Source organism: Thermobia domestica, chromosome 5 (genome assembly GCF_964235325.1).
Source record: "Thermobia domestica chromosome 5, izTheDome1.hap1.1, whole genome shotgun sequence".
Taxonomy (NCBI): Eukaryota; Metazoa; Arthropoda; class Insecta; order Zygentoma; family Lepismatidae; genus Thermobia; species Thermobia domestica.
This window is the reverse complement of record NC_137458.1, coordinates 58,503,471-58,575,559: the sequence shown is the minus strand read 5'-3', so window position 1 is coordinate 58,575,559 and position 72,089 is coordinate 58,503,471. Positions and strand designations below refer to the sequence as shown.

At 36.1% G+C, this 72,089-nt stretch overlaps 1 protein-coding gene across 2 annotated transcripts; it reads left to right on the top strand.

Moving 5' to 3' along the window:
* The first annotated feature begins 11,799 nt into the window (after window positions 1-11,799).
* Window positions 11,800-69,805, top strand: LOC145685924 (delta(14)-sterol reductase TM7SF2-like). 2 transcript variants are annotated; one of them, XM_081758693.1, is made up of 11 exons: window positions 11,800-12,080; window positions 22,532-22,691; window positions 41,332-41,560; window positions 43,851-44,014; window positions 45,960-46,127; window positions 49,249-49,432; window positions 51,714-52,009; window positions 53,477-53,718; window positions 54,211-54,338; window positions 59,311-59,433; window positions 68,468-69,805. In XM_081758693.1, the coding sequence occupies exons 2-11, from the start codon at window positions 22,533-22,535 to the stop codon at window positions 68,626-68,628; spliced, it is 1,854 nt and encodes a 617-aa protein (XP_081614819.1). In that variant the 5' UTR covers window positions 11,800-12,080; window position 22,532; the 3' UTR covers window positions 68,629-69,805. The 2 variants fall into 2 exon arrangements, with proteins under 2 accessions (XP_081614819.1, XP_081614820.1); XM_081758694.1 differs by having other exon boundaries at window positions 11,803-12,080; window positions 22,532-22,553.
* Window positions 69,806-72,089: the final 2,284 nt, after the last annotated feature.

Sequence of the window (72,089 nt, the reverse complement as noted above, 5' to 3'; positions counted from 1 at the left end):
TGTAGTCGCCAAAGGTTTTCTGTGCGATTTCTATTGTTTATCGAAAACAATAGAACACAAACAAAAATGAACGGTACAACTTTGGCGATTACTCTCGACAAAGCCAAGATACGGACAAACAAAGTTTAACACGTCGACTATCGTCGACATTCGCATGTTAAGGAAATTTGCTTCTGTCGACAAAAGTCGACTTCCTCTGTGAAAGGGTTAAGATTAGTTGTAGCTATGGTGTGAGTGATCAATTGGTAATATGTACAGTAAATGGAACAAACAATGTAGTAGGATACGGACTTTTAAAAGGCATTAAGCACTTTTTGGTGAAGAGAGTGCTTATTTGTAGCCGTAGTATAATAGCATGGAGATTCATAACAATCTTACAAAATAAAGAAAAGCTACAATATGGTATCTTAGATATTCTCAATCTGCGCGTGTTTAAGTTGAATTGATATAGTATTTAGACTCCCAATGTTTTTGGTATAACACAATAGTAAAATAATCCTACTTGTATATATCTAAAATAGTTGTAACGATAGAACATTACAAATGACTTATTTAAACTAATAAAATAGGTCTTATTAACACTTCACTTTTATGTACAGTAAGTATTTTACTTGTCTTATTACTTTTCTTTCATTATTCCAGTAAATTTATTTGTAATTTGCAGTAAGAAACTGTTATATGAAAGATTAGCTGAAGCTTTCAATCCGGCTGAAAGGGATACCGAGATATGATGTCACGCCAAACCGCTTGTTTTTATTGCGGTGACGTAAGCAGCTTATTTTTGCATTATTTGAAGCGTTGTATCTTCGTAACTAACCGTAAGAAATATTTCTTGTATCTCTGTGAGAAATATTCTCCTGAGAGTTTTGGTGTGTGGTATATTGAAGACCGGTTCTACACAAGGGTCTCTAAATTACAACTTTTGGTCAGAAAGGAAATGACCGTTCACTAGGTATTATAGTTCTATTTCACGTCTGTAAAACAGATTTGCCCTATTCCATCAACGACTCACTCGGGAGAGTAATGCTTCCGGAAGTACGATTTTTCGCGCGCTACTATAGCCAGCTGCTTTAGGCGCTACCTAGCTGTTTTAAGTTGGTCATAAATTTATATCAAGAGAGACAAGGTGGAACAAAACGAGCTCTGCGGAGCTTCTAACCCGTTCCTGCTACTACTACTACCACTATTATTATTATTATTATTATTATTATTATTATTATTATTATTATTATTATTATTATTATTATTATTATTATTATTATTATTCCTTCTCCTACTACTTATTTGCACAAAAGTAAGGAAATCACTTTTTGAATATTATTTTCATCTAAAATTTAAAAAAAGTAAAAGAAACTTTCCTTGGGACGGGTTTGAACCTACGCCAAAAGCGATTTCCATTACTAGCTTGTAGCGGTAGCACGCTCGGCTACGAGCAGCAAGCGTTTGATTTCTGCTATATGAATGCTACGTGCCAAGAAATGGATAACGCCAATCAATCAGAACCGTGTATTTCGTTCCTACTTCCGGGAGCATTACTCTCCCGAGCTAGTCCTTTCCATCACGGGTACAGCGAATCGAAGCGCCACGAACGAAAGTGAGAGAAAAATGGTAAACACAACACAGGTCGGACAAGTATTTTAATAAGAAACAGTATCAAAAGATAAGAACACTGAAACTTTGTGATTGTGGAAGAACTTTTCATAAGTGTGTTGTATCGTTGTCACCAGAAATATATCGACTCCGTGACGACCCGATATGAGTACAATAGACTATAGCAGAAGCTTTACAGATTTTCAAAAAGGATCAATGTGATATGAAGATAACAAAGTCGAAATTTTATTCATTTTATCCCAAGTTAGTTCTTTCACTGAGCAAAATGCGTCATCACACTTGCTTATGCCGTTACCATTAACATGCTAGCTTACTTCTGGTTGTACTTTCTCGCTATTCCAAGAACTTTCCCACTAAATCTTAAAGACTAGCAAATGTGAAACGTGTAAAGTTTATTCTTTTGAGTACAAATATATAAATTTTACCGGCGACAGTTTGTTGTTTCGAAGCACTCTGCTAATAAGATAAGTATTCAGTTCAATAAAGAATGATTTCTTTATTATTGACGGTACCAGTAGGTCTAGAGAACACCTACATGTAAAGAAAAAATCTTTAAGTTTTACGTCCAACGCTTATGCCGGTTAGGCTAATGGAGACGGTGAAAATGAGAAATGAATGAAATGGTGGAATGAAGAAAGTGGGAGAAAACGGGAGAACCTTGAGAAAACCCACGAGCACGGTGTTTGTCCACCACAAGTCCACACGGCGCGAGCTGGGATCGAACCAGGGACCCCAATCACCGGAGGTGAACGCTCTACCACTGAGCCACCGCACCTCCTACATGTAAAGACAGAACGTAGTTTCTCACAAGCTCGAAAGCGTTCAGTGCAAAGCAAGAAAACAACTTTTCCGTTGACATGAATAAAATAATAATTTTGCATGATGATTAAAAGTTGGAGAAAATATACAGTTTGTTCAATAAGTGCGGTGTTACAGTCGTGCTGACGGTCATACTCTATGTCGCATTTATAATGCGCTGCTAACGGCAAAAGGATTACAGGTTTTGAAAAATAGGTCACTACCAGGATTCAAAGCACTTACGCATTTCAAAATCGAACCATTACCAGTGAACCTGGTTTTATGTTCACTAATACGAGGGCTATCCAGAAAGTAGATTACGTTTTGGAATAAAAAATCAACAAAGTATAGGAAACAAATTTTATTATATACAGATGAAAGCCACACACAAATACTACTTTTCGACATAGTCACCATTCAAATTAAGGCATTTATCGTAGCGATGTACGAGCTTGGAAATTCCTTCGTCGAAAAATTCGGCCGCCTGCGACTTCAACCACTTCGTTACCTCTTCTTGCAGCTGTTCGTCGTCATCAAAACAAACTTCGCGAAATTTGTGGAAAACTCAAAGAAAGTTCCGTTATTGTGAACTTTCGATTTTCACGGACTTTAACATCGACTTTTTCGACAAGTTCGGCAGTCACTTTGCTGGGTCTCCCACTTCGATCTTCGTCGTGAACATTAATTCGGCCATTTTTAAATCTTATGACCCACTGTCGCACTCCACCTATAGTGATAATGTTGTCCCCATACACTTCACACAGCTGCCGATAGATTTCTATCGGTTTACAGTTTTTTGCTGTCAGAAACCTTATTACTGCACGCACCTCGCAGCTCGCGGGATTTTCAATTAACGCAGACATTTTAAACCGTCACAGTATCTTAACGGAGCACAGCACGAACCTCTCACTAGCACGGCTAGATGCCGACTGAGCTGCGCAACGCTCTGACCCCAAGATGGCCGCGCTAGCCCCGCCCCTAGCGGACACAGACGAAAACGTAATCTACTTTCTGGATAGCCCTCGTAATTCCGTCTAATATGGGAAAATAAATAATTGTTTTCAATCGTCCTCAGTACTCACTTTTCTTTTTTTCTCTGCTTCTCAGCTCCGCAATAAGTTGCAAACTTCTTTGGGAGTTTTCCAGCATGATCAGCAGAACACTCTGTAGCCGAATTACAAATGCCATTATATTCCGCAAATGCTCTTGATTTTTGTATAGTTTCATCAAATATTCCACACTCATTTTTCTGAGACCACTGAAATGGGAAACTTGAGCTTCAATAAGCGTGACTGTTGTTGCCAGATCACAGTCTTACTTTAGCAGGAAATCTGATAGCATCTTCTGGGCGTCAAGAACGTCGCAGACCAAATGAAGGCAAAAGATGAAAATAAAATTGTCTTTCAATTAGTGACTGAGCTTCCAATTTCTTCTCTGAGTGCTTATCTCTAGCCACTTGATGGAACGTTACCAAACTAATAGGGAATGTCTCCTGTACAGCTATACGTGATGAAATCTGATAAATCCATCTTGCGTCGTAGATTCGTTTTACCTTTATATTTTTAGAAGCGTGTCGTTTCTGTAGTTCAATGAAGACTTATTGGACAACAGATCGAGATATGAAGACATACAACTGCTGGAGAACAGTGAAGAAAGCGTAAAATTTCTCTATTCTCTGGTACATGCCCAAAATCACCAAATTTATCCTGTGGTTGTAGGAGTGAACATACAAAGTTTCTGGTCTCCCTTGACGTGAGAGAATTTGTAGTACATCTCCTAAATGCCCACTCAGAAATTAAATTATGTTATTTGCAGAAATATAAAGGTGTTGTGCTTATGTTATTTAACTTTATAACACACATGTGGCTGCAGTTTATCAATAGTTATCAATAGACGGAAGCAATGGCTGTGATTGGACGTTAAAAGTGGAGGGAGGCAAGACATGATCTGAACATTAGTATATCAACGTTAGTTTTCCTGGTTGTCTGTAACACTATGTTTGACGGATGGTTGTATAACTAATAGGGCATTGTGGCGTTTATTTCAGTTAAAATACTGTATAATGTATTTCATATGTTATTACGTAAATTGACAAGAGTAACACAAGTAGGTACTAGCACTTTGTACTCTTAAACAACGAAAGTGTAAGAGAAAATTTGATTCCTTGCTTATGAACATCTTAAAATTCTGTCTGGAAAATTGTGTGATCAGAATATTTAATAACAAATTTGCAAAACAAATAAATAGAAAGGATAATATTAATCATGGTAATGAATAATGAGGCTTTGCCAAAGTTATATTGAAAGTGGTGTTAATGAACAACTTATATTTTTAATTTCACACGTGCTGTTAAATGAATGTTATTACTCTTATGCTAATTGTAGACGATCCAAGAAAGCTTGAACAAGACCCTTGACGTGAGAGAATTTGTAGTACACCTTCTAAATGCCCACTCAGAAATTAAATTATGTTATTTGCAGAAATATAAAGGTGTTGTGCTTATGTTATTTAACTTTATAACACACATGTGGCTGCAGTTTATCAATAGTTATCAATAGACGGAAGCAGTGGCTGTGATTGGACGTTAAAAGTGGAGGGAGGCAAGACATGATCTGAACATACGTCAAATTTACAGCTTCAAAGGAATAGTGTTCAAGACACTTGAACAAGAGTCTCGAATGGTCTTGAAACAACTGTTACCCGATCATAATGGTATTAAATCATGTTTTATATACTTTTTGATAGGCGGCAGTTCAAAACTAGTGACTGAAACTATGAAAACAAATGAAAGCGAAACTGCGCAATGATTTAGTTCAGACCTGCGCATGAGTAGCTATAATATTAGCATCTGTTTCCTAACTTTCTGCAGGCATTTGGAATTTAATAGATTACCAGTATATTAAATCATTTAGAAAACAAGTCAATTGATTTTGTAGCAACCCCCTTCGAATTTTCACTAAGTATTTTGCCCCTTTTACATTAAAAGCAGGTTGGGTTAGCTTGAGTTAAAAGAGTAAAGTGCTGCTTAGATATGAAATCCCTGTACTAAGCTTTTTAAAAATCTGATTCTTCAAATGGCGTACTGAGGGCAGAATAACACTCAAAAAGAAAAAAATCGAGCTCTCCCAAAATTGTATCACAAGGCAATGACTACCTTTTGATGTGATTTATGCTATGACATCGAAGACTGTTTAAAGAAAAGGCTGAAAACGCAGGAAACCAAACGAAGCATGATAATATGTCTTTTTCAGCCACTGGACTTATCCATATCTGCATCAAACTTTCGTCACAAATCTATCCCATATTTGGTACTGGTTAAGAATAACCCGTTAAACAAATAGTAATTTTACTGTTAAAATGTGTGAGTGCGTAGGAAAGAGGATTGTTTGGCATAATAATTTCCACTGTCGGAACATGCCTCTATAATGTAGAAAACAAGTATTTTATGTTTAGAACTTTAATATTACCAATATCAAATCATTACAAGGGCTATACTTGAGTTCAAATGAGTGAATACGATGTTTGTCAAACTATTCTTATGCGTGTACATGTACTTTTATCCGCACCATTAGAAATAATTATTGAAAAATTGTAATTTTTTCACTAATTAACTTCATATTGTCTCCTAAAAGATTTACGTTTGGAAACATGAAAATATTCACTTTGCATAGATAAAATTTAAGGGGGCCACCAGAGATTACTGTTAAAAGATTACAATTCTTTTTCGATTTGCGTAAAAATGCGGTTTCCGGATACAAGATATTAAGAATTACAGTTGAAAAGCACAAACCAACATGTGGTAGGTGGCCACTAAAAAACATGAAGCCGGTGGGCCCGCACAGTAGTACGGGGGGTCGGTCCGAAGGGAGAAGGCGCGTCAGCGACGGTGGGTATACACGTAAGCGAGGAAAGTGAAGAAGAAATGAATTTTTGCAAATATGCGAATTTCAATAAGATTTGTCATGGCTTTACATTAGTAACGTTCGACTTGTAAACATAAAATACAGCTGTACACTACAGAAATAGCCGCCGGCAGAAAATAACATCTAATAGCGTCATCTTTCATATGCACTCACTTATTCTATTCACCATAAAGCAGTTGTAATGATTTTACACTAGTAACTCTACACTTGTGAATCTGAAATACAGCTGTATTACTTTGTATAAAATTTTGTCGCCTGCAGAAATATTTTCCTTATGAATATATCTTTTCATACAAAGTATTAAATTTTACCTGCATATCTTGCAAAATGTGGTGCGCCAAAACTACACCAGCACCTTCTTACGTTTCTTGCACTACCGTATAACCTCCGTCGATGACGCGCCTGCTCTTGATGGACGTACTCTCTCGTGGGCCTCTTTCTATGTTCCTGTCCTGACACTGCTAAATAGCATACTCGTTTTTAGTGTGTGTGTTTTCTTTTCACTTTCATATATGTGGCATATGTCTGGATGCGCATTTGTACCTTACGGGAAAGTCATCGCAAAATTAACCTGCACACATGAAAGTAAATCATACCTTAAGAAATAACTTCTGAAATACTATGTGTGAATTCCGTAATAATATAGTTGCATACCGGTATTTTTATAATAGGATAACATGTAATAATTTCCAGGGTACTTTAGTTGGCGAGTATAATATCAATCTGTACGCAATTATTTATTTTTATTATCCCAGATTAATAAGAGTACAAAACGTCCTATTAAAGCAAGAAAAGCCAGATATATATATATATATATATATATATATATATATATATATATATATATATATATATATATTGATGAACCCTTCTGTCTTAATCTATACCCGATATTCCTTTCTCAAATTAATACATATACCTATCATTGCCTCAAAAGATAACAATAGTTATGGGCAAGCAAGCACTGTAACTACATAAATCGTGTATATTATCAACAAAAATACTAACAATATCTTTCAGCCCTAATATTAGGTTTTGTAAGCACACTTTGAACATCAGATAATTATGGAAAAGAGTAATAAAAATATATTTATTCAACAACTGCCGCTCTGTCTCACGACGCCATCATAATTTTTTGTACTTTCCTGCACTCAATTCGAGCCCTGATTGGCTATTGAATATTTTTGAATTTCTTTTTTTTTTTTTTTGGAACGAAACTATTGAATTCAGACAAAAATGACGTCAATGCTGTTGTCTTTTTGATCAAATAGTCTTGAACGCTTTTGAACAAGATTCTTGTTCAAGCTTGCTTGGATCGTCTATAAGCAATATTAGAAAATGAAAGACAGTAAATACTATAAGCATATACTACTACATTTAAAGTAAGTGTGTTCATTTTCACGTTTTGTTGCAATTTTTAACGCTGACCCTATAATTTTGTGCTTCAAGGTATGCACAGGAGCGCAACATATGAGGCAAAAATGAAATAACATCTGTAAAGTTTGCCAGAATACGAAAAACACTTCATCGTTTAAATTTCTTTTATTCTCATAGCTGTTCGCGGAACAACTCTCATCACCCGTTTCATCATTGTCACATGATACAGAGAAATTAAACGATAAATCAATGTCTTGAGGAACAGTCATCGTCACTGATTCCTTCTACAAGCCGGTATATTTCACTCCCTAATTCACATTGTATAGCTTATTTCTAAAGCAGTATCTTCAGAATCATGAGTGACATCGTCTCTATTACTCTCTAATGCCTCGTCTTGACTACAACCGTCAATTGCGTCTTGTACGATATTTGTACGTTGGTAATTGGACATAGATCTGTGCTTGTTGAATGGCTCGGATTTTAAACCTTTCAATAATATACTTGGAACAGCATTCTTTCTGTTTGCGTGTAAATAATTCTCCTGGCATTAGCCAGAAGTGGATCTAGACGGTAAAAACTCAGGGAGGGGGGGGGGGGGAGTCAGAACCCAGACTATGATATGTATATCATGTTTACTAAAAACTTTCAAAAATATCTAAATAATACCTTAAATCAATTCTGTAACTCAAAAACTGAGGGGCCTAGGCCCCCGGCCCCAGCCTAGATCCGCCACTGGCATTAACTTTTCTTTCAGTAGACTTGACTTCTTGAAGGCAGGCTCTTCAAGATGTTTGGAACACAAGTGATTTTATTTGGTACATTTTTTCCCATTGATTTTCTTGAGCCATAATTTATATCGATCTGGTGATTTCTCACGACTTAGAAACGTAAGAAAAGATACTTTACGTCCTCAGCTTCAATTGCACAAGAATTACAACCGAAAACACAGCAGGTGTTAGGCATTTCTACTTCACTTCGCAGACACAGCACGCGCTGTACTAACACGTGTTTTCTACTTCACACTAGTTTCTTTCAGAAAAAAAATCCGGGAGAGGGGGCAAAGGGACACTTAGTATTCGGCGAGGCACATTATTTTTACACAGTACTATTATATTTATTACATTATAGACGTATTATTTTGGTCTCCTCCGGGGGAATCTCTCAGAGCTCCGGGAGACAGTGCCACCCTAAAAACATGTCTGGAAGAAACACTGTTTCGCACAACAAACGTAATTACTGCTCTCTCTCTACTCTTTTTTATACTAATGCTATAGGAAAAACAACTAACAAAAACTTCCCTCAAGAATTCAATAGAGCAAGACTGCTAACAAATCCAAAACACAATCTATTAAATCCAATGCACTATTAAAGGTTTATCAGCTGCGTACAAGGGAGTGGTTGCTGACTCACATTGAGTTTCTCGCTTATCCCACCAATGACGTCACTATTTACGATTCATCAAAAACAAATGTCTGTAGAAGCTGAACGAGACGGCCTATCAAGATATAAAAAAATACGGGTCTCTTATTTTTTGTTACTCTTTCTATTGCACCAAACTTGTTTTTAACTCGAACTGCTCCTTTAAGCACTTCAAACTAGACATTTATATTTTAAAAAATATTTCAGTATATTGAAAAAAAAAAAAAGCGCTCCGCACTCAGGCTCGAACTGCCACCCTACGGTTCTAGAATTTCAACAGCATTGCTAAACCCGCTTGGCCATGCAGGCATGTTACGAAATAACGCGTTCTGATATTAGAAATAGAATCGCTCCAAGCGCAGGTTTACACTTGGAGTTTTAAATAGCCATTTTCTTTTTTTTTTTTTCAGTAATTTCAACTGAACATATTGATTGATTTCCCATAGTGGAACTTCACATTAAGTGTGAATTGTATGTTCATCTCAAAAATACATTATTTTCTGTTCCTTCAATTTTACGTATTTGTGAGTGCTCCTAATACCTGTGCACTGTATGGAGTGAATTTCCCTCGGGATATTCTTCGCGTAATTATCTGACAGACTAAAGTTTCATAACAATCACAGTTTTTTGCTTATAATTTTCTTATTTTGCTTTCTTTTTTCACAAAAATCATAAATAATTATTCATTACTACACTGCTTTGTTAAGGAAGGCACAAAGAAGCGATAATATATTAAGAAAACTGAGTTATTAATGAAAATGTGGAAGTTACAGTATATGCGAAAAATTTATTGCGGATGAGGATACATACAACCATATGTATGGGTTGTATGTATATACGAGTGTACAGTTATCCTATATCATAGTGTCTGATGAAGCCAAAGAGTTAGTTGGCGAAACTGTAACACGTGTTGAATTTTAATGAAAATATATAGTTTTACTCTTGAAGCTTAAGTTTCACTTGAAAGTAAATTGCCAATATTTTTCGTGTATTCTTAATATTTCAGAAAAATGTCCCGATTTCACAATCTGAAAATATGGTAGCCTAATCAGTGACGAAACTAGATATTTGGCGCCCAGGGTAAATTTTGTGATTAGCACCCCCTTCATCTACATCTACACAAATGAACACACAAATTAGCTTGCTGGCGCCCAGGGCAACTGCCCCGGTTGCAGCCTCTTGTTTTGATCTGGACGTAATTCAATTATTTTTTGTTACTTTTACTCTTGAGCTCTAAAACTGAGTAATGAATTGCCTTTATTTCATTAAAATGATGAAGTGAACAATCTTTGAAGCCAACAAAAGGAAATGTTTTCTTTTCCTAATATCAAACAGTATCAGAACAGACATTTCAATGGGAACTCCTTACCGCAAAAGAAATATACGTAGCATTTTTCTTTCTTTTGCTTACCTTCACTAGTTTCTTTCTTTCTTTAGAATTTAGAGTGAATTCAAATACACAAACATTTCATACCCACAACGAATGGCCAAAGTTCAGCGGTAGAACATCAGCTTAAGATTCGGCGGAAGTTGGTGTGATCGATCTCTCATGGGTAAATATTTCGACTGAGGAGTTTACCAAGATTCTTCCTCGGTATCAGTAGGGAAATTTTTATCGCCCTATTAACTCATTTCCCTCATTTCTATCCCCTGAGCCTCGGATGTTCTATAGTCAGTGCTAAATTAATATTGCTAGTTTTGAGATTAGATTTGAAGGAGGGGTATTAATTGGTATACTTATCCTGTTGAAAATGCATGTCACCACTGATTTACTGTTCTGCATAATTCCTACAATGTTATTTTCTCAGAAATGCTTAATGCTTAATTTTCTCAGAAGTGCATGCATATTTTGACGAAGAACAAATATAAATCTGTGATAAAAGTGGGTATTCACTGACTGAACTTACTGAATGGAATATCTGTTGACCAGTCCCACAAACTCCTGGTATCTCCCGCAGTATCAGTCTGTGTGAGGGGGCCCCTAGGGGGGCCAAGAATTTGAGCAAGGGGGCCTGGCCCCAGTCCCTCCCTTGACTCGCCTCTGGAAGGGGATAAAAATATTGGGGTGGCGGCCGCCCCCCGTAGCGCCGCCACTACTATTCCCCTCAAATTTACCTTCTCCTGTGAACTTTGCCATTCGCCAGTTTGATTGTATCATTTTAATGAAAAATTGTCCCTTCATTCGCCCGAGGCATACTTCCTATTATGCTCAATCTGAGATTTTTTTCGCAATAAACCTACTATTTTCAACACTTATGTATTGAAAGTCCCCGGTGAATTCTAAACTCGACCCTGCTCTGTAGAATATGTGTGCTTTAGTGCTTTACTTGTTCCATAGGTTATTCTGTCTGAGGACAGAATCTGTCCTCAATTTTCTGTCCTGAGCTCAGCATGTTTTCTTATTTTATTAGTAAGCTGTTAGTTAATTCTGTTATACTAAAATTATATATTGAAAATTTACTTATTCAGTAGACATACACGTATTTGAGTGTGTACTGTGTACTGCAAATAATTAACTCTAGGATTGGGTAATTCGATATAATTAATTGTAATAAATTTAGTCACCGACGCTTGGCTTAGCGGCAGCTGTTAATGGTCCGGTGTCAACGATTTTTTTTTTTTTTTTTTTTTTTAGCGCGCGCTACCGTCTTCCAGTTGTTAAACAACTTTAGCACCCTTAATGATTGTAATTGTCCACAAAATATGTGTATATTTCTCATAATATATATTCTTCAATCGTTAATTAGCAGCAGATTATTTATATATCAAAAAAGTAAAAGAATAAACTATCGAAACAACTACTCTAATTTGAGATTGAACTCGCGTATAAACAGAAGCGTTGTGTCCCAAGAACCAATCAGACGTTACGTCACATTTCATGTGGGAAGCTAGCGTGGTTGGCGTCGGTTACGGTTTTTCGTGAGCAGTGAGAAGTGTATTAATAAGCGAGAGGTAAATAGTGTTTATTATGTTAAATCTTGGAGCGAGTGTGTGTGAAATAATAATTTGTTTTGAACTTTAACATACAAGTGAATGTTTGGATATAAAATCTTCAGAAAAGTAATAGAGTGGTATTATAAATTTAGAAAATTGCTTGTGTAGTGAATCGGAAATTGCCAGGAGACTTGAATATTTATATTGTGTCTTACAGTTTGTTTTCATCCTTAGAAAGATAATATTGAGATATGTAAGTTTTAATGGTTATATTGAGGCATTTGGTTTTAGTATTGATTGAGAAATTGTTACATGTAGGGTTGCCGGCGAGAAACAAATGACGAATCATTGGCGCTGACATAACGCGGGTGAACGTCTTGTATAAAGGAATCAAATTTTAAAATTTTTCGTTTGCAATAAAAAGATGTAAGCAATCAGTGAAAAGTACTAATTACTACTGGTGTCGAATACTTACTAAAAGTACATGTATTGTGCGTTAAAAATATTTGTATCGCGGCTTACATATCGTACCTGAAAGGAGGGACAATAGCATAATATTTGTCATAAATGCGCAGGCTGCAAACAGGAATGCGTTAAATTTTGTGGGAAGAACCGAAATGTATTTTCTATTGTTTTCCGAGTAACAACAATATCGATTTAGATTAATCTTTCGCAGATTGTCGGCCCGGATTAGAGCCACAAGAACTTCGTTTTCGACGTTGTAGTACTATTTATTGTTATTTCAATATACCTTACGTAGAATTACTCTTCTTTCATTTCAGTTGTTCAGTCCTAACCGCTAATCAATATTTCTCATTTTGTGCTTTCTTTGCTCTTCACCAGATAACATGTTCATTTATATTCTATTAGTGCTCAAAATTAATGCTTTCAACTATTAAGTGCTGCAAACCATGAACTGTTCAGAAGTAACAAAAACGATAACTTCTCATGTTTCCAACCAGTATTGTAAATAAACTTTTAGAATAAGGATTGATGGTCGAGCTCTTTACCAAATACATTTCCGTGAACCATCAAAAATCACAAAACATATTAATATACTTCTTTCATGTACTGAGTTGTCGCAGAAGTAGGTACTTATATTCGTGACATATATTATCCTCTATTACTAGGAAATTCACTCTTATTATTTTAGAAAGTGAGTTCACTCGAGCAGATGGTTCAAATGGGAAAATTATTGGCAAAATACGATGAGGAACATCGTTCATTAGGGAATAAGAGTGTGAATATAAGTAATAACTGTCAGTGCACAGCATATTGAAATGAATTTTGAGTGATAGTGAAAGTATTGTATGTGGAAGTGTGCTATTTCACTATCCTCGTTTATGCGTATCCGCACGTAGATGACGCTCCTGCTGCCTATAGACGCACCCCCCTCGCTTATGTTTGGACTCCCCTGCTATGCTGCTGTTCTGACTCGGTTGGATGGCATTCGCGTTTTTCAGTGGTCACCTAGCACAAGTTGCTTCGTGTTTTATGCACTGTAGTTTTATGTCATATATCCACGGCAATTCTAGAACACAGGTCCCCATCTCATTTAGCTCTAATAAAGACAAAAAAAGAACGTGCGCTGTGGGGCTCTAATCACCTTTCAATCGTTCACGCTTGCTCGGCAGTACTGTGTGAATTAAATGTTAAATTTTGGTACAGGACGGAATAACCTAGATATTAACTTATATGGGGGGATCTGTGTTCTAGAACTTTCCACAACTTATTTATACAGAACCCTCCTGAAGTCTATCTGCAACTAGTAATTGACCTCATTTAGTGTATGATCTGCTGAAAGAAATACAAAGCAATAACCTAACCTAAAAATATAAAGAATGTGTCAAAGCTTTTTGCAGCTTTCTGCTCGAGTAATGCCTTGAACGTATTTCTTAAGTATTAATGCGTTCAATTTCTCCCTAAATCACTTGGTAATGACTAGGGTTTGTTGTTTGTAACTGTGGTTCGTACTGGTTTACATTTGGCGCACCACTGGAAAAAACTGTTAACTTACAAATTTTACACCAATTTTCTTCTTATTGTTCCCTAAAAGATTTCCGCTGGACGGCATGAAAATATCACACCTCGATTAGATACAATTCAAGGGTCCACCAGAACTAGGCCTTGTTGTTGGAAGTTTACAATTCTTTTGTGATTTTCGTATCAATACGACTTACATTTGTATGTCATAAGATCTAAAGTGTAAAAAACACAAACCAACATGTCCTAGGTGGTTACTTAAAAACACGAATGCTGTTTACCCGAGCTAGGGCAGGACGAAGTTAGTGAGCTCATTCGTGGCGCGGCTAAATGGAGCGGGCGCGTTAGAGATGGTGGGTATACACGTAAGCTAGATTACTGAAAAGGATTAGAGTTAGGCAATAGTAAGAGGAATTTCAGTAGCACTTGTCATCGTTTTATAATATTAACGCTCTAATTGAAAGCATTAAATACCGCTTCTGTATACTATGCAGAAATATGACGCAGGTGAAATATACACCCCTCAATGTAACCCTGTGCTTGTAAACTTAAAATTCACCTGTATTTTTTTTTTTTTTTTATTTATTTAATTCTTTCGCCTGCAGAGAGTTGTTTCGTATATACATGTCTTTTTATGCAAAGCATTGAATTTTACCTGCAAATCTTCCAAAATGTGCGCCAAAGCTATCCGGCACCCTGTGATTGGTCATGAGTATAAAAACAGTATAGACGTATGGTATAAAAACTGAAGTTCATAAGGCAGGTGGCTAAGAGGCATAAATGCTATCTATCCGAGTCAGGGCAGGAGCGCATCAAAGGGCTTGACAGTAGCAAGGAGCTGTTCCCGTAGGTGGCAGATGCGTCAGCGACGGAGGGCATACGTATAAACGATGTCGTTCACAACAGCTCGCTCTAAGTCCAATTACTAGCTCAGGAGCCAATGATGGATTTGCGGAAGAAACTAATTGCCATCCCACAAATTGATATAAAAACATAAACTTCTGCTAGGTGGCCACTAAGAAGCACAAATGCTACCTAACGGAGTCTGGGCAGGAGAGCAGAGCGGTGGCGAGTGTGAGCATCCGTAGGGAGCAGCACATAAGCAACGCTCAGTATACGCATGAACGAGGTTAGTAGACAATGTGACATAAAGCACGTGCATTATGTGTGGCACAGCGTTTCGACACTTCTATAAGTTTGTACACTGCCTTTACATAGCACTTCATGTCTTTCTTTTGAAGTACTACAGGGCACATTTTCTATTTAGTATTTTTTTCTTTCTGCTTGTAAGAGATAAGATCCCGATATATTTTGAAAATGAAAATGAAATGAAATCTTTGAGTTTTACGTCCCACGATTATGCCGGTTAGGCTAAAGGAGACGGTGATGATGAGAGGTGAATGAAATGGTGGAATGAAGAAAGTGAGAGGAAACTGGAGAACCCCGAGAAAACCCACGAGCACGGTGTTTGTCCACCACAAAGTTCACTTGGCGGGGGCTGGGATCGAACCCGGGACCCCAAGCACCAGAGGTGAACGCTCTACCACTGAGATCCCCCCCCCCCCCGATATATTTTGATTACTTGTCCAATCCTATTGTGAAATCAAGTAACATATTTCTTCCGTGGATTTGACAAATGTATACTCCTAAAGTCGGGTACCACATTCGGTTCAGATAAGACTTCCCTCATATTATTTTCTGTTCTGTATGTCGGAATTTCCCCCATTACTGTAGTATGCACATCGTTGGTTAGTTTTTTTTAAAAATAATACCTTAATAGGTTTATACTGTCTTTGGCGCAAACCGAGATAATTATGTACAGGTTGATAATATGCTTGCAAGTGCAAACTAATATACCAAAAAACTAATATATTCATCTGAAGAACACGCCAACTTCCGCTATAGTGCGTCCAGTAAGAGAACGTCTCTGACAGCTCGGAGTGACATTACCACTACTCGCCTGTCAACGTTTTTTTCGGTGCAACTGTAGTGGCAATTTAATTAATCGTATAAGACAGAGTGATCGTGGTTGGTAACACTGGTATCAAAGTAGGAGCTGCAATGTCCCACCGCATGTGGTAAGAAACGTCAGAGACCATCTCTTGTTGGCCGCGCTATAGTTTGTCACTTCAGCCAAAAATTATGTCTACCTCCATTTCAAGCCAGGTCACCCGGGGAGGAGGCGCGTTAACGATGGTGATTATACGGGAGAGTGTTGGGATGGAGAATGGCCAAAGGATTTTCTTGACATGACAGTTGTTTCATTGCCTAAGGAAAAACAAAGAAATGCAGTGATCACAGAACCATTCTTTCTTATTTCTCACCCTGGAAAGATTTTATCGTGCATGCTGAATAGACGGCAGGAAAGTAAAATAGAATAGATATTTCAGGAAGATCAGTTTTAATTCCGGAAAGGGAAAAACACCAGAGATGCTCGTGGGTTGGTGAGAATTGTATCAGGATAAGTTCTTGACTTAAAGGAAGAGTTGTTTGTGCTTCATCTACTGGGAAAAGCTTCCGACCGGGTCAATTGGATCAAACTTCTCGGTCCAATCGGGGTCAGCTGGAGAGACCGACGATTCATTCTCAACCTGCTAGGAAAACCTGTGAGATTACGCTTCAACCAAAGAGAAACCAACAGTGGAGAAGGAGTCAGACAAAATGTGTATATCACCCTAATTATTCAACATTTCAGTGAATGCTTAATGAAGGAGTTCTAGGTGTCAATACTTGAGGGCCGATCATTGACAAAGGCAGGTGTGCAAATGATACGGATATTAGGCCTATAGCTAGAATCGAAGAAATACAAGAGATTATGGACAAAATAGTTGACACTGGAAAACAGCATGGAATGGGAATCAGTGTCAAAAAATTGTGAATTCATGAAAATATCATGCATAAACACACCCTTACTGGTCAGGATAGAACAAAGAGAACTTGAAGGGGCCAGTCATTTCGAATATCTGGGTAGTAGTTTGGCGAGAGACGCTTACTGTACAAATGATATTAAGTAAAATTTGACGTAGCCAAAGAGGCATTCAACAAGAAAATATCACTCTTTAACTAGCAGGCTTAATGTTAGACAATGGAAAATCTGTTCACATATATGTGGAGTATTGAACTGTATTGTTCGAAAATTTGAGCAGTACGAAGGTTAGAGGAGTTTTTAATTTTGCTGTACACGTGGAGGAAAATGAAATAACGACATAGGGAGAGCGTTCATTAACTGAAATAAAATATCTGTATACGCGGACTAGTAGTTTTGATAAAAGATGACATAAGGTCATTACGTAAGAGACCATTTCAAAAAAAGTACAAAAAAAAAGTGACATGATAGGCGTAACAAGTCAAAGACGATATGCATGGGAACATTCTCTTTAATAATAATGTGGGGAAAGTGCTGGATAAGAGGGTTGTTGAGTTGAGTTGATTTTAGTTTAGCGTCCCTTTCAGCAGCGAGGCTACATGACACGTGGACCTACTGGTTAACGTGGAATCCGAACCACATGAGCTCCTGCTGGATAAGAGGGTTTCAAGGAGAAACTGCACATTCGTCTTAAAATCCTAGCAGCAGTGCTTTATTTGAATTCCCTTTTGCGTATGTGTAGGAAACTGATGATTACGTCAAAAAGTACATAAAATACTCGTAGTTACTTGCAAAAAAGTAACAAATTAGAATAGGTAATTCCATGATTAATGTTCGTAATGTTAAATGATAGTTGCATCGGGAACCTTCGATAAATAAATGAACGAATGGTTGTGTTTGCAGTCACTGTAACTTCATTCAATCCTAAGTGTATTGTCCACTTTCGTGGAATAAATAGACGTGTATTCTTACGTGATAATGAAGCTATTGTTTTTAACTCTTTACGATGACTCATTGACTGATGTGAGTAATAGTCTCACTGATGAATCACTTACTTGATATTAACTTGCTAATACCACTGGCTTCCTTTCTTTTGTTAATAATAGCAATGCAAAGTTCCAATAGATCGTCATATCCAACGAAAAATATGCGTAATTTCGCGTCACGTAATGTCGTCAGGTGAAACATAAAACTATAAGGAATTGCAGTGTTGCCGGAATTACCGTTATTTCAATTGTAGGAAAATATTTTTTTTTTAAAAAGCTGTCATAGATCAGATTGATACCTCACCATATTTGGTTTGTCGGTGAATTATACTGTGTTTACGCCAGTTAATTTCATCCTTAATATCTACTCAACAGCATACAGAATGTAATGTAATGAACATTTACACTGATAACGCAATACACGTGATTTAAGAAACCAGTATATAAATCTCTTGAAAGTGAAGTATGGACTAATTTATTGTAATATCTAGTAAATTATTGTCTTAAGTATCTTAGCACATTCATGTTACTGTACTTTGATATTTTCCTTCCTTGGCAGAGATCATTTCAGAAAATTAACGTAATCGTGACGCTCCCTTAGTTGTTAGAGTAGAACAAAGAGAACTTGAAGTCGATAATTTCAAGTACCTGGGAAGTATTTTGACAATAGACGCTTACTGTATCAAAGAGATCAAGTCAATAATTGCCATAGCCAAAGAAGCATTCAACAAGAGAAGATCGCTCTTAACAGTAAGCTTAATATTCGACTAAGGAAAAAGTTGCTAAACTGCTATATATGGAGTACTGGATTCTATGGTTTAGAGACTTCGGAAGTTAGAGAAGAAATATTTAAAGAGCTTGAAAGTGTTGGTGCTGAAGGAAAATGGAGAAGAAAAATTTGATAGGGAGAGAGTAACAAACGAAGATGTTTTAAACGAATAGGAGAGAAGAGGACGCTTTTAGCCGGTATATTTCGTAGGAAGGCCAATTGGATTGAACCCATCTCGCGAAGAAATTATTTTCGTCAATATGGGCATACAAAGAAAGATGGAAGAAGGGTGAAGAATGGGAAGAACAACTGAACGATGATTTTAAAAATAAGAATTATTTCCTGTAAAAAGAGGATGCTGAAGATCGAGAAAGGTGGAAGAAACTTTCCCAGGAGCAAACCTTTATTAGTCCCAGGCCTGCCAACAGGCAGAATATTTAATAATAAGAATATTACTCTATCCAAAGTCCGCTGCGTCTCGTACTCTTCCACTCAAACTGAATATATTATAGTGACGACATGAATGTTAATGAGACACATTCTGTTTGATTTGTTCTTCAAAGGACACATTAAGTACATATCTAAAGCCTCCATAATGTTACGCATTATACAGGGTGTATCAAAAAGATTCATCCACTTTGGCAAGTCTGTATTTCTGAAACTAATAAACATATACAAATAGTTTTTATTTTGCATGACAGTGAAACTCAAGGTTTTATTGCACCTGTTCATAGGTGTTCAATGTGCCCCCCGTGAGATGCAAGGCATATGTCCATGCGGTATTCAAATTCGTCCCAAACTACAGCTAGCATGTCTTCAGTTACAGCTTCGACAGCTGCCGTTATGCGATGTCGCAGTTCATTCAATGTGCTTGGTAACGGAGGCACATAAACGGAGTCTTTTATAAACCCCCACAAGAAATAATCACATACAGAAAGATCAGGTGACCTTGGAGGCCAGTAATGTAACGCTGCATCATTTGGTCCAGTGCGACCGATCCATCGTTGTGGAATCATTCGGTTTAAAAATCCCCGCACGTTCCCATGCCAGTGTGGCGGTGCCCCATCCTGTTGGTAGATGAGATCATTCGAATCAGTCTCCAACTGTGGGAAAAGATAATACTCAAGCATATCAAGGTAGGTTATCCCCGTCACAGTGTTCTCGGCAAAGAAAAATGGACCGTACACCTTTATTCAGGAAACTGCACAAAACACATTAACTTTTGGCAAGTCCCTCTCATGTTGTACAACTTCATATGGGTGTTCCGTTCCCCATATTCGTACATTATGGCGGTTCACATTTCCATTCGAATGGCATGTTGCCTCGTCACTAAACACTAAGCGTTGAACAAAACTGTTGTCTTCTGCAATCTTGCCAAGAATGAAATTGCAAAACTCAATACGCCGTTCTTTGTCACCTTCACAAAGAGCTTGCAGTAGCTGAATTCTGTATGGTTTCATGTGTAAACGACGACACAACACAACGCCAGACGGACATCGAGGGCATGTTGAGCTGTCGAGCTGCACGACGAACGGATTTCTGCGGACTTCGTGTAAAACATTGACGGACGCGCTCCACGTCTGTGTTGGGCACTCGAGGACGTCCCGGTGATTTTCCCTTACACAAGCAACCTGTTGTTCGAAATTGTTCATGCCATCGTCTAATGCTCTGTGCAGTAACAGGATCCACACCATACTTAGTACGAAAGTGACGCTGAACAGTTATCACTGACTTGCACTCCGCAAAACGTAGTACACAAAACGTTTTCTGTTGTCCAGATGCCATTTTAACCAGGACTGTAGGCGTTCACTCAAGCACACTGCTGCTACCTAGCGGAAACCGTGTACAACTAGAGATGTTCCTCTTTCCAACAGTACGTTGTTCACTCACATCTCTGAAGAGACAGAATAGGTATTATTGTTTAAAACCGGATGATTCTTTTTGATACACGCTGTACTTTGAAACAGTCTTTTCTTTACTCGTCCACATTGATTTTTAGTCTCTGTGAAACCTACATTGTAGCTTAGTTTAGAAACCTATCATGCGGGCAAAAGCTACCAAATTGAAAGGATTCTATTGATAAAATGGCATTATGTTAAGCACATTGGTGAATATCACAGAATTGAGTGTGCTCTTTTGCCCTTTAATTTTTGAGGGGCAAAAAATTAACAAACGGTGTATTGTTTCCGTATAAAACAATCAGGCCAGAGATGAATTGTCGTTCGTTATTAGATCAAATTTCAGTAATAGCATCACGAATTGTCAAACGGCAGGTACTCTTTTATTCTTCAGAATTAGTATACCGAAGTTCTCTTCAATAAGGACACTACCATCTGTAGAATGTGTTATGTACTGTTGTAGTAGACATGTTAGCTAACTTCTGATGTGCTTTTAAAGAATAATTTTATATATAAACATGAAATTTTGCTGCGTAGTGTTATTGCTGAGACTAGTGGTTCCCAACCGGTGTGTTGCGAAATTTTAGAATTGGCAGTCAATGCCTCCAGTAGCAGCAACAATATCCTGTATTACATAAAGTCACTACTTTGTAGAAACTTCTAGCCGTTCACTGCTATATTACTATTAAAAATCAAGTATGTACATGGATGTCGTGTTCGTTCAGTCATCAGTCAAAAAGGGTTGGAAAATACTGGCTGAGGCTATATTATTAGTTTTTTAAACATCACTGTTAGGTCTAGCTTATTGAAATATTTGATTCTGTAGTAGACATAGCTGTAAATAAATAAAGCGTATGATATTCCTAAGGATTTTTTCCTATTTTATTTTATTTTATTTTTATTTATTTATTTATTTATTTATTTTTTTTTTTGTTTTTTGTCCTATGGATACACCCTGCACTAAACAAAATAATAAGAAATGAGCATATGAATATAAACGCCACCAAGTCCTAGATAGGATCTGAACTGAAGACTTCCCGGTCGTCAGCCTAGCGTCTCATCTATTGATTAGATCATGTAATAAATGGATGATTAGATCATGTATGAATCTACAGTCGTAAAATCCCTGGTTTCGTTTTTCTCTCATGACAGAAATCTGAATTGATTCTTAGCAAGAGCTTTTGATTAGGATTTTACGACTGTAGATTCATGGCTCCTATAGATTAAAAAGGGCTAACTCCCTCGTGGCTGTACGTACTTTCGGCTTTCGATTTCCGGTGGAAGCTCATGTGGTTCGGATCCCATCATTAAGTTGTTGGTCTGTCTCGTATAACCGCGGTGCTGAAGAGGGTACTAATCTCCAAAGCAATCAACCAAAACAACGGGAAAAGGTATTAAAACTCCATATAAGCAAACAAGGACAGTGTTACGTTTAGAACAATATAATGCAGGGTTCCTACTGGTCAGGGAAACTCAGGGGAAAAGACTGGAAACCAGGGAAATTTTATAAAATATATTTTTTCTAGTATCAATTGTACATCATTTTCAGCGTAACCATACCATTAATGATCATAGTATGGAACGTTGCTCAGATTTTTATGGGTGGTAAGTGGAATGTACGTATGAGTAATTGATTATTATTTGTTTCTATAGAATAAATGTTCTCATATATAAATATTCACCGTTATTTATTCCTTATTTATATGTCAACGTCATCTGACACCTGTCATGAAAGGGAAGTTCCTGCCAGAGGGCAAGGAAATAGATTTCTCCAGATCAGTAGGAATCCTGTAATGAAAATAATTTTTATATTACCGGATAACATAGCCATCTTTAGGCATGTAATTTTTTTTTTCTATCTAGATTTAACGTCTATATGTATTAAGTCTTCCTATATTATTTAGCTATGTCTGTTTATTTGGTTTTGAACTCCTCTCATTACATATGATTTCCTTTTCTATTTTCAGAATGCCTTCTGAACGTTTTAAGGTAGGTGAGAGTGTAATGGCCAAATGGCCAGGCTCTTCCCTGTATTTTCGAGCTAAAGTCCAGGAGGTTAGTAAGGGAAAGTATACAGTCCTATTTGAAGAAGGTACAGAATATACTATTACCGAAAATTACGTTAAGGTAAGTAGAAAATGTGTAATAAAGATTTTTTTCTCCCCGCTGGTTGCATAAATTACCAGTTGTTTTGCACCGGCGTTATATACAAGGGTAGGATAAAATAATGTGAACACCTAATTAATATAGGAGTAACCCAATGCGCACTTAGAACATTTTAAGACCTGGAGGTAAAGAAATATACAGTTTTTATGTAGAAACCAGTAAATTCTTGAGAGATCCAAAAGGACTGTAAAAGTCCGGAGATTGTGAAAGCCAGAGAAACTAATTTGGCCCTCAATGATGTTCTCAAGTGTGTGTAGGTTCTACAGGGTGTGAATGAACTAGACCAACAAACTTAAGAAGAGAGTTGGTATGGACCTATAAGAAAGAGTGCAGTTTTAGAGTTATGACTGTCCAAATGCGTGAAAATATAGGTCACAGCACACGTTATATCCAGCACAAGGAACCACGGAGCTGGCTTTCCATAACCCTTCCGATTTCCTACAGACGCATTCTGTGTTAACTGTTGTCTGGGAATTTCTTATGCCTTATGGGGAAACTGTTACTTACCCATTCCACATTCCTAAAATAGAGGTTTTTGGATAACGTGGTTTAATTTTCTTTACGCTGTCAGGGCCCGTCAGCTTCTTAAACCTTTGTTTTCGAAATATCGCGTGTTCCGATGTTTTTCCCTTTCTTTTGGTTACCCTAACTCCGAAACTATGCATCTTTTACCATTGGCCAATTATTATTATTTTGAAGTTGATGTATTGGGTCATTCCATGTGAAATCAACAAATTAAACAGGGATTTCAAACCCGACCATCTTAGATTTTTACCAAATTTTAGTATTTCGTAGGGATGGTCGAGATATGGAATTGTGCAAAGTTGTAGCTTCCTGTGTGGCGAGGTTTCTGAATTATGGGGGCTTAAAATAAAATTAAAAAAAAAAAAAAAAAAAAAAGTCTACTTTGGTATACACACAAAACTTTCGGACAACACTGCTCTTGATCTAATTGACGTAAAGAGCTGATTCTTGTTTTGTTTGAAAGAGCATAAAATAAGCTTTCCAACGATATATTGCATGCCAAATTTTGGAAGAATATCTATTTAAGGTCACCCAGTATGACCTTTTGACCTTGAACTTTTGAGGATGCATATCTTCGATTTTCTAAAACTCGCATATAATTTACACACAAGCTTACTCTATAATATAACGGAAATAGAAGTTAGGACAGTAATGGGGACTTTCAATAAAATTGTTTTTTTAGTAACAATTTGTTTGTGCCAGACAGAGTTTTAATGTGAAAAGTAGTTTGCAACACTGTAGCATTGCACAAGAGCATGATAGTATGCCCAGTCATCTTCTACAGAAAGGCTTGGAAGATTGAGAGGTGTGGATACGTTAGTAAGAGGAATGTGTTGATAGGGGACAGTCCACACTTTCAAATGTAGCGATTGAGGTGTTTATGTGCTGGTGCTGACTTTGTATTTGAAAACAGAAGCTTGATTGTGGTGTCTGTTAAGTCAGTGTTCCAATGTCAGTCTTATTTAACGAATTATTATAGCAGAATAATGTCATCGTCAAGATTCAACAAGACAGTTTTCTGCAATGCATTTAATATAGAAGGTCATGGAAATGTCAAAAGAAATTGGAGAAATATGTTGCCGTGGATGATTTCAAAGTGTTCAACGCTAAAAGATGGATTTAAAATTTGTGATTCCTGTCGTAAGAATCTAGCAACACCTTGTGATGCCAGTGCGACTCCTATAATAACAGAGTGTGATGATTAGCAGCACCGATGCTGGAAATAGTGATATTGAGCAGTGGGTCAAAGAAAGTGCGTTAGAATCTGAACCGCACCCCAAAAGTCACAAAATTATTAGACATTTCTACAGAGTATGGGAAGCAAAATATAGCAGAAAGTGAAATTATAATGCAGTTGAAATTAAAAATTCGAACAGCGGATAGAAGTGTGCAAGTAAAATTGCTAACTGTACTTCCAAAAAGTTGACCTGTCAGAACACATCAGCAAGAATTTCACTTCACTAACTACATGGCTCGTAAAGCAAATTGCATTTCTCCTCCCCCCCCCCCAAAAAAAAAAAAACTTCCAGCTTGGACACGATAGTTTTCGCTTTATTATTATTATTATATTAAATGCAGTGTTGCAAACTGCTTTATACATTAAAACTCTGGTACAAACAAATTGTTACTAAAAAAAACAATTTTATTGAAAGTTTTCATTACTGTCCCAACTTCTATTTCCGTTATGTTATAGAGTAAGCTTGTGTGTACATTACATGCGAGTTTTAGAAAAATCGAAGATATGCATTCTCAAAAGTTCAAGGTCAAAATGTCATACTGCGTGACCTTAAATAGATATTCTTCCCAAACTAAGCATGCGATATATCGTTGGAAAGCTTATTTTATGCTCTTTCAAACAAAACAAGAATCAGCTCTCTACGCCAATTAGATCAAGAGCAGTGTTGTCCGAAAATTTCGTGTGTGTACCAAAGTGGACGATTTTTTCGTATTTTTGAGCCCTCATAATTCAGAAACTTCGTCAGACATGAAGCTACAACTTTGCACAATTCCATATCTCGACAATCCCTACGAAATACTAAAATTTGGTAAAAATCTAAGATGGTCGGGTTGTGGGCTTTGTTGATTTCACATGGAATGACCTTATTCTTGCAGTTTGTCTGTCTAGTTCATTAACACTATATTTATAGCACGGCCATAAGTTCTGTCAGTACTTTGCACGCGTATAAGTATGAAATAAAACTGCGCTAACACAGTAATATACATATACTCTGAAAGTTTCAAAGAAGAAAAAGAAAAGGCTTGAGAATGAATATTTTCCTATTAGAAATGAGTGCCCCATGCGACAACACAGCGACGAAGACGTTGATCCCATTTGATCAATAGCGACACGAATCGTATCCAGTGGAATTTGAGTGACAGCTATCTTGATAGATTTCTTTAATATGTCGATATTGCGTTGCCCTTTGCGACATACTGTAGTCTCCAACTTTTGCCACAGAGAGAAATCAAGCAGATTGGGGTCACAGCTTCCACCCTCTCTTATGTTGCTTTGGAATAACATGAGTACACACGATCATTCTGCTTTAAAGGACTCTTCAATAGTGAATACTTTTCTTCATCTGCGAAGGGGATATCGCGGTACTTACGATTCTCATACTTGGTGAACAAAACCTGGAATCGAATGCATCATATCTCCTTTAATTTGTCCGTTTTAAAGGATGTGTGTATCTTTCATGCGCAGTAATGTGTAAATTTATGTGCAAAATAGGTAACAAAGTTCATGGAGCTATGCTTATTTCACGAGGCATAATTTTTCGCTTCCGCAAAGGATCGAGTTGAACCCTTGCACGTACAGTATTCATGACTGTTGTGCGCGAACATCTTGGACGACTCGATGAACAGCTACACCCGTTTGTTTGAATCGTGCTGTTCGAAACGAAGCGTCCGTCAACATGGTAGTATTCTTTATCACTTTTCGCACCAACATAATGCTAAAACTGCGATTTGATAATCATACACACTCTACTCCATCTTGCATTGTCGGCAGCAGTTCACTTTTCACCAGTTACAATCTGATTCTGGTAATAGACCGTCTCAGCTAGTACATATAGTGTCTGCTAAGTTTCGACACTGAAAATTACCACAGTACTTTGCATTTTAGTGACAGAACTTACGACTGTAAATAGATAAAGGTATTCAGAAGAAGCCGAGTGGCCTGTGGAGGAAAGGATCCATGTGTACTCAATTTCTGCACGTGTAGGGGCTGGGTAAACTTTTGAGTCGCAATGTAATGAGGATAGAACCAATAATCCCGCTTCCACTGGGGATCAGATTCGAATAGGATGAGTTGGTAGGTAGACTATTTAATCGAATATTCCTTCGCGATTTATTAAGGGATGTATAAACAATAAAAATAGTCTTCCAGCCCATGCCAGCCATTCCTTCGTTAGGTTATGTGGAATTTAGTGAAATCACGATATGACCGCCAAACACAAGAACACTAGTATCGTGACATCATTGTCAGAAAGAGTGCAGTATTTGTCTGTTCTTAAGTAATTAACACTCTTTTTATATTCTCCGTAAATAGTCCTACAATGAGAAATGATGACCCATGTGGCCACACCACATATATCCGTGAGCAACTTTCCTGTTCATTTTCTGCGATCACTTGTATTTGTTTCCTGTTACTTGGGTTTAAGTAACAACTGTCATGAATACTCTGCTTACACAATTTCTTTCGCATCTTTGTAACATTAGCTGAGTTCAGTAGATAGTCAGTTGGCAATAATAGTCACTTCCGTAGCATTCCTCTTTAGTAGAGGCAGCGAGCTCTCCTTTCTTAATGAGTTTAATTTTGCTGCCATTATTGTTTCATAGACGATGCTTCTATATTGTGTTAGAGTACTATATTCTGTCGTGGTCCTAGATACAGTGGCTTGCAATAACCCTAATTTCCTTAACCCTCTTGTGGATCTTGATCACAGATGCATAAATGATTTACTTTATTTTTAAGTCGTTTAATCTATACATTATGGCAGATCAGTAACCACTAAATATCCAGACGTCCAGTTCGTAGCATTTCAGAGCGGAAACGAAGCACTACATTAAGCATTGTTTACAAAGAGTGTTCGTATTATGTTTTCCAACCCCTGTATAGCTTTTCTTACTAAAGCGACAGAAAAGCCCTACGAATGTGTTATAGGAATTGGAATCCAGTTTGACACCAGATATTTCTACTGAGAAGACTTGAGTTACGGTAAGTATATTATGGTCACATGGTGTGAATATTTGATGCACTTTAGATTGGTTTCGTTTGTTAGTGTAGTATACCCTCCCCCCAAATATCATATGAATTTAGTAGTTTGAAATAGTTATGTGTGTATGTGTTGTAGTAGTGATTAAATATAATTGATCATAGATATCTTTTTTCTCTTCTGATTGAGTAGGGGTAATCAGCTTTAAAAACAAGTATATTGATTTGGGTTTTCGAATGCAATTCTCTAGGCCTTTTTTTTTTTTTGTTTGTTTGTTTAGTAGGCCGAGTGGGAAAAAAAATCATGTATTCTAATATGGTGAATATTGATTCACCAGAGAAGAAGAGAGCTGCTGATGAATTATAATTTGTATGTTTTCCCTCAGGAGCAATCAATTTTATTCTACTGTACAATTTTTTTCGTCTCTTATTTTATTAATAGTTTCCGACAAATCAGAGGTATAGAAGCATAACCTGCTAAATCAATTTTTCATTTTATCAAGGAACGAAGGAAAAATGATCCCTTATGTTTCAGAATTGAACTTTTTTAAGTGATAGATTTCACTCATCTGCGTGAAGTAGTGACCAGTAAACAAAATTGTTCAACAATTCTGGAACATAAGAGCGTCACTTTTTCTTCGTTTCCTGACAAAATTGAAAAATGGATTTAGCAGGTTTTGCTTCTATGCCTCTGAAATATTAGAGCTTGCTATCCGATTACCTAGTCTCACTGGAATACCGTTAACGAAGTCAAGTAGTGCTGGGTCTTGTTACAGAAGAGATGGATAACCAAAGAAGTAGCCAACTTCGATGTAGAAAGCCAGCATTAACTGGGAAAGGAGGCAATTCATAGACCACATATCACCCCAAAGATACGAGTGTCACGGGCTACTTGGTAGATCCGTGGAATTCGTGGATAGAGTCGCTGTCATCAGCCATCACTGAAAAGTGGCTTACCTGTGCCTCCATGTTTATTACTTTAATGACTGTTTCCTTCCTCTCCAAGAACGTCATCGGCACCATTTTTTATTACCGTATCACCAAATACTTACTTTTATATCCCATTTGTAAGTTTTGCTTTCTGTAAAGATTTCTTAACGTTAAGTGCCGTGTGAGACCACGTTGGTCTCTCATCAAATATTGTGGCGATAAAGGTGGCACTTAACTGTTAACTCTTCCTTCAGTTCGCATGAACAGTCACCGACATTCCCTTCAACGCTCAAATTTACCACTCTTTCCTGGGGCAAACAACCCATTATTTGTCTTAATGTCTCATTACACATTTTGCTGTATCTCTCGCTCTCTTTTTATTAACATTTTTATTTATTATTTTTATGTTATTTATTTATTTATTAATTATTATTTGTATTTTTTTTCATTAATTTTATATTTTCGTTAATTTTTTATATTTATTCTTTTTGCGATATCACCTCATTCTGCTTCGTCTCCTACTTTTGTATATTTCGTTTCTTTTATATTGTATGTATTATTTATTATTTTTCGTTAATTTCTTTTCTTAATTTTATGTGGTCCACCATTAACACTAATTTAACTAGTAGAAAGAGTTTTAACCATAAGTTTGCCTTGATCTTATGCAAGTGATTTCTTGTTCATTCATCATGAAGTCGGTCCCGTCGGTTAAACCTCAAATCTAAAAACTTCAAACTATTATCATTTTCATTTGGTATATTTGTTTTAGTCACTAAAATGTCTGTAATTGTTCTTTAGTTTTTTAAACTATAGTAATATTAGCATATCTGTAGTTCTGTTTGTTTTTTGTTTTCATCTTCAAACTTTTTACACTGAAAATTGTTCATTATGATTATTAACTTGTAACGGAGAAATAAGATTAATCCTTCCACCTGCTTATACATCTTGTTCTCAAAGAGAAAAGATAAGCGCTCTCATCTATCTTTGAACTCTATTGTATCTTCATAGGAAGTGTGTTTAAGTCGTTATTTTTCAAACCATGTGTAACATTAGATTAGATTTGACTGAGTTTAATGTTCATTCTCAGCAATGAAGCTATGTAAGACAAAATCCGATACTGGAATTCGAGCCATTACTCGGGGTTGTATCCCATTGCGAGTCGAACTCTGAATCTTGCGCATAGAAAGAACACGCGTTAGGTACTAGGCTACAAGGAGGCACCCGTGCTTAACCCTTACGTGCGTAACCCGTAAATACACGGGCCTCCTGTATCTTGTATCAGTTGCTTAATTTGTGAACAAAAGTGTTGCATCAATTTTTAAAACTTTTTTAATTCTGCAAGAACCTATGAAGTTTGAAAATGGCGTCACCCCTGAGTAATTTACGCCATACAGAGAACTCAAGAAGGACAAATCAATTTTTCATTCTATTACGGGATAAGACCCTGTGCCTAGGAAACAGCATGCGTAATATTACGGATAAGGCCACTCCTGCAACAAAATCTTCCAAAAATTACGCACGTAAGGGGTTAATATTTTGAAATCAGACAAGAATAACGGATAATAGTAGCGAAGCGTATTTTTGAGTTCGGTAGAGTCGCAGATTTGACAAATGTATCTAATAATGACATGTAGTAGGGGAGTTGGTGAGTGTAATATCTCAATTATCCTATCTTGTACATTTTTTGAAGATGCGCGTGGACCACTGAAAGGCAAATGCGAACTCAATTGTGGAAAGTCCACGTTGTCACTATGTTGAAAGTTTCCGGCTGTGGAATACAATATTTAGATTCACATTTAATCACTTGTTTTTAAAAGAAGAACTTCAGTCCGGAAAAATGAAGAAACAGAAAACTTAACGATTACACAGTGTATATAATTGACAGGTTGGATGACAAGTATGACGAAATTTCTCAACTCGGTTCGATCATTCTGACTGATTTTTTCAGGATATATCTGACCTAGGCAGCTCTCATTGTGTATCTTTAACATCTGTATCGAGTTGTTCATAAGAGCACAAATTAAAATCATTACTTGATTACTGTTTCATGACGCATTTATTCTTCTGTTGTAGTAAGCTTTTAATGATTATTTGGAACAAACATTCAGATTAAATTGAAAATTGTTGTATTAGTAGTAATTGGTTTTCACTGTATTGAAATCTAGCACGCTTATATTTATTACTATTTTTCCATTTTTATTATTCCCATACCTGTAGTTCACACCTAAATTCTTAAATTTACCAAGAATGTGCAGTAATCATGTAGTTTTTAATATGTTATTACTTGTGTATATATGTTTCAAAATTTCTGATTATTATCGTAACTGACAGTGTTAACATGTAAGTTAAAATGGAAGTAAGGACTTGAAGATGCCATCATAATTCTGTATTCATGCAGGTAAAGTTTCGTATACTGTAATAGTAGCATATAGTGCTCAGTTTCATTTGTGTAATTTGTAAATACTTGTTTATATAGGTAATAACTCTGGAACTTTGTGTTAATTTCATTTATTTTTGTGAATTGCATAGTTATTTGTTCGAGATAGACATTCGGAAGAACGTCATACCTTGTACCTATTTTCCCAGTTTTCCTTTTTGTGTTAGCTTCCATAATAAATTAACTAATTTTACAGTTCTAGAAGTTCATAATGATGAACTTTTGCCGGAAGTGCAATGGCTCTTTTTGACCTTTTCGTGAGACATTCTTGTTTCAGAAATAAAGTAAATAGTTTCTGGTGTTCCTTATGTGGTACAGTTTTGAGTAGATATTTTTGGATTGACGGGTAAGTTTTGTATTCGTTTTAAAATGTTGGTAGTTCCTGTGACGTAAACAAACGAACAAGTAAAAAATGAAAGGAGTTTAAAAGAACTTATGGAATACCTTCGATTGCTAGTACGCATTGAATAGTTATTTTTAGTTTTCTTCAGTCATATTTTTTCTAAGCACGTATCTCATTATTTGATCAATAATTGGTATATCTTCTGTGTTTTCACTTGTCGATCTCTTATCTAGTAGAGGAATACAGGAAAAGATGGATTCCTCCCGTAAGCTAAATTTATTGTTAGAAACAATTTTTTGCTATCTTTTACCGTTTTGTTGTATGGCGATAAAGAAATAAATTGGGTTGAAACCGGAAATGGATTATGTATGCTACTTCCAGTTTAAATAGAGGGTAAGCGGAAGAAGTGAAATATATTCTGGGTATGTTGAATTGATTCCAAAAGAACGTTTCTCGATGTCTTTTATCGCTTTTGTTGTGATTCCTGCTCGCAGACAGACGGACGGACGACATAGCCGTTCTATAAGATTTCCGACACTTACGAATAGCATAGTTTGGAAATCTAATACTCGTAATTGAGAGAGTACCTGTATGAGCTCTATACCTGTAATTGGATTGGTACCAGAGCCTAGATCAGCGAGCGCGACAGAGCGTATTGAGCCTAAGCTTAAGTGACCTCCGTTTGCACAATGGCCATCTTTGTGTAGGGAGAAGTTGATTTTATTTTACCAAATTTTCTATAAGACAATGAAAGTGAAGACAATGTAAGTAAAAGGATCAAACTAGGATTTCCATGTTAATGTGCTGGTATGATATCTTAACTGTAGTAACTTACGAAAGTGAAATGTGAGGATGATGTCTTTTTAAAAAATGGAGAGAAACCTTGAACTTTTGAGCAAGATAATATGACATGTTCCGTCCAAACTTTCACGTCGTTTTCATTGTATTGAACCCAGGACCGTTGATGCCAAAGAATAAGAATGTAGCCTTCTTAATGACTTGTTCGAAGTGACTTTTAATTTACAGATAATTAAATTAGCAGTGGAAGTCAAACTTTATATTCATGGCCACGTAAATTTCCGCTTTTCTGGATTCTTGTCAGGAGAAAAATCGCATAGAAAGAAATGCGTGTTAAACTATTCTCTTTAACTGTCGATCAAGGCTAATTGCCTCTGTTCAAAACCTGACACGGTGTTAAATCTATTGCAAGCTTTGTCTGATTGAATTCTTGACCAGCCTCCTGGCTTACGAGTAATTTTGTAGCAAGTGTGATCAAGAAATGTGCTTAAAATCGATGGGAGGCCACTAGCGCGAGTAGTTATTAACGTATCGGTTTTGTTGATCAAAAAGAAGCACTTGTAAAGGGCTCTGAGTCCAGATCTGAGACTATAAGAATAAATAAATAAATAAAGTAAATAGCAATAATAAGAACCTCATGGCTGAAACAGGAAAGAAACTTATCAACACACCCTTCTCGGCCAAAGCCGTTTCCCTTACCGATACTAAGTGGAATAACTTCGGACGATGGTCATAGGTCGTGTCCAAAAGATAAAAATGCGCATTCGAAGTACACTTCGTTCCGAAACTGGCGCCATCTAGTGTTGTGTGTCAAAAGGTTCAAGTGCACAGTGCGTAGTGTGCGAAGATGTACACTACGTTAGCACACTTGTGTACTTAAGATGGCAGTTCCTCGTAGTAGGAACAATGATTCTCTCAAAATGATTTAATAAAATTTTAAAAGGCATATTTTTAATATGTATGTTGTTGAAGTAAATTTTTTGTGAACTGATTTTATAATAATTTACTAGATAAATATACCAATTAATGATTTTATAAGTAGACTATCAAAATGTTACAATCATAACAAATGTATTTATATTATGTTCACTGAGTATATAATGGAATTTAAAATAGTGTAGGGAAAGCAACCACATACTTTCTTTAATAGTGCTATAAAGACATTTGTGCTTAAAATACAAGTATGACATGTTTTATATAGCTTAATTGTGATAATTAAACTATCAGTAATGCAGCTATTTGCACGTAAATTATAAACTTTAATGGAATATGAATTAAAATCCAAAACTTTAGGATAGAATAATGAACATGTAGATTATCATTATCATTACTCTATGGCTACAGCTGCAAATGTTAATTCGTAGGCAGATAGGCCTAATTTTCTAGTTTTGATTCTAAACAAATTCCTTTCAAAGCTACCATATTTCCTGTCACTTGGTCTGTGTGAGGGACCGTAATATGCCCAATTGTGTACATTCTGCATTTTTGACAGCTGACAAAAAAGTGAAATACAGGTTAAAAATTTGTTTCTACACATTTATCACAGATTTCGTAAATTCTTCTTCATTCATATAATCCCATTATTATATCCACTATCAAACAATTGTGAACAAGTAGTGTAGTTGGTCCATGCGTATAGTTGAAAATGAGAGCATTCACATAACATACATACTGTATTATATATATATATATAACTCTCCTAATTTTCATAAATTTTTATTAGATTAGTAGTTTTTATGGTTATACAGGGGAAGAGGAAATTTCTTTCGAAACTGAGTTGCCATTGTCGCAGTGGGAGGAAGCATGTGGAAGAGACAGCGGGTGTATATCAAGAAATATAGGGCGCCGAAAGTGTAGTGCAGTGCATGCAAGTATTGGAGTATATAAAATATACAGGAATCCATCTAAGCAGGCTTATAAAATAATAATCTTACACTTCTTTAAATTTTTACTATATTACTTTAATTAGGTTTATCGACCTTGAATATACAGGCTGTCCTATTAATGCGTACAAAAATTGTAAGGGTAGATAGCTGCTGTCGAACCAAGAAAAAAAGTCCATAGTTTCGGAGATATAGGGTGCCGAAAGCATGGGAAAATGAACTTTAGAGATCTATATCTTCACTATCCTAAACGATAGGGCAAAGGCGGTATGGTCAAGTCAAAGACATCGAATGTGCTCTATCCAAAAATGCTTACGCCACAATCGTGAAACCCGTGCGCAAAGGATTCCCCAAAGGAAGTGGGGAATCCTCGTCAATTCTCTTGAGAAAGAGAGGGCTAAATTATCGTAGTTCGAAGATTATAAAAACAGCAAACAGTAATTCGTTGTCGACAATGTGATATCTTCAACGAATTCAACATGGCGCGGGAATTTTGTAATTAGCTATATAGGGTTGCGTAACTGCAACATCAGTAAGAGGTAAAAACATATGCTTTAGTTACCATAAATGAGAGAGGCGGGCCATTCGAGGTGAATAGCAGCAGCACAGTGTGTGTATACCTGCAATAAGAATTGTCGTGTGAACATGAATAAAATGAGGGTGCAGTAACCAAAAACAGAGAATATGAGAAACTACTAAAAAGAACATACACACGAGGAAAATTGCATACTAATCAGCATGCAAGTTGTACAGCAGGGGTGTGCAACTTGGAACAGTGGGCGGGACAATCACAGAGCACTAAATAGCGTCGCGGGCCTCACTATAGGTATATCATTTTTACAACAATTGAATAGTATAGTATTAAATGATGGAACATGTTCATCGCAATTTACATCACAATAACTCAAGACAACTGTTATACTGGTAACCAAAATATTTACTCACTAAAGAGGAGCAGAGTAATGTATTTAGAACTTTGTCGGTATATTGAGCAATCCTTATACCGAGGGAAATTTCCCCCAAGTACCTGTGCTTGCCAAATGCTTGTCTTCAGGGCGTAACCACGTTTCACACTGTGTGATCGATGGAAAATTTCCACAGGTTTTATAAAAGAGAAAAATTATAATTATTGTTTTCAATAACTGACCAGCGGCCGGAAGACAGGGTTAGGCGGGCCGCATATGACCCGCGGCCCGGCTGTTGTACACATGAACCAAAATAACGTTAAACTGTGGTAGATGTAACTAATGGGTGGATGGAAATAAAAAGGAAGCTTACTTTCTTCGTATGCAGAGAGAGAAATCGTCCAGGCAACCCAGAAGATAGTGGCACCGAAATACCAATTGATTTCGTTAAAAAAAGAAAAAAAAAAAAAAAAAAGCAAGGAAAGCAAGCATTAATATGAGAACACCTTTCCTAAAACACTCGTTTGCTTGGAATGTAGTTATTGCTTACTACCATTACACCCAACCTTATACACACACAGAGAGCGCCTGTTCCAGCCAAGATTCGAATACGGGGCTCTGTGATTAGAAGTCTAGTGACAAACACTAGACCTTCCCATCACAAACACTAATACTCAACCACGCGGGAGTCTCACAAATGTGTAGTTGTTTAATTGGGGTAGTGTCTTAGACCTCTTTTCACTTTTGTTGGATTCAAGTACACAAGAGAGTTGTTGGAGGACATATTGAGAACATACCAAGAATACACAGGAACGACTACGGCGGATATTGGAAACATGGAACAGCAATTTGGCAAATAGAACCTGCTTATGGTGAGTACAATGCAGCTATAGTCTCTCCCTATTTATTTTGTTTATTTTGCCGCATACTGGGTACACATTTCTTTTCATTTTTGTATTTACTACGGTGTTCATGTTCTTTTTAGTAGTATCTCATATTCACTGTGTTTTTGGTTACTGCACCATCTTTTCATTCATGTTCCCACGCCAATTCTTATTGCAGGCATACACACACTGTGCTGTACCTATTCACCTCGAATAACCCGCTTCTCTCATTTATGGTAACTAAAGCATATGTTTTTATCTCTTACTGATGTTCAGTTATGCAACCCCACATAGCTAATTAAAAAATTCCCGCGCCATGTTGAATTCGTTGAAGATATCACATTGCCGACAACGAATTACTGTTTGCTGTTTTTAAGTCTTCGAACCACGGTAATTTATACCTCTCTTTCTCAAGAGAATTGACGAGGATTCCCCACTTCCTTTGGGGAATCTTATGTGTACGGGTTTCACGATTGGATCGTAAACATTTTTACATAGAGCACATTCGATGTCTTTGACTTGACCATACCGCCTTTGCTCTATCGTTTAGGATAGTGAAGATATAGATTTCTAAAGTTCATTTTTCCACACTTTCGGCACCCTATATCTCCGAAACTATAAACTTTTCGCCAAAGTTGCATAGGACTTTTTTTCTTGGTTTGACATCAGCTATCTACTCTTAAACTTTTTGTACGCATTAATAGGACACTCTGTATGTGACCCTTATACATCGGTATTTCATAGTGACATAATAGCTTGTTCCTGTAAATTCTGGTCCACATGTTCAACTGCACCACTTTTTTTTTTTTTTTTTTTTTTTTTCATCCTTGTAAGCATTAACTGTAGTGCGAATTAAGAATATGGAGACACTATTTCGAAGATTTACGGATAAAATCTATAGATTCAAAAAGAAAGAGTAGCATGTAAAGAACTTAATTAGTAGCGTAATATGGTAGAACTAGCACAATTACAGTGTTATTATTGTGTAATCTTCCGTACAAGAAGCGATTTTACATAATATGAATCCCCAAAGATCTGATACATCATGTATTTCCCATAGTAGTTTTGCGCCACTTTATTGTAAATAGCGCTCCCTTCAGTAGCTTCGGTGTCCTGACGCTCTTGTAAGTTGCCTGCTTTCGCTGGCAATGAATTTCCTAAGTTACTCATAGGGACTAAGAAATTAAGTCACACCTGCAACATTGTTATCAGCACCCTAACCGCCAGTGTTACTGTTCTCACCGTGGATTAATAAATATTCCCTCCTCGCTTAAGCATGCCTGATAAAATAGAACATCGCCAATAATTTCGTCGCTTTTATGCTGTTACGAGTTTATTGTGCACATAACACAATATGTGTACAGTTATTGTCTTCACGCTCCGCTTTTGTTAATCTGCACGTGAGAGATTCGAAATGTCAAATATGTGCAGGTACGGCAAAGTTGAAGTTAAGTGTTTCTTTGATGTTTGAAGTATGCATCAAAGAAACACTTAAGCTATTTTATGGTTGTCCCATATTGTCAATCTCTAAGATATATTCATCTTTAATATAACTGGAAAGCCATTCAAAAGAAAGAGAGAAAAAAAAGTTTATATTTTGTAGCACGCGAAATTCTCTCTTTTTATATTTATATATAAATGTTCCATGTTCTACCACAATGAGGCTCTAGAGGCGAAGTACGGATCAAAAGGTAATTTGACGAAGTGTACACTATCTAGTGTGCACTCAATTTGTATACATCGAGTGTGTATGCTTAAAGTGTGCACTTTGCACTTTTGGACATGGCCATAGTACGATCATAATGAATCTTAAATTTTTGGTGTTCTATTATACAGATTCACCGAAGATTTCCTGTTGAGTCAAACGGTCGAATGCAAGCTCCGTTCCCCGATTAAGTATATCCTCGGCGCCAATATTTTTCTCAATTTTACTGAAAATTCACAAAACTTATATTAATTAGGATTAGGTCCATTTTCCACCACTCCGTCATTTTTTACGTGACTCTTGTGATTTACTTCGCGTAGTTAAATTTTGTCGGATTTTAACCAGCTTGGCACTTGGGATTTTTGATGCCTCTTTTGAAGAATTATTTTATTTTAACGAATTTTTAAGAAATAAAATAAATTCTCCCATCGCTTTACATTCGTCCGATATCCAGTAGGAACATACCTGTTGTTTCCTATTGTAAATTTTTTATTAGTTTTGAGGGATATTATAGATTGAACTTAGTATAACAGAGAGATACCCTTGATAACGGCGGGTGTGTTGGTATACTTATCATTGTCACTAGTTTACTTTGATTTTTATTCTCTTTCCGAGCGGGACCTAATAAATAGATGTATTTATATGGATGATCCTTATATTATTTCCTGTCCGCTGCATTATTAAACTAAATTGGAGCACTTCGGACTTCGTATGTTAGACATTTGAGTTTCAGTGGTTATTAAATGGCACCAATGAGTATTAGTTAACGACGTGAGAGCCATAGTGTTATTAGTTATTTCCCGAACAGTGTAGTCGAATATTGTACTATGCCGTGTACTTACTTCCGTGGTTAATTAATAAATAGTTAAGTGAAAACAGTTACCTCTTTCGACTGAAATTGCTGAATCCCTGGATAATATTAAATGTAATTTCAAGTTCTAATTTCTGGGCCGAGACATGTGCTGCGTGGTTTGGAATACCACGGATGCAAGTACTATTCCTAGTCGCTTATACCATCTGATTACGTGATATTTATTCAAAAACTACCGAACTTCGCTCTACCGCTTTAGTTCTGGACGGGTTATCTCTGGTAGATGCCTCAGACTTGATCTCTGGTGTGAGATCTTCCACAATTACGTTAGTTTTTTAACGGCTGGTACCTTCGGGCCTGTAAGCAGGGTGTCTATCGGTCACGAAAGTCATGAAAACGTCACGAAATCAGAAAACGGTCATAAAAGTCAAGAAATTTAGCTTTTGGGTCACGATTTTTTTTTATCTGTACATATATAAGTATAGATTGCAAAATTTTGTTCTATAAAATGTCAAAATTTACCACCAAAAATGTCTATGGTCTGCTTTAGACGGTACCAAATCACAAAGGATGCACACTTCTATGGCATGCATGAAAATTTGGCCCAATTCGCACCCATAACTCTCTTGAGAAGGTTACTAAATTTTGTGGTTTGGAAAAGAAAAGGTCACGAAATTTCATTTTGGAATTTTAGTAGACACCAAGGGAAGAGCACAATCCAAGAATTCTGGATGACCAATGATCATCGCTTGTCAACTCTCCATTGGGATACAAGTGGAGTTTGCATTTTACCTTCTTCCAGAGGTATCATTTGCCCATCCAACAGACACCAATCTCTTTGTCTAGATTGAGAATTGGAGTGAGGCGTCAAAGCTGTTGTCTGGTGGAAGACTCATCTTAATCTACAAAAATTGCTACACTCTTTCATAACTACCACATCCTATTTAAACTCTAGGTTATCCCTGTCCTTAAATGGTCAATTTGCCTAATAGACCATTTAATTCTAATGCGTACTGTAGAAGGCAACCAAAAAGAAACCAGACTTTTGTTCTAAAGAATTAATTTAAGTTTTTTTTATAGATTCTTTCAGTCTCCTTCAAAATACTGCATTACATGCAGTGCACTCTTCTCCAGACTTCTTTCTCACTGTTCGGAGCATCTCGGGAACTCTTCAACTCCCGTGCCCTCTGCAAAGGTTTTTTTTTTTTTTTATTTATTTATTTTAAATAGCCTCCGCGTCACCAAAATGCTGCTTTTTTTTTGTCTAGAAGTTTTTATCACTTTCAGTCTGATTTTTTAAATCCTGGCTCAGATTTAGACTTTTTTTAAAGTCACTTTAAATGGCAACACGCCCCAACATCTTCAGTCAAATCTGCCGGCACGAGCTCCAACTCACTTCTGTCTATTGTGGTATTTAGTCAATCGTGAATCAACGACCCTCGTTGAATTTTTTGACTGATTGTTTCAAGGTTTTCGTCATTTCGAGATGATGAAGGACGCCCAGAACGATTATGATCTTTAACGTTTAAAACACCCAAATCACTCGAAAACCTATGTGCGGCAATTTCAAACACACTCTTTGTTCCTTTAAATATGCATAACAATCTCGCAGGCGGTAAGCGAGAACAGTTGAGAAAAACAGCACTACGACCAAACGTTAACCTCCTACGCATGCATCTAGCACTTTTGGTTTGGAAAGATTTCTACTACATCTAGCGGGAGAACTTTACTGCGCCTAGGAACGGTCGCGCGTTTTCAATCCAGTGTCTTTTGGGTCCCACCTCGTATAGTCGATGAGCCAAGTTTAGGAAATTCCTTTTATTTAGATCGCAGGAACTCTTAACATTTTTTAAAGCGGACACGAGTAAGTTTCTTATATCAATAATACCGACATCGTAAGTTTTCCAAATCTGACATTAAAAGCTATTGTACTTCTCACTCTAACTGGAAATGCTGAGTTTCTTATCAGTGGAACCCAATATATCGAAGAGTCGTAAATTGTACTAATATAAAATACATTGAAGAGTGTGATTGTAAAAGTCAACCCACAAGAATCAAATTGATGGATAAGACATTTGAAACTATAAATTAATGTGTAAAATCAAATCTTAAAACCATCTACTTCAGTTTTTCTTTCTATCCATATTTAAAAAAGAAGAAGAAAAAAAATGTACAATGCTTAAACAATTTAGAGGAAAGTGTATCAAGTAAATAATGAGTACAATGAGGGTTATCAAGTTTTTCGACCACACTTCTCGATTTCTTTTTCCTATCACCATTCCCAAGGTATAACCTAATTTAAATATTCGAAATCTTTTCTTAATGCCGTTTTTTCATTGTGTATCCACAGTTTATAGCTTTATTTGTGAGAACACGCAAAACCAATGGTACTCCTCGAATGTGTTAGTCAATAGTATTCACTGTTTCCAGGTACCAGGCACCAAACATGATGGGGACATATGGCCATGACGCTGATGTGTCTATTAATTCCACGATATTAAACATATATCTTAGCAATACTTCAATTTTGTTGATATTATTTTAAAATGTAATCAACACTATTTGTTCCAGTTACAAAAGTATACTTATAAATTTAACTAATATTTGCACTTCTGTAACATCTGTAGACAAGGTCAAAAATTTTGTTGAACTAGCGAAATATTAGTAGACTCGTATCTAATATTGTGTAATAAGTGTGGTGATTGTCCCAATAATGTTTTACATCATTGAAATACAATACCTGGCAATAGTGAACACAGTTGACTAGCACATTCGAGGAGTGACCATTATAACTAATATATTTTAGTATTTTCTCAGAAATAAAAGGTATTAATTGTAAGTACACAATGAAAAAAGAAGATGACAGACCTGTAAGTAGAAGATGTGACCTGCACAGTCCCAATCTTCGAATTTCATTATTCGATGGTCCGTAATATCCTGATACCTAACTCCTTTATTAAGCAGTCAGATACTATTGTGAATTTCAGTTACCTTTTTCCTGTGGTATTTAGTACAATGCATATGTGTATGTGTTTGTTGTTCTGATCTTTAAAACGAATCTCAGCAGTTAACACATTTTAATGTCGTAGGAGAGCTTAGCATTACTTATTAACGGATTAATGATTCAAGTGCTGTACATCTCAGATATTTATGTGATACATTTTCAGAAAGAGACTGCTTTCTCAAAATCGCCGAGTCGACGATCACCGGGAAGGTCTCCTGGAAGACGAAAGTCTCCAAGCAGAAAGCAGTCTCCTGGACGACGTTCTCCAGGCAGACGTTCGCCAGGAAGACAGAGACGAACAGCAGCAGTTGAAGAGGAGCCAAAGAAGTCTTCCCCAGAGATTTTGCTTCAAAGATTGCCACAAAATGAAGTATCTCAGAGAAAAGAAGCAGGTATGTAGTGCCGATTATTGGAGCTCCTAATTAACGAAATTACCAGAGCTTAATAACATATCATGACATATCTTATGGAAATAATGTTGTAAAATTGCATCACAACATGGTTACACGGCATTAAGTCTTAACCTGATGGTACACAGCAATGTAGGAAAAAAAAAAAAAAAAAGGTATATTATTATTTTGAAATGGAAAAGTCTTTAACTTTTTGTTACTACATCCTCCTTAGTACGAAATTGAAAGAATAAGAGTGATAGGGCCACAGATTGAACTTCAGGTCTATTAGCGATCAAGTAGCATTTTTATTTCGAATTTGGCTATGTATTTCCAAGATTAAAGTTTAATTCAAATCGCCTTAATATTAGAATTGAAGGGTTTGGTGCAAGAAAGAGGCAGCTCCATTTTGTGCCGCTATTGAGTTGCACACCCTATCACATAAAAGCGCTTTGTTTGGTACAAAAATGAGGCAGCTCCACCCGCTAGTTCCAAAGAAATGCGGCAGATGGAGCTGCCTGTACTTCGAGTTTGCGTGAAAACTGAATTTTTAATACTTTTTTATTTATTTATTTATTTAATTTGCTACATACTGGAAAAAGTGAAGCTGCCTCCTTCTTGCACCAAACCCTTCAATTGTATATTATATATATTAGATATGAAAGTTTTGATCCTATCCTATGGAACCAGTGTTCTGTAAATTTAGGAGAAAAATTTTTGACCAAGGGTCATATCTCGGGAAAATTAGTTACCACACTTCACCCACCACTACTTTGCAAACGAAATGTTGTTCAGTTAAATAAAAAGATTGTCAATATTTAAAGCTCCGAAGTAATAAGGTAATAGCGTAATACTGTACTTAAAAGCATGATAAATACAGCGGAGAAAAACTCCCTTGTGTTAGAATTACGTACTACACTAACTAACATGATTTTAATATGGATAACTGCCTTCATTCTATATAAAAGTAACTTTACGAGGCATTGTAGGTACGTACGTACGTCTAGGATAGTCTACTCGCTCATCAGTAGACCCTTACTTCTTGCAAAATAGGGATATGCCTATTTCTTCATTTCATCGGCTGCTCCAAATAGTTCTACATAATTTCACTTGGATTTAAGTCGTGGAACTTTGCAGGCGAGAGCAGGTAGCACAGGGTGCCGAAATGTTCCTTAAACCATAACCAAAACAACATGACACGACAGTTGTTATTTTAGCAGGTGAGTGTTCACTGCATATTGATCATCACGTAACAATGGCAACATAGGGTTATTGAGAATGTTCAAATAAACATGTTGATTAATGATATATAAAGAGTGAAAAAGTGGATAACTGGACCGAGACACGAACGTAGGATCTTGGTGTGCTGTGCCGATGCGTTAACCATGACGCTACCCAGTTCACTTCCCAAAACAGTCACACAATCTCAATCTTAAAGGCAGTGCTCTTTACTGAGATCACATGGTTTGTACCACAACCTAGCTGTTGTGCTTGAACTATCCAGTATCCCCATATTCACCTTTCGCGATTGTATTATTACATTAATGAAAGGAGGAAGCAACCAGAATTTTTACACACAAAATCCTCTGTAGGTTTAGATTCAATGATATACAAAGCGTGAAAAGTGGATAATGGACCGGGACTCGTATCCGGGATTTTCACCTTGCCGTACCGATGCGAAATACTGGATAATGAATTGTCCAAGCACAACAGCTAGATTGTGTTATCTCAGTAAAGAGCATCTACTTCAAAGAGTAAGAGAATGTGTGGCTGTTCTAAACAATAAATGTTCACAGAGTTTATCTTGTATAAGGACTGGATTTATTTGGAATGTAACTACATATTATAATCATCAACTGCTTTGCCTCATCAGTTGGTTTTGTTGCCTTACTCAACACGTACCGTATCAGAGAAATTACTAATCAACTTGAACATTAAGGTCAGTGTAACGCAGTGATTTTTTGTTATTATGGTTTCTTTACTGCATATGGTTTGTTCTCATGATTGTGCTATGTTGTCCCATTTGTTCAGAAATAGGCGAAATTTTCCATGTCGATCTAGAAATGTCATGAAAACTATAGTCATACGTACGAACCATGTTTTCATCTTAACGCAGAAGGTGTAAGCTACTAATGCTCTCAAATCGAATGTGTAAGAACATGCTATAATTACGATTTAAAAGATGCTGCGCTGTATTTTTTTCTTAAAATTGATAAGTAACACTAGTGTAAATGTGGCATTTAGTATATTGTTCACAATAAATTAATGAATTTCTTAAATTACATCTTTCCAGGATCTCGTCAGGTTGAAGAGGTGTCCCAGAAAGAAACGGTGCGGGAAAGAAGAAGCACCTCTACAGGAGGAGTGAGAAGCTCTGAACGAATTGCCAAAAAGTATGTGTCTGTCGAGCAGCAGACTCAGAGAGTAATCACTGCCAGTCAGCATACTCAGTCTACAGTAAGTACTAGAATATAGTAAAGAATTTTTACTTCATAATCAGCATTTTTTCTTATGTAAGTTGTCCTTTCACGTGAAAGGAATGTCAAGACAGTAAGCTTTGTTTGTGTTTATTTCACGTGCATACGTTTAATTTTCTTTGGGTACTTTTTAAAATTACTAAATTAATATAAATTTTACAAAACGCAGTAAAACTATATATCCAACATTTGGGCTGGAAGGGTATCGTAGAACCGCGCATAGTACAGAGGTTGTTTCCGATCTATGGTGACCATTTCAAACCGCACTTACCTTAAGAGAAACCATGTCGCCACCATCGACAATGCTCTATTTGGTGGCCCTACACTGGGCAATTGCCCGATTGATTGGTCAATAACTGATGAACGGTGATGTGACTCAAACTCAACTCTGCCCCGGTTATTCTAACTCTTACCCTATGATCGGAGCGCATAAGCCCCGAACTCTTTCAACATTTGCATTAGTTGTCGCAACCGAAGGCCTTCCGCTGCGAAGTTCATCCCCAATTGACTCTTTCTTCTGCAATTGCCTTAAACCAACGAAGCACCTGGACCTTCGACAAAATAGTTTCCGTAGGCCTGGCAAGGTTTTGCAGAAGTGGCCGTTACACTGTATTCATTTCTGAAGAAAACCTGATTGCATACTATTGCTTGATATTTGTGTCATTGTCAGAACGCACAAGCAAAACCTACTTCACTAAAACAATCGCTACGGACAACCAACGTGACGTAGCAATTCTCACTTACAGTGATGATGTATTGCATGTTCATCACCTCCTTTCCAAGTCTCACGTCAGCAGCGTTGCCGATTCGTGCGCAGTGTTGCCAGCCTCATTACTTTATGTACACACCTTGTAAATGGAATCTGTTTTGATTTAAGAGTTCCGCATTCCTTTCCCATTTGGGCCAATTTTAACTAGCTATCTTATCCACTGAAACTTCTGCAAGCTTCTTCGGGGCTTCAGCTTCTTACACTCTCATTTACTGTGAGAAGCTGTAAACCTAAAGAAGTTCCTAGATGATTTAGCGGATTAAGTAAAGGGAACAAAATTGTAATGTAAAAATGTCTTAATTTATACTAATATATAGAAAGTTACGAGTTGAGGTTGATTTCTTCTAAGAACCCATATCGATTTGTGCCTTACCCAGCTGTTTGGTACGGAATATTTTATAAAATGAATTAGTTCGTTTTACAAAACTTCTCTGCATACACATAATACATACACGTACACTCATGTCCAAAATTATTGCCGCATGTCTATAAATAAGTTGTTGTAGGAATATAGTTTGATAACCAATTCGCCTAGTATTTCTTATAATGTTAGTATGTGTATAATCGGCAAAGACATGTATGTGGCAAATTTCATGTCAAAAGAGCAGTAGATAAGAACAATAAAATGAAAATAAAACTTTCTTGTCCATTTAGCAACATTTTGTTTTACTCATTCTAATTTTCGTATTTATAATTCTTTTCCTATGAAATTTATCACAAATATACATTTCCCGATTATACACAAGTATCAGTATTAAAAGTACCCTGCAAAATCATTATCAAATTATATTCTTACATGAAGACAGTTATAGATATGCGATAATCATTTTGGACATGAGTGTACATGCATAATAGATTAGGGACCTCTTGATCGGGATAAGTACAGTTGGTTTTTTACGTATATAGACCTGAAAATTTGTTAATCGTGGAATCCTCGATATTAATTGTTGAAAGCTGCTATGGAATACACGATGAAGAACTCAAATTTAAATACTCTTAACACTGAAGTAACTGCACTTCAAACAATTTCAGTGCGCCGACAACTGAAAGTTCCGTAAAACTATTTCGTGATACAAGCTAAGACTATTCATAGTTTAATTATAAATGATTATATGTGATTTTGATTTTTTGTATTTATTGATATTTTTCTTCTTAGGGCAAGATTATCGACGATGATCTGAAAGTGAAATTGAAGGAAAAAGAACTTAGCTATGGAAGTTACGAGAAACAACCTGAAAAGGAGTTCGGTAGTTGGCCAGGAGCTTTACTACTAACACTTCTCACTCCATTGTTAGTACTTGCTTTGCACTTATTCTGTACAAAGGTACGTTGCATACTTAAAGGACATTGAGTTGTGCTCAGGTAAGTTGCATGATGCCTTGGCCTAATAATTGGTTATGTAAACACCAAGAACATTTATTATTTTTTGTAATATGTTACCTTATTGTTAAGTACCTTATAGCTTGCCTTCTTGGTATTGAATATTTTGAATTTTAAAGTTGGAAATATTAATTGATTGTCCCGATATTTCTATTATACCCAGCAGGTATGTAAGTAGTAAGGACGATGACCTCAGAAATAGAATATTGGGTGGGCAGACACCAGTTTATTGAGTATACTCATAAAAAATGAAAGGATACGTTTGTATTGGCGTACTTTTCGACTACACTGGTGTAGTTTTTCTCTCCTTTGAGGAAAATAGTTCTTCAGTAGTTTGAGGCTATTAAATATCTGCTTTTAGAAAGTTGATAAACTTTTCACTACTGGTGCATTGATTTATAACAATGGTAGTGGCGCAGTGTATTACAGATATTCCAAGGAAAATGTTATGTCATTTGATTTTTTACGGAATTATATTTATTGTGTTTTATAGCCTAAATGAAACATTCACTTGCATAGGATATGAAACATTCAAATTTAGTTTTCAAATAAGTTCTACGAATTTTCAATCACTGAACAAAATAAGATATCCTGTCACTGTTTATAACACTTTTTCTTTCTTTCTTTCTTTCTTTTTTTTTTTTTTTTTTTTTTTTTTTTTTTTTTTTTTTTTTTAAATCTATATTCTGACCAATGGAACAACCATCACACTCAAACCTTATAAGAAAGACATACTTTTCTCTAACAATGCGTACAAAAGCACGTCATGGAGCGGGGGCCTAGCAAAATCCATGTGTTAATTGTATGATAATTTTCAAAAGTGACGAGTGTGACAGTTCTTTTAGGTTAGTTTCTTAGAAAAAGAGGTAAAGACAAGATACTGAAGGTACCAAGTGGTTTATTAAACTTAATCAGTCTGCTGAACTATGTCTCATAATGTAAGGGTTCATAATACCCTACGTCTGTACTAAAGGGTTCAGAAAGGAAATTAAAAAACAATACTAAATTAAAAAGCAATACTATTTAGTCGCAGTGTGCATCTTGGTGATGTACAACTAGGAAATGTTCGCCTGAAATATTATCAGTCTGGTGAAATTTTAGTAACTATGAGTATAGAAATCAGTTTGATACTCTTTATCGTCATCACACGGCTTCGTAGTAGACCGGGATTTTGTTATGGGCACAAAATACTAACAACGATTAAACGTGAAAGCTTGCATGTTACTCGGGAAAATTAATAAATGGGCTCCAAATGTTTCGTGTTGCTCATAGCCAACGTCCAGACCAAAGAAGCTGTGGAAACAGAGAAGTACAATGAAATATTAATTGTCACATCTTTGAGGTCAAGAAAATTATGTACAAACAGTTTACCCCCCTCAGGTCAAATACTGCGATTCTTTGTGGTATTTTGGGGCAGTTGCAATAGAAAGTTACGACTAAAGGCCTAAGCTGGGAAGTGTACCAAGCATAAAAATGTACCAAGTTACATTTCCCTCCAGATAACAAAATTGCAATGTCCCTAATTCCAATTGTCAAATTTGGCAGACCAGACGTACACTCCTTCGACACAATGGTTGGTGGGGAGTTCATTTAGTTCGAATTCCATTAACTTGCATGTCCAAGTATCGTATAGCCTCAATGTTAAAAGAGATGCTAAGTATGGGTGTAAATAAGCATATACAGGACCACTGATCACCAGCAAACGATATTTCCAGTTCCTGACATACATGATGTGGAGCCACATTTACAAGACACATGTCATAGTGTTCAGCATAACTGGTTTGAGTGTTCACTAGTCGATGTTAACTCTTGCACTGCGCCCAATGATGGTCATTTATAAAATTTGTTGTAAGCAGGACAGTGGCAGGTAAACCAAATTAAATGTTGCTCTCTGCCATGTCATGTCATGTTGTGGGTTATTGGCCCAATTCCTATTCACAGCGATGCACTTCTCTTCCGTGTGGATGGTATGCAAAACCAAGCATTGCGGGTATTGGATCATTCTCATCTGCTTTACGAGGAAATCCTTTGTGTCACCATTTCACGTTTCTGAAACATGCATTTTTAAAACAAAGCAGGTTGGGAGCCTAAGACAGGTAGCATTGTCAATATTAAGTTCTAAATTTCATTTTTCCGTGATATCGAAAGCCTTTCACTCCTAAGTTACTCATTACCTAACATGCTTTTGGTCCTATTTTCATTGGTATTTCGCATCAGCTCTGAACAAAGGTCCAATCCAAATGCCGTGCTCTTTTATAACGTTAGTTACTATTGTAAAACTCCTAAAGCGAAAGTTGGTATCATGCAATATGTTCCTTATGATTTGGCAATGCTTACCATAGGTGTCCAAACTCGCGAGCCCGGCGCTCATGAGCTCGGCACTCGCGCTCAACCGGGCTCGGGCTCAATAATTGAGCGCGAGTCCGAGTGAGCGCTAGCCCACTTGAGATTAGTGAGCGCGAACCCAATCGAGAGAAGTGAGTGCGAGTGCGAGCGAGTGCGAGTCTAGTCAAAAGAGATGAGCGCGAGCCCGAGTGAGTGCGAGCTCAGTTGAGAGAAGTGATCGCGAGTGCTAGTGAGCGCGAGCCCAGTTGAGACAGTTGAGCGCGAGCGCGAGTGAGTGCGAGCCCAGTCAAAAGAGATGAGCGCGAGCCCAAGTGAGTGCGAGCTCAGTTGAGAGAAGTGATCGCGAGCGCTTAGAACAGGACCTTTCTCCTGATGTTACAACTTCAACTTGTATGTTACCTGCCCTGTGACCTTAGTTTTTTTTTTTTCTTTTCCTACAGTTAGCGTTAGACCCAAATTTATTTGTACTTGAGAGTTTAATTCACTACCTTAATTATTGAACATTTTACATCGTAGAGTATATAAGATTTACGAAGGATTTTCTGATTTATATTTATTCAAATTGTGGCAAATTGATGGTAGGAAATCAACCATCGGCATTAAGAAACTCAAAATATGCAGTTACATTTTCATAAACATGGGTTTTGTAGTTTTTGTCTGATTAAACAGTATTCTTTCTCCATTACTGAAAATTCAACAGAAAAATTGTATATTTACAGGAAATTTGTACAATATCAAAACTACCAAAAGTATCACGAAACTGGAGAACATATTTTGATGGAACGGCTGCCGGGATGTACATGGGGTTTGTGTTGATTCTTACCCTGCTATCAGTGGTTCCTGTCGGGAGAGTTGTGGAAGGTCAGCTGACGAAGTCTGGGCGTACAAGGTATCGTTGCAATGGTAAGTGCAATTCTTTGAATAAAGCTAAAACGTGGTTTCAGAAGATAGAATGACACGTCAATTTTTGAGCTTACACTAGGCTAAAGAAGTCTTGAGTGTTCTGCACGAATGGAATCACTAGGTCAGTAGAATAGATCGAATGCTCTGTTCGTGTGGTTCAAGAGGTAAACGAAATTTAGAAACTATGAAAGTAAATTACTGAGAAGTTGATAGAATGAGAATGTTGAGGTAACGAGAGAAACCCGGGAAAATCTGTGGAGACGATTGCTATTCGTCACGAATTCACATGGATCGAACCAGGGATTTCCACTCACTGCACCCCATACAAAAAATTGGGTTATTGGCACCATGTATAAGGTAGTTGAGTAATTATAACTTCATTATAGGGATATTGACGTGCACATGGTAAGTAATATTTTCCCAATATAAGGCATTCCTATAGTGTTAATAAGTATGCTGTAAGCTTCCTGTTGTTGGACCGTTACTGTGATAAGCAACCTTATTCTGAGCGTTTAACAGTTAAGAAAGGATTAGAAACGAAACATTCTATAAATTTGTGAAAATTTGTCCCTTGAGCTCCCGCCATATCTTATCGTGGATTCAGCAGGCTTGCATAATGATATGTGTCAGTTTTCAAATATAAGGAAATCAGTCGGGCGAAGGTTAGCGGTTTGCGTTTTCGCTTCGCAATCTGTGGATTTTTGATTCAAACCTTGTGGCGGGCCAGATGTTTCAATGTTTTTCTTCAGTACCACGAGGAGGGTATGTACTAACCTGAAAAAACTTTGGAAACCTGGAATTAGGCTGGAATGTACTTTTGTAGCTAGAAAAGTCTGAAATTTACTAGAAACATGGATTTTTCTCAAAGTTACCATTTTATGTAATTACTTTTAGTAAACTTTAAAGAAATTGCTCGAAGTAAATTAATGTTAAGTCAATAAGAAACAGAAAATGGACTGAAAAACCACAATCTTAAATAATTTTTGATTGCTTATAATGTTATTATACGAGGGCAAGGTACAAAATTATTGCTTCTTTCAGTTGAATGATTTCTGAATATTACCTTCGAACCAGGCCTAACTGGTTGTTAAGTGTGAATCCGTAATCTGTAATTCATTAACTTCTCTATTTTATGTTTTGTTGGTCATTCCTTCTTTCTAGTTTCTTAAACTTTGTATGTGTGTTCTACTTTCAGTAAATCAATAATAATGATTCATTGTATAAGTATTAACTGGACACTCCCATTCAAGAACAATAGCCAGTAACATGCAGTCATATAATTATCTTAGAATTTAAATTAATATTTTTAGAACCTTTTCATGTAGTAAAAACAAAATATAAATAAGTTACTACTACCAAGGAATATGAATAACACAGCAGTTAAAGGTGAGAACTTCCTGTGTTAGTTACGGCACATTTTTATCAACTGGCTTTATGGTCGTCGTTGTTAAGAATAACAGCATTTCTTTTAAAAAGATATAGACTTGGAAAATATAAATTGTTCTGGAAAAACCTTGAATTAAACATTTAGTAGACACCTTGATCTAGGCGAATTCTGAGATCACACCTTTTAAGGCTCAGGCATAGACTTCCTTTGCCATTGTTGGTTGTTAATTGAAGTATTATAGTATAAATTGGGCTTCATGTGCAATTTGAAGTTTGTTTATTAATAATAAATAAATTACTCTAAATACTGCGGGGAAACTGAGCTTTATTGTTTAGTTATGTAAGTGGTATGAGGCGTGTAATCACATAATAGTATTGTATTTAACATATACATCTGGTATTTTTTTTAATCACAGTTTTAAATATGGTTTAATGCAGTATCCTGGGTTTTTTATAAAGCATTTTCTAATCGGCGAAATATAATACCTTTCTTAATCAGTAAATCTAAGAAATAAGATATATTTAACCATAATACTACAAGTTATCACCAAAAGAAACTAAAAAGTAGTAACAGTACTAAAAGTAACAATAACAATACTTAATATATAAGTACTAAAAATGTTTTTGATCATATAAAATTGGTTCTGAAAGAAGTTACGATGTATTGGCGCCTGAATGTCAAATATAAGTTATTTATTGATATTTAGTTAACGATATGGAACTGGCAATCATAGTAGACTGGACCCGGAGCTTCCTAATATACAAATTGAAAGAGATTGTCAAAATGTCTAGCAGTTATTTGATTCATACGTATGAGTTATCACATTAAGTAAAGTTAATATTATCTGTAGTGCGGTGGTGATATAGCTATTCATTGGAATTCCTTTCTTTGCAGGATTTTTAAGTTTACTTGTGATACTTGCTGCAATATTTGGTGCCAAGTATTATAATTTACCTATCTATTACGTAAGAGATAAATACATACAGCTTCTAGTAACAGGGATTATTTTTGGAGTTGTTCTGTCCATCCTTGTGTATCTGCGTGGTCGTCGAGCACCTGTGGCTGATCTCAATCCAAATGGAATATCTGGAAATATTATTTACGACTTCTTCATGGGCAGAGAGATTAATCCTCGCGTTGGACCCATTGATATCAAAATTATCTTAAGCAGACTTGGCGTTATAGGAATGGTGAGTTGGTCATGTGCTTAGTAATTGGAAGGTAAAATTAAACCTTTACCTTACTTGTATAATGATGTACGTTTGTGTAGATTATAAATTTTAATATTAAACATACCGAGGAGCCCCGCAAGAATTATATACACTGTTTTAAGAGAAGTTATCTCAGAACTTTCCATAATTGAATCGAATTACGGTGGGAGTCTGGTGATTTCTCAGAAGATTTACTGTACTAGAGTTAAAACGCTCAGAATTCAGCTTAGAGAGATAAAATATGAGGTGGATGAAGCTATGCGTGGATTTGCTATACTTATTAAACAAATAGTATGTTATACCTATAAGTGGAATTTTTGTTTCATGGTATTTCGATAATGTGAACACATGGATTTAAATCAATAGTTTACAAATGGTTTGTTCATGGTAGGTAAATTGCAGTTACTGTGGTGTTCCAAATTTATTATAAGAGCTGAGCCTCGATCTATTAACTCTAGCTGTATGAAGGTCGAGAGCCTATTTAGATATGGTAGTTTCTGAAAGCTTTCTAACCATATAAATAAACCAAAAATAATTATGATGCATAAATTAAACGAGGATATTGAAAGGCAAATAGTTAGAATTTGTTCATTTTAAGAGTATGTGGCCAATAACAAAGAAATGTAAGTAAAAACAAGTTTTATCAATTATGTAACTGCATTCTCCCAAATCTTCCGTCTGAATTTACAGTAATCAACTAACTCCTCAAAAATAGAGGAGAAATATAAATAAAGGCCTATAGCTTGCATCGTTTGCTTGACTAACAATGAACACCATTACTTTTGAGTATCTTTTAATATGTATAAAATGGTTGATAAACTTTTATATACAAACTGCTAAGGGATATTTTCTGCCTTTCCAACATTACTTGTTCTTTGATGTTCAGCCATAACAATTTGTAGGAATAGTATTGAATTCTATTTTTCTCAACGGAAAGTAATTATTTATGTTTATAATGAATTCAGCAACAGAAAATGTCTACAAATTCGTTGATTTTTGATGCATATTGTTATTCATTTAAGAAAATTGTTATGCCCACTGAAAATTATTTTTAATAATTGTTTTAGGCTGAAAATAACCGTCAGAATATGATCGTTGGCGAGTGCTGGCTTTCGTGGAAGAGAATGTCTCACATCAGTTTTCATAATCAATAAACAAACCTTAATCGTGCATGAATATAGCTTACGTTGCTTTGTTTGTTCGCACTGTTTCTGTGGGATGAATAATAATTCGGGCCTTAGAATGATGCTATGTTTCTTTCGTTTCTCAAACGGGAATATCACGTTGTTAAATTGTAAACCCGTTTGGGGAAAGTATATTTTATTGCAGTCCTCAATTTGCGGTTGATAAAACAAAGAACTGGAATGGTTGTAAACGTGTGAAGTTAGTTGTATGTTTTACACACATACGCACAAAGGCTTTCATAGAAAATCATTTTTCTTTCAGATCGTGGTCAACATTGCTCTGGTTCTGAAACATTTTGAAGATTATCCTAGCAGTTTCAGCCCTACTTTACTTGTGACGGCGGCTTTCCAAATCTTTTATGGACTGGATTTTCTTTGGTTTGAAGAAAGTTTCCTTACTTCTTTTGAAGTATTGTACGAAGGAGTTGGATACATGTTGGCTGTTGGATATAGTCTTTATCCATTTTTCCCAACTCTTATAACAAGATACCTTTTCTACCATAGGTAAGTTGAAATTTAAAACTTTTTTTTTCTTTCTTTCTTTCTTTAGGGTACAACACTTCGAAGTGGTTCACGATACCCATTTATCTACAATTAATATGGCCTTTTTTCTTAATTGTCGTTCATTTTCATTTCATCATAGGAAATCAATTTGTAATTCGCCAAGTGTTGTACAGTATGTTCTGCAGTGAAAAAAATATTTATTTCACTGTAGTTGTCGAAAAAACATTATTTATGGGATGAGTTGATAGCTTTTAGTCAAAGCTGGAAGTGTAAAATGAAACTTCGAGTATTTAATTATTTTTCACATGTGAGTGAATTGTAAATAAAATCATTTAGACATTTTTGCCAATTATTTGGGCTTCTATATTGCTCAAAACGTTCCTTCAACCTGACAGCGTGGACATAAGTAGAATGTGGTTCAAAATAAAGGTTTAAATATTGTAAATTTTGTATTTTATGCAAATACTGAGAACGGCTTTATTGCTTTTTCAGGGTTGATCAACCGGTATACTTTTTGGCACCATTAGCTTTACTCAACACCATTGGTTACGTCATTTTCAGAGCCAGTAATGCACAGAAGAGTGAATTCCGGAAAAATCCATTGAGTCCTGCTCTTGCCCGTGAGTATTCACAGTTCATTAATCATAATTCATTACTTACTTTCTCCATAAGAAATTTTAGAAAAGAAAATATAATTAGTAATCGATGACGGAGTTGTAGTTCAAGTACGGGCCTTTTATCCTCTTTATTTCCGTTGGAGAGGATGTCAATCGAGAAGACGTAGAGTTAATATAATTGAGAAAAGGGTTAAAGGAGTGAAGCAGAAGTATAAGAAGAGAGCTCTTATTTTGGAAAAGTGCTGTACGAGAGACAAATTGTCAACCATTCCTTTCATTGCTCTTTTATCGTACTACGGGAAGTGCAAAAGCGTAGCAAGTTTTGCTGAAGTCTTCATGTGATAGATATAGATGAAAATATATCCGCTATACTTTTTAACTTGCCGGGTTCGATTCCCGGCGGAAGTTCATGTTCGAATTCCACATTAATCACTAGGTCCACATTTCATATAGCCTTCCTGTAAAAGGGACGCTAAACTGAAATCAAATCAAATCAAATCAAAACCCAGCAAGATTAAACTATTTTCCAGAGTTCCAGAAATTGTTCTTCGGAAGAGTGCTTGATTCTCCAGTAGCATACGGAAGACACGATGGGGCAGTGGTAGAGCGTTCACCTCTGATGCAGCGGGTTCCTGGTCTGATTCTAGTCCATGTGACTTTGTGATGGACAACACCATATCTGTGGATTTTTCGTGGTTCTCCTGTTAGCCTAAAGGGTATAATAGTGGGACTAAATAAATCCGACGTAAGAAAAATCTATCGCTCTGGATGAGACTGACTACCTCGTTATTAAGTCAGTAAGGATACTGATGGAGATTATATTTTTAAGTAACTTGCACGCAGAAAAAAAATCACTTTTATTATTTGGTATGTCTATCTTAATTCATTCGTAAAAGCTGAGTTACATATTATTTTATATAATTTTATGTATAACTGCAGAATAGATAATAATAATTTTAGTATTATTAATTATCTACTAACCTGAATAATGTTCATTCAAATTGTATTATTTATTCTTCCAATATTTCGAATTTACTGTTCGGGCATTCTTTCTTTAGGCTTAAGTCGTTATTTGTGTATGTTCACATTGTTCTAGTATCTTAACAGAGGCATAAAAAGAAATATTATCTATACTTGTAGTTTTATCTACTTGTACCAGTAGGTATGGTTAACACATAATTAGATTTTATGTTTGCAAATTTTTAGAAACTAGTGTACAAGTTATGAAAATTAGGGTTCAAAACCGGGGGTGGGGGAAATTCTTTCCACAAGCTAATTAACATTCACATGTAGGACTAATTAATGGATAAACTTGTGATTAACGGTATCCCTAATCTTACATAGTTTATTAATTATGGATGTTCAAATATGCGTTTATACACTTCTGTTCCCCACCCCCACTTCGCCTTCTTTTCTTTTTTGCTCAGGTCGCGCCTTTTAGTTTCGGCACCTGAAAGTTTAACTGAAACAGGGCTATCATCATTGCAGTCTTCTTTGCTTTATTATTTTTTTCATCATGCATTTGTTTTTCCATTTGGACAACAGGTACGAGGGATAGGAAAATTGGACGAAACCACAACACTAAGAAACAAAAGAAAATTTAACACAAAATCAACAAAAAGAAAAGGAAAAAGTTGACTTATGAACTCCTAACTACCTAATATTAATTCATCTTCTGACTTCCCTATTCTATTCTATTGTCGACTCAAGTTTAGCTTACTCTAGTCTTCAGTTGTTTCAACCTCGTTGCTTTTATCATACTTAGCCTTCCTTGTATGTTTATTATCTTCTTAATTAGGTCTAGGTTTTACCTGTGTGATAGGCTTTCTACCTGTACGATAGACTTTCCTCCTATTTTTATTTTATTTTTTTTTAACATTTTTTTATTTTGGTTTCCTCCTGTGTGATTTTTTAAAAATAAATTTTACTATATTCTCCTAACAGAGGATGTTAATATTTGCACCACTGAACTCAGCATCATTATTGCACGCATGCACTTAAATAAGTACTACACACTCCTGTGTGTGAAAACACAACTTTACCATAATAAAAAGAACATACCAATATCATCATACTGCACATTACATCACCCATACACTTTTTCCCGATTGCGCAAACTTCGATTTCCGTATTGATGCTAAGCGGAGTTTGTTATTTCAGTTTTCCACAATTTACTTTTATGGATCTGATCCTCAGTGCAATGGCTTGAGGTCCAGGACCCACTCGGAGCACTTAGTGCAGTTGTGTCCTGGACCTCAGTCCTGCCGCCTCAGTCAGTTGTGTCCTGCCGCCATGAGCGCTGGGATCGGTGTTGACACGCAAACAAGTTCCGAGGTGGATACTATATAACATTTACCGAGTTATTGGCTTTTACATTTTTCATCGTGCATAGGGTCTTTAGTGTATGTTGTCGATTATCATAATTGCATCCTGACTAAAATTTATAGTTTTGCTTTAAAAATACTTGTTTCTTAGAGGTGACAACATACATCCAGTCAGCTGATGACTGCTTCTTTGTGTAACAGACCAATTGGATTGAATGAATGTAAGAAAATTCTTAACTGTGAAGAACACGTCAACTTACACGAATATTCGGTCTTTTTCTCACAATTTATTTAGTTTTGTTCTATTTTTCTTATTTGTGTTCCTTTGAGTTACATTTGGTAGCCATTAAGATGAATGTACTTTATAAATATGTTGGTTACTCAATTTCAGTTGTAGAATGTGGGCAAAAATCTACATGTTGAAAGTAAGCAATACGAAAATTATTATTTTTCTTCTAGAAACTTGCCATCGCACGTGATTTTGTCGTGAAAATAATTCTAAAACAAAAGTAGTGATTAAATATTACTTCAGATTTAAAGATTACTCCAAAATGAGTGCAGATGGATATCACACAACGTAGTTTATAGTTCTGAATCTTATTGAAAGTAATATTTAGTTATGATGCAGTATGATTTTCATAATATGTCACCTTAAAAATAGCTAAGGTTCAACTTACTATTTTAGGTCTTACTATAAAACTTCACTAAAATTAAATGAGATGCAGACCTCCCTTAGTATTACTCACTGGAAAGGTCCAATGAATCTGCAAACGTTCAAGGGTAAAGTGGTAGGCGTGAGAGAGAGAGAGAGAGATTTTTAGGCACAAAATTGCAGCAAAAAACCTTAGTTTTGGATTCAGAAATATACGGTAATAATACGACTTTTACAGGGTTCATAGCGAGTCACTTTTTTTAAACTAAAAGTTACTTTTTTCAAGTTGGTCACTAAAAGTTACTTTTTTTTTTTTTTCAAGTTTGTCATTAAAAGTTACCTTTTTTTGAGGCTAAAGTCATTTTTTCGTGTGGGGAGCAGCGGTGGCTCAGTGGTAGAGCGTTCACCTCTGGTGCTTGGGGTTCCGGGTTCGATCCCAGTCCCCGCCAAGTGAACTTTGTGGTGGACAAACACCGTGAGCGTGGGTTTCCTCGGGGTTCTCCCGTTTCCTCATACTTTCTTCATTCCACCATTTCATTCATTACTCATCATTACCGTCTCCTTTAGCCTAACCGGCATAACCGTGGGATGTAAAACTCAAAGATTTAATTTTTTCATGTGATTTATGTTTTGCATTGACAGTTTTCTAAGAAAAATATTATAAAAATAAATGGAAAAAGGCAGAAACTTGGTATGCCTTTTTCCATTTCACATAGACTAAGTTTATGTGAAAATATGAAAATCGGTTAGCATACGTTTTTGTTACTGCTTTTTATTTCATTTTGTATGTTATATTTTTAGTTAACATTTGTAATTTATTTTAAAAGTTCATAATAAGGGTATAAATATAACCCATATTATTTGCTTTGATCTTTTTGTGTTAAAGGAGAATGATACATATTACCTGTTTACAGTTTACTTTGCATTGTATGCGGAATGTTGGAAGAAGCCATACCTATGTTTACTAATCATATGGTACCAAGACAAAATTTGTAACAAAGCAGTTGTAGTGGTAATCTAGATGTTATGTATTAATTATATTACTTTTTGTATTATTGATCATAATGAAAATATATAAATTTGGCCTTACCCCATCCAGATCAAAGTTGAAGTACAAAACCGTGCAAAGTACGTAATTAATAATGAAACTCTAAACACAAGTAATCTATTTTTTTATTTTATTTTATTTTTTTTTTATTATCTAACAAGCTTAAAGTAAAATAATTTTTAAAACTTAACATGTTAAAACATTACTTATTTCAGCTATAATCCAGCCGGACCTATTTTGGTTGGGGAAAACAAAAAGACAAACAAACAAACAAAAAATAAATAAATAAAATGTGTAAAATTCAATTTATGTCCAAGTTTAGCATCAAGGTTTACAGTTATTTTTGATGAGCTTTTGGTCACTTTTCAACTATTTAGAAGAGACCAGACTACTATGAGCCCTGCTTTTATTCTGAATTTATATGAAACATATTACTGAAATGAAATCTTAGTATATATAGCTTCTTCGAATAAAGAAAAGATTTCTTCCAATCATATCGAAGACACTACGCGCCCCATTAAGTTAAAATGGGCAAGTTAACATCCAAAAATCTGGCAACCTTCGGATCTGAGGAATGACGGATTTTGGATGGTTATATATGTTGTATATATCACAGAAAATGACTTATCTGTACAACCCTTTAAAGAAAGAGAATTAAATACTAAACGAAAAAGCTAATGGATCATTAATTAAATAAAAGATTTACAGAATTATAGTTGAAGTCAATAAAATACTTGTATAGAATTTTGATTCAACTAATTAAAACGGTGGTGTGCCAACGCGGTAAATTTGAAAATGCGCTCCAAAATTCATGCAGAATATGGAGGAATCGGATTATCGATGACAGGATTTTTGAATGTCACCCTATATTATGAAAATAATTTAGTTTAAAATTATGTAGTATTTATCGTGCAATAAAATTATTATTATTTATTTTTTTTTTGTTTCCAGATTTAGAGACTATCCCTACTGCACGCGGGAAAAAACTGCTTGTATCTGGATGGTGGGGATGGGTTCGACACCCTAATTATCTCGGAGATATTATATTACATTGGTCTTGGGCTCTCTGTGCTGGTAAGTGATATTTGTTATAGATTACATACTCATAGTAATTATCGACTCTTAATTGTACTGAGCTTGAATCAATAGAGTTATGTTTGAATGATATCTCCGACTTTGTTACATTTTTGAAAGGACAAATTGTGAAGGAAAATGAGCTGAACTGCTAAAATGAGGGATTCAAGGTTTTCAAAATGAGGACCATTATTGTAATGTTGCAATGTGACACTCAATACCGCTATTTCAGATCCATTGTGTAAATACTATTATATATATATATATATACAGGGTGTCCGAGAAGTCCTTCCCTGATTACAGAAATTGATAACTCAGGCTAGAAATAAGATAGAAATATGAAACTGGTGTTGAATTGTTACAAACTATAAAAGTTTTGGTCACATCAGTACACTTCCACATGAGCACCCTTGGTAGCACGTAGCACATCTAGGCGATATTCAATTTCCATCCACACATTAGCCAACATCACTGGAGGGATCGATGCAATGACTGTGGTTATTCGTTGCTGCAGGGTTTTAAGATCTGGTACACGTGTTCAGTAGACCTCATCCTTGACATAACCCCATAAAAAGAAGTCTAATGGGGTTATGTCAGGAGAGCGTGGAGGCCAAGCTGTTGGTCCATCACGACCAGTTCACCGTCCAGGAAATGTCCTATCGAGATAGGCATGAACGTCCAAACCCCAATGAGGTGGTGCACCGTCTTGCTGAAAAACGACATCGGGGCGATACTGAAGCAGCTGAGGAACAGCATACAGCTGCAACATATCCAGGTACACTGCAGATGTGATGGTATCCTCAGCGAAGAAGAATGGCCCGATAATTCGATCGTGCAATAACGCGCACCAAACATTCACCTTTGGACTGCCTCTGGTGAACTCCCTGGCCTCCCTGGGGGGTTCTGAACCCCAAATGCGTACATTATGGCGATTCACTACTCCACTGACAAAGAATGTCGCTTCGTCGGAAAAGGCAATTCGTCTGAGATAACCATTATCGTCCGCAATACGTGATAGCATTTCGACCGCAAAGTCATATCGACGTGTACCGTCGTCGGGCAACAAGGCCTGAACGAGTTGCACTTTGTAAGCACGAAACAATAAACGTTTGTGTAAAATGTCATGGATAGAGCTTTTTGGCATCTGTAATTCACGTGAGGCCCTGCGCACCGATTTCTTAGGACTTCTCAGAAAAGACTGCCGCACAGCCTCCACCGTGTCTGCTGAGGTTCTTGGTCGACCAGGCCTCGGAAGGTCAGCAATCGACCCTGTGTTCTTGAACTTCTCATACCAGGCTTTAATGCTCTTGACATCAGGTGGAGTCCTCCCAAATGTTGTCTGGAACTGTCTCTGCACCGTGGTTGGTGATCGTGTCTCATGGTACCACAGGACACACTGTGCCTTCTCCTGGTTGGTTGTCATGGCTTCTTGGGCTTCTTACTTACGTACTACAAACCTAAAACAAACAAAATTGAGCCTTGGTAAAACAGAACAAACCTAACAGACAAAAAATTTTATAGTTTGTAAACAATTCAACACCAGTTTCATATTTCTATCTTATTTCTAGCCTGAGTTATCAATTTCTGTAATCAGGGAAGGACTTCTCGGACACCCTATATATCGACTACAAAAATGGGATAAATTGCAAAATACTTACAAAATCTTGAAGTTTTAGCTATACTATTACAAATGCTCTATGTGTCCACCACCAGCAGCACAAACATTATCTAGACGATAGCTAAAGTCCATCATTTCATGGGAAGTGCGATGCCGACCTGGACTCTTACCTGTGCACAAGCATCCTGTCTCTTCAAATTGGCGGTACCAACGACGAATGTTTTTGGATACAGGTGGATCAATGCCAAAACGCCTTCTGTTGAGCGGACGCCATCTTACTTCTGACTAACTGCAAACTGAGAAGACACATTGCCTGACATCTAATGGTGATTTTCTGAAACTAGGCCACGCCCTTTCAAACAACTCATTTCCTTGCCGGCACGTCCCATGTTCCGTAATTACTACCATCCAAAATCATGTCATTCTTTTTGAAACACGATGTATTCTGAAGAAAGCTGGATATTATTATATATACTGGCAATATTTTTCCAGTATGGTGCCTTCCATCTCAATTCAGGCAGAGCATGTACCATCACCATCTCAGATATTGTTAAAACTTTTTTTTATAGCAACTAGACATGTTTTTCAGAGACCCATATTTTTTTGTTTTGTCGAAAAAAATTTTCCCGCCAAGTAATGGGCCATCAAAGACGGGGAGTACAATTTATGAATTGTAAAAGACATGGAAAATGGTCAACTTCGGAGCCCCACCATTCAGCTATGGAGACAGGTAGAGATATAATTCTTGTTGTGGTATGTACATAGGGATATAAATAAACTATATTTTATTGTACTTCGGTTTGCGCATGCGTACCTTTTTGTACATAAATTAACAAATGAACGTTAATTTATCTGAAAAGTCGAAGTTTGCGAATTTTTTTCGAGCACTTCCGGTTCGAATTTTAAAATTCTGTTTTCACGGTTGGTAAGACCCAGTTACCTGCTTTCCGAAAAAAAAAATTGTATCGCTTCTGTGTGCAACCGTTTTGTCGTAAAAAAATTCGAGAAATTGTAAAATTCTCAAAAATCGCCATTTTTGGGCGCCATTTTCTCGAAAACACCATCTTTTAAAATTCTGAAATTTTGTCAGATGGTTTAGCTTTACATGAATAATAAATATACCAAATACCATTCTCGACCAATGCTTCATGAATTAACTACAGCCTTTTGAAGTTAGCGAAGTTTCGTTAACTTTGATGTCACAGTTAGCAACACTGGAAACAATAAAAGTGCAATGATTTGATGATGTTTGTGGTTCACATTAATTAAATGAAGAATAAAAGGTTTTCCTGACTGGTTTTTATTATTTTGATCAAAAAAGCGCTCTGGAATAGTAAAATGAGCCCCCCCCCCCCCCCTTTTACTCGTCCGTTTTCTTAAATCGAAGTCATCTGAAATGGAAATTACGATTACGATACACACAAATTTTAAGTTTACTTAAAATGGCCATCCAATAAATTCTGATGATCTATAAAAAGCCTGCACTATTACCTTAGTGATGACTTGGAATCATCCAGACAAAGTCTCAATTAAGTGCAATGCCATTACAGTGATCGAAAAAGGACAAAAAGTTTTTTAAAAATTCAAACAATTTCTTACGCGTTCCATCAAAGAAATTTACGGACTTTCTTTTAAACAGAACAATCTCAGCATAAGAATGGGTCACTCGGAATTTTATAGTATTCGACTGAAGTGGGTCAGTACGCAACCTGCAAGGAAGTGTGTGTGTGTGTGTATTGTGCAAATTTTAAGTTATCTGCTACTGCGTTGCAACAAATCAAAGGTGCAACCTGTATTGAAGCAGTCATGAGTGACCTATTTCCTTTAGTAGTATGATCCGCTGAAAAAGACAGCTGTCTTCAAAAATGTAGTGAATGTCCTGAAATGAAAGGAATAAGTGTGGAGTCTTTGATCCTGCTGAAAATGAAAGTGTTACGTATGCCATATGGGAAAACAATGATCTCGTTAAACAAAAAACTATGCCACTTTCCGTTTTCGTATCGTACATTGCTGGTTTAACTGTAAGACTTGTAATTCGTGACTACATCAAGAAAATCCAAAGAGAATTAATTGCTACCGAAAGAATCGTATAAAATTTCAAGATACAAATTCTATTTTACTTCATGTGGACTTCGTTGAAAACTGGACTGTTATTCTGCAAAGTGAAATTCAGTTATATCACCGGAATATGGAACAACTGACAGTTTTGTTGTAATAAGCGACGACAAAACACACGATTCGGCTCATGTACTCATAGCCATAGACAAGATTCTAAAAATACTCGAAGAAAAGCGAAAATATAGGTTATAGGAAAAAGGTTCGAATACGTGGAAATAAGTGTCTACAATTTCCCAAACCGTGTCAGTGATTTATGATGGTGCTGCATCCCACTTTAAAAATCGCTTTGAGATGTTCGAGATGCAGACAGGTCCGATAAAGCAGTGGTTTTGCAGTGAAACCGGCCATGCTAGGGTCTCTGCGACAGTATTGGGGGGGGGGGGGGTTGTAAAGAATGTGGCAACGCGGCATAACCTTAGGCAAAAACAGGTACACAGTATTAAAACCGCAGAAGAATTCTTGAGTATAGTGCAAGTATAAACTCCGGGTATTACTCTCGTTTTGTTGCCTGGAACTGAATTCGCCAACTTCCGGAAGAAAGAACGAAAGGAAAAAAAAAAAGCAAGAATGGGAAAGTATGTGACCGGTAACTGATATTCAACGAAGTCACCTTTGGCTTTCGGAAAATGGCGAAGTTTTTATGGCAGTAACGGGTCAACATAAACTAACTTCATGCTTCTCCCAAAATCGAGCTTCTGCAATTCAAAGTGTAGATTTAAGAAGTCTGCAAAAAGGAACTTTTGTTACATACATATGCTCAAAGGCGCCGATTTCTCTGTAGATTGAGGGGGGATTGAGATGCAGAAGGTATATATATATATGAGGATTTTAAGACAAATTGCATTCAAATTAGGTCAAATATTGCATATTCATAAATATAATAGGGGGCCCACATCAGCTTTGGGAGCTCCGGTCCCCCCCCCCCCCCCAGGATCGGCGCCCTTGCATATACTTATGATAATCAGTGGTGCGTAGCAGAATTATGAATAAATCATGAATTACGTACAGTTGAAGTGCTGTTTGTGCTTCCACATGGATTTTCAGCAGGGTACAGGTTTCCAGAAGAGCATAAGAGAAGTGAAAATAAGTGTTTTGTGATTATCGACAATGTGCTACGCAGGAGCGGATCCAGGACGAACTTCTGGGGTGTGGAATGAAATACTGCTACTTAGAGCTACTTTTAAGAGCTCCAAACTCTGGAATGGGTTTTATTTATATATAAAATAAGAAAGTTTCTTCTGGGAGGGCGATCGACTCCTTGGATCCACCTCTGGACGAGTTGTAAGTGTACTACTGCTATTAGCGAAAAAGACACCAAGCAAGCAAATGATTGGTCCATGTGAAAAAAAAAATCAGTGAAATTTTGCTTCCGAAGACCATTTTAAGTAAGTGAACTTAAAATTTGTGTTTCGTAATCGTAATTCCCATCTCAGATTACTTTGTTTTTAAAAAAACGGAGAAGGGGGGAGGAATAATTTTACTATTTCAGAGCGCTTTTTTGATCAAAATAATAAAAAACCAGCCAGGAAAACCTTTTATTCTTCATTTAATTAATGTGAGCCACAAATATCATCAAATCATTGCATTTTTATTGTTTCCAGTGTTGCTAACTGTGATATCAAAGTTAACGAAACTTCGCTAACTTCAAAAGGCTGTAGTTAATTCATGAAGCATTGGTCGAGAATGGTATTTGGTGTGTTTATTATTCATGTAAAGCTAAACCATCTGACAAAATTTCAGAATTTTAAAAGATGGCGTTTTCGAGAAAATGGCGCCCAAAAATGGCGATTTTTGAGAATTTTACAATTTCTCGAATTTTTTGCGACAAAACGGTTGCACACAGAAGCGATACAAATTTTTTTTCGGAAAGCAGGTAACTGGGTCTTACCAACCGTGAAAACAGAATTTTAAAATTCGAACCGGAAGTGCTCGAAAAAAATTCGCAAACTTCGACTTTTCAGATAAATTAACGTTCATTTGTTAATTTATGTACAAAAAGGTACGCATGCGCAAACCGAAGTACAATAAAATATAGTTTATTTATATCCCTATGTATATACCACAACAAGAATTATATCTCTACCTGTCTCCATAGCTGAATGGTGGGGCTCCGAAGTTGACCATTTTCCATGTCTTTTACAATTCATAAATTGTACCCCCCGTCTTTGATGGTCCATTACTTGGCGGGAAAATTTTTTTCGACAAAACAAAAAAATATGGGTCTCTTAAAAACATGTCTAGTTGCTATTAAAAAAGTTTCAACAATATCTGAGATGGTGATGGTACAATTTTATTTTATTTTATTTTATTTTATTTTTTTTTTTTTTTTGCCTGAGTTGAAATGGAAGGCACCGTATATAATGCGGAAGTCATGAGATGATTGAAGAACGTGTGTGTTTATACACTCTGTAAAGAAAAAATAGCGACACCTCAATTCTCAAACTAACTCACACAGAAAACCATAGTTGCAGCCCGTTAGAAGAGTAATAGAAGGAAATGAAGAGTGGGATAGTTCATTTGCGTTATCTGTGACACCTGTGGTGTAGGACATCGCTTGTCAATTGTTTGTGTATCAGTAGTATTTTCGATAGATGGCACTGAGTTTGTCTCGTAACTTATTGTAGTAAGAATTCTGCATTGCATTTGTGATGTGTAGGCTGAGGTAAATAGCATTTTATGATTGTTCTTTGCTTTCTAATTGTTTGGACAGTGTGTCAAGTGGCAAAATTTTTGTTGTGCAGTGTTGTTTGTGTGTGATATTGTTGCTACATGTGGACTGTAAACAAATAAGATGGGTAAGAAATGTGAGTTGTGGCAAATCTCTAAAGGAATAGATGGAATTCTGAAAATCCATCATTCTACGGCAGGAAGAGTAATTCACAAGTGCAAACAGCATAACAAATCGTCCCTTCGTCAACAGTGTCAAAGAAAAAAGAAAGCATCACCCAGAGCAGATTGCTAAATGAAATCAATAGCACCGCAGATTTAATGAGTGATTTCCCCAAAAATCGTTTTTGTAGTTTGACATGATCTTGGAACTGCAGTTACTTGTACAACTGTATTGTCTTGATTGTATGAAGAGGATATTACAAAGAAAAAACCGCGTAGAAAGTCGAAACTGACAAAACACAGAGGACTTCAACATGTAGTTTTGTAAGTCGATATGCAACTTGGACTTATGACAACTGAAAGCATGTCGTTTTCTTCATTGAAAAGAAGTTTAGAATAGTGGGAAACGATAGTGGTGTGAAGTTGTGGATACAACAAGCAAGGAACTTGACAAGGATTTTGTTTAAGAGATTCAAATATTCAGTTACTGAGTGATGATATGGGCATGGTTCACCGTTAAAGACGTCAGAACGACGGATATATGTGAAGGATCGTTTGATGCACGAAAATATCTTCAAATTCTGGCACGTAAAGTTCTTACAACAGCTAAAGATGACTTTTCTGAAGAAGATATGGACTACTTCCTTTCCCAGGACGATAATGCTTCATGTCACCGAGCCAAAATTGTTAATATGTGGTTCAAGAATATGACTATTTAGAGACTCGTGTGGCCTACAAACTCACCCGACATGAATCCAGTTGAAAATTTGTGGATCAATATGAGTAGAAATTTCAATAGACGACTATCACAAATAGAATGGAATTCAAGGAACAGATAATCCGGGTGTTATTCCGTGATATCGAGGTTGCATTTTGCAATAGCTTTGTTACCAATGCGGGAAGCCCATGGTGCACATACAAAATACTAGTTTGGTGTATCGTACTTCTCGATGTTTGCACACAATATGTCTTACCCTAAAGAAATTCCATTTCTTGTTTTCTGCTATTGTTGTTGATCTTTTTCAGTTTTATGAATTACTCTTCCTACAAACGATTTTGCTCAAAACACACATAGCTACTTATATATGCATATAAATTCACTAAATTCATGTCAAAAGCCTGAAACTCTGGCGCAAGTATTAAGAATGAACTGCTCATTAGGAATATGCCTTGTAATATTATCAGGAATTCATGTAAAAATTCATATTGATTAAAGTATGTTGAGAAAACCATATTAGAGCAAGTGTCGCTATTTTTTCTTTACAGAGTGTATAAATAATAATAATGTAATGGACGAATGTTTTTTAAATTTCATTCTTAATGAATATTTAGACGCATTCCTGAGTTGAATAGTTATAAGTAGTGCTGTTAAAATTATTCTAACAATTTTCTTGCTGTTCGAGTATTCGTTTTCAATATTTGAACATTTATTCGTCATACGAATAGTTGTTCGAATAATGAATTATTCGAACTTTAATAGCACTAGTTATAATCATGCGTTAGTTTAATTTCTTTAGTATTTTTAGATCTCACCTGTGTTGCTGCTGTATATTTTTATTGAACTTTGTGTTTTTACGCCTACTCTCCTAAAGACAACAATTTGGCAACATTTGACTCCAGTGACAATTAGAACAGATATTTAAGCGACGAATGTCTCTAGAAGTTGACACACTATTTATCTTGACGTTCTTTATCAAAAATAAAGTTTGTAAGGTGCGAAGGTAACATGAAAACGGGCTTTCGTACTCTCATTCAGTGGTAGCTTCATTTGTTTTTTCAAGGCTTCCGAGTGAGAGAAGTGCTTTTCATAAATGAATGTTGGACTAACTTTACCCATAGGTATAAGTATGGCTTGTTTAAAAATATACGATAATTATTTGGTTGAATCCAACCAAATACTGACTAAATTGATTTCTATGGCTTCGTGAACCCCCAAGACCTCAACGCAGCAGTAAAAAAGAGAGCAGCTGACACTATTTTGTGCCAGTCCAATTAACTGCCGATAGGAGTTTTCTGTGTCGTTCAGACTTTTGTTATATTCACAACCTGCTGTCGTGGAATTGAGTCGTTGTTAGATTGCAAACAATCTTGTTTGTGTATAGGAGATCTCTGCTTGATTCTTGATGAGTATGAGTGTGTTAAGACCCAGTGCTCAAATGCAACATTAATTCAGGCTCCAAATGCCTTGTTTGTATAGATTTTACAACTAATATTGTGAGCCCACGCAAAGGATATGCCCAACAAGTAGTACCCATGCCGCGCCCGCACACTCGATTCTTCAATTTGTTTCGTTTTTCTTTAGAATATTTACCTGAAAACTATTTTTGATTCTTCCGGGTTAGCACGAACTTTTACTTCAATCGCTACATATGTATACTTGAGAGAATTAACAATCCAGAATGAGCAGTGCCATGTAATAATAAAAGTTTCATGTATAAAATAATAAAACCATATTAATTTTATTTTCAGGCTTCTCTCATTTCATCCCGTACGTAGTACCTATTGCAACGACTATTCTTTTGCTGCACAGAGCCAAGAGAGATGATGGTCGGTGTAGCAAACGGTACGAAGCAGCGTGGGACAGATATTGTAACCGAGTGAAGTATCGGGTGTTGCCACGAATATATTAAATCTTTACCTTTTCTTTAAGATGTGTAATGAATTGAAATATCGTCTGCTGGCTGACATAGCGATGTATGTTAATGTTTGCAATATCATAAGCAAAATGCAGATTTTTTTTTTCTTCTTCTTTTCATTTACCTAAGTAGATACGATAGTCAAGCAGTTTTATTTCTATTAGTATTAGGTTTTGAACAATAACAGTTTATATTGTGAAGAGAAGCATATAATACACGACATGTTTATTCAGTTTCCGAAATGAAAACAGTACATAGTTATGTCAGTCAGGTGAAGAATTTTATGCAGCATGCAATGAGAAGTTTTATATCTCAGGTGTATACAAATATTCTAGTTTAATTTTTTTGAATTAAAAAAAAAAATGAACGAAAGATGACACTGCATCACTATTTTTTTTCACTACTTAAGAACACAAAGCAAAGCTAAAAACTCCTGTACAAAAGTACAAAAAATAGAACATTTTATCTTTTATGTATCCAATATATAGTAAGTGGTAAAATAAAAATTTATATTTAAGAAAGAAAATATTACCAAATAAGTTTAGAAACTTAGTGTTTTGTGAATGTTCAAATGTACGTAAGAAATCATGTGTAGATTGGAAGACAGCTGTTTCTTAGTGCTCAAAAGCTCAATGGACTTTGCACTACTGCGCCAAGCTTCAGTAACGAATTTTGACAAACTGTGGATGAAGTCCAAATGTATTATGTGAGGATGAATTGTGGTATCCATTGTTCTGATGGATCAGAATCTCTGTATGAGTTTGATGAGTAGTTGAGGACAGTAGATGGATTGTATTAAGTAATGGTATTTGAAGTAGTCTTCTAATTTTGAATATATTGAGAGATACTCTTATATATACATATATATAAGATAAAGATTTCATATTTATAGATTATATATATATGTGTGCGTAGTAAAACAGAATGAAGTTTTAAGTATAAAAAAATGAAGTGTTTTTTTTCCTTGATCTCATGCAGTGTTCAGAACTGCCTGAATCATGTATGTTGAACATGAAATTGTCCATATATATATATGTAGGAAAGATTTCATATAAGAAATTAACGTGACATGTCCAAATTGTTTTATATATACATATGTCATCTTTTTATTCTTCTGTGCGGGATTGTACAATTTCATTTTTTAAGAAAATCAAAATAAATGTCGTTGGTATTTAGTTGTTTCATTTTCTTGCAACAAAAAAAAAAGCTTTTTTTTTTCTTTTCTTTCTTTCTTCCGTAAGTTTCGAAAAGTTAATTTTAAGGAAACAGTCTGATGATTTTCTTTACATAAATTGATGTTTTTTACGTCGTTGCTTGCGTCGCAGAATTACAGCATAATCCACAGACAAAGAGGTTTCAGTTTATGTAGGGCACCTGAACTAATCTTGTTCTTTCATACGAGGATCGTTTGAAAAGTACATGCAAAAATAAAAACTACAGGAGTAGTCGCGACTAACCTGTTTTATTTCCCATTGTAGTCTCCTCTGATGTTAATACACTTCGCCCACCAATGTTTCAGCTTGACAGCCCCTTCCAAATAACAGGATTTGTCTAATGTAGTATAATAGGCATTTGTTTTGCACTCTTCATTTGGCACAAATCGCCTTCCTGCCAGCCATTCTTGAAATTCAGTAAATATATCCCTAATGTGAAATGCAGTCTGCACTCTACTTCTTTACATATCAATATGTAAATTAGCTCATTTGCATATCTATATTTAAATTTTTATTTTTTTTTATATAGTTATGGAACAAGATATATTAATGTCCTTATTCTTGGGAATTATTCAGAATAAGACTTAGTTATTTTAACGCGTATCCCTATGACAGGAGTGGTTAAATCTCTATTTCTTCTAAATCTCGGTATAGAACCCTTCATGCGAATTCGGTGGAAGGGGGAGCAGGGTTTGATGCAGACGGAAGTCATGTCCTTACTACACATTGGAGAAAATCATATTATGGTAAAATAAAGAATTGATGCCATGTATATTATCCTATATGGACATAATAGAAACTAGTGTATCGCTTTCTTTTTCTTTCTTTCTTTCTTTCATTTTAATGTAATCTCTTGTATGCGCACGTAATATTTGTAGAATTTTCTTGGTTCAGTCTTAACAGACGGCTACAGCAGATGGTACAGATAGAGGAAGCAATCAGCTTTATTTAGGTTACAGGACAGGCCGAACTAAGTTAAACGAATCAGCCATAATGTTTTTTGTGGTTATTTATTTTTTTAATGTTGTTTTAATTTATATAGTAAGAGTTGACACAGACTATTAGATATCATTGTGTTCAGAAAAAAACAGGCAAAAGAATTGCTATCTGGTGTATCTATAGGAGATATGTCAATACGAATTTAATGTGATTGCTATATATCGGAGACCACCCGTGCCAATAGACGGCTGCGACCTCGATAGCGAGGGTAAGCCTATCTTTGTTGATGGTTCTGGACAAAATCTTTTGCAGGGGGGGGGGGGGCAGTTGGGGGTTAACATGAGAGAGGCGGAAGACATCTCCGTGTTCGAACGGTACTGAAATAGCAAGTGATACCCGGAGAAGTAGACAGTCTTCGTGTGCTATGTGTGTTAAGAGAATGTTTGACTCGCTACAAAATATTATATGTGTGAATGGAGACAATATAGGCGGATTTCAGTAAAAGTATTTGACCAAGTCTGTTATTTAAGAAGATACTTGGAATATTCGGTGAACAAGTGTTGTGTTATTTTTGTTAATCTCTCCAGTAAATTTGAGAGAATTAAAAAAAAAAAAAAAAAATCAACAACATTGGTTGAAGTAAGGAGACAGAGAACTAGCATACACCATTTCACGGCTGTGCATCTCACTAGTCTTTAGAGAGACTAATGTGTTAATAGACATAACACTGAAGTTTCTGTCTGTTTTCACAATACAGAAAATATGTGGAGTTGACGGCCACTAGGAAGACCCAAGCTATTACGTGCGTCATATCCAGCTACAAGTAGCAGATCTAGGAAATGCCTATACAACAATAGATAGGTAAGCAAAGAACCAGAAGACTAAGATTCGGATTGCAATCATAACTCCAGTAATAAAAAAGATTTTTAGTAAATAGTGAAAAGGTGACTTCACACTTTGCGGAACAGTGAGACAGAACTTCTAAAATTGATATTAAATCCCAGTTAAGCAAACTGTATTATATAAACCCGTGAGTACAAAATGCGAGTATTGGTGTAAAGCAATATGATATCATTTTTTTTTTTTTTTTGTTTGTTTCTTTTTCTTTCTTTGTGGAAATTATAGATATATATATATACTGTACAGTTGAGTATCCCTTTGCACAGTGACAAGAAAGGTTGTGAATTCATGTGAAGCGTAAATAATTTAATCAATCGTTTATCATCATCAGGGTTGGCAAAAAACCATGGTTTTTATTTAAAAAACAAAAAAAAAAAACGTTTTTTTTGTTTAAACCAGTTT

Excerpts from the sequence above, each read along its gene's own strand:
- LOC145685924 (XM_081758693.1), top strand. The coding sequence starts at position 22,533 with ATGCCTTCTGAACGTTTTAAGGTAGGTGAGAGTGTAATGGCCAAATGG. Across the intron at positions 41,561-43,850 it reads ATCTCAGAGAAAAGAAGCAG|GATCTCGTCAGGTTGAAGAG; the intron begins GTATGTAGTGCC and ends ACATCTTTCCAG. Across the intron at positions 46,128-49,248 it reads TGCACTTATTCTGTACAAAG|GAAATTTGTACAATATCAAA; the intron begins GTACGTTGCATA and ends GTATATTTACAG.